The following is a 61,694-nucleotide window of genomic DNA, read 5'->3' as shown; positions in this document are numbered from 1 at the left end:
TTTTAAAATGTTCCACAGAGAAAGCACTATAGTTGAGAATCTCTCTTCCCAATTTTTGGACCGCAAGGAGAGGCTCCAATAGCTTGGATAGCTTGGACATTCCTGATATTCTGCAGGAATATGGTTCGATGTTCAGATATCATTCAGGCTGGTTAAGCATCAAAACAACCATACTCTTTAAGGAGAATCTTTCAGTTACTGACCATGTCGGGAGCCTCCATGAGGCTTCCGTGTGGTCCTAGAGGTGCACAAGGTTCTGTGCCCAGGGCATTTGCCCCTTTCACTTTATGGCAGATTTGCCATTGACAAATAAAAATTTTATTCAGTTGGATTTCTGATTTGGTTCACAAGCTTGGAAAAGTGCCATCCATTCTGAATAGATGGTTCCATAATGTCTTTCTGGGTGCTTGTGTGTGCGCCGATAAATTTCAAATATTATTTAGATTGCAGACTGGGCTGTGCCTCACTTCAGAAATATCTTTCATGTAAACAGTAATACCTGCTATTTTCAGCAGAGGACAACTATGACAAACTAGATTTCCAGTGGATTCTGTAACAAGTACCTTTACTGGCTGAACAAGCAGCTGTTGGAGTACTGTAAGAGGATTTCCTGCCTGAGGCAGGGGTTTGGACTAGATGACCTATTAGGCACCTTCCAACTCTACAATTCTGTGATTTTTGTCCTCATTTCACTACCAAGCAGCTCAATCTCTTAGAGCCTGGGAGGGCCAGTTATGTATTTGGACACTGTTGGATTCTACTTAAAACTGTCAGACACTTCCTTTGCAGAATGATAACAAGGTTGTACCAGCACATCCTAGCCTTGGCTTTTGCCATAGATGAGATCAATGAAAACTCTGAAATCTTGCCCAATATCACTCTGGGATTTCATATCTATGACAGCTACAGTGTTGCAAGGACAACCTACCGCAATACTTTGGGCCTGCTCTTTCAGTCATCAAGATTCATCCCCAACTACAACTGTGGCTCCAAGAAAAATTTAATTGGAGCCGTTGGTGGACTTTACTCCGATATCTCCTCATATATGGCAAACACCTTAGGTCTTTTCAAGATTCCACAGGTAAGAACTGTCCATAGGAGGAAATCTAAGAATTTTTCTATTTTGGAGTATATCAGATGGCACAAATATTTCAGCCTTACCAAATATTTTTTTTTTCTTTCTCAAAAAAATAAAAAATAAATTGAATTATCTTCTGTAGAAGTGGGACAAAATACACAGTTTTTCTTTAAACAGTTTAAAGACTGGAAAGTACATTTATAATTCAATCCAAGCAGCCATCAGGATTTCTATCTTTAAAAAAAAGTTACTTAGAAATTAATTTCTAAGTGAGTACATAATATGAATTTCAAATAATCCTATTTCATGCCTAAAGTAACTGGATTCTATTTTTCAAGTTTTCCTATGGCTCATTTGAACCAGGAAAGAAGGACAAGTCCAAATTGCCTTCCTTTTATCGCATGGTCCCCAATGAAGCCCTTCAGTACTGGGGAATTGTCCAGTTATGTCTGCATTTTGGATGGAAATGGGTTGGCCTCCTTGCTATGGATAATGAAGCTGGAGAACATTTCTTACAGATCTTGGAACCCATGCTGTCCCAAAATGGAATTTGTTCAGCCTTCACTGAAAGGGGTAAAGAGATAATTCATGCTGGGACAATAACAGAATATCTCAAAGAAGTTGTGAACAATATACCAGTGTTCCTGGAGAGCAAAGCCAATGCAATTGTTTTCTATGGGGACATTCCAAATATTGTATTATTGACAACCAATATGTGTGTTATAAATATGATTCCTCTGGTCATTCCTGGATTTAAACCCCCTGAAGGTAAACTGTGGAATATGACAGCCCAGATTGATTTTACAAGCAACATCTATTACAAGATATTTAATATTCAGCCATTTCGTGATGCTCTCTTCCATGGTGCTCTTTCCTTCTCAATTCATTCCAATCAGCCTCCTGGATTCACAGACTTTCTTCAGAATATAGACCCTCTGGAGGATAAAAATAATGGCTTTATGGAGATGTTCTGGGAGCATGCATTTGGCTGTTCGTTCCCAAAACTTGGTGTGCCTCCAAGGAGTAGAAGACAATGTACCGGAGAGGAGGAGCTGGAGAGCCTCCCTGCACCTGTTTTTGAAATGAGCATGACAGGCCACAGCTATAGTATCTATAATGCTGTCTATACTGTGGCACATGCCTTGCATCTCTTGCCTTCCCCCAGAGCCAGATATGAAGAAAGAGGGAATGGAAAAAGACTGCACATGGAGCCCTGGCAGGTAATCCTGTCAATCCAATGTTACCATTTTACTGTGAGTCCTCAGGTTCCTGAAAGGTGATAGCTGACTGGTTGCACTCCCCAAGTTCCCCTGTTTTTTTTCTGTGCATTTTCTCTGCATTTCCTCATTTCTCTGTGCATTTCTCTGCATTTGGGGGCAGTTGCTGTGCCATTCAGATGCTGGGAGCAGCAGGTTTGCAGCCCTTTGTTCTGCAAAACATCATTTTTGTTTAGCTTTTGTCTTCTGTTTGAGTCTGAAACTTTGAATCAGAATTGAACTAGCTGCTTGGCTCATGTTCCTGCCAGTTCTCCTCCAGGAAGGAAAGACTTCGTCGGGTAAACCAGTGACTGTGTTAAAACCGAGCACTAAAAGTTCCAAGCTGACAAGAAGGAGTGCTGTCTTTGTTCCAGCAGCCCAAAGCCCATGTCGTGGGCTCTGAAATGGAAGGGAATCACTGAAGATGAGTGAAAATGTTGGATAACTGGGTAACCCTGAAAAGGCAGGAATAAGTCTAGCTAGAGATCATCAGTGCTTATGTTTTCTTTTGCCATTTGTAGTCCTTCCACAATGCATTCAGGCCTCTTCAGCCTACAAAAGAGGTACATGAGGGGGGCAAGATTGAGGGTGCAATCCTAACCAACTTTCCAGCATTGGCATAGCTGTGCTGGTGGGGCATGTGCTGCATCCTGCAGATGGGGAGCACTTACGGAGGCCTCCTCAAGGAACGGCAATGTTTGATCCCTTACCTCAAAGTTGTATTACCCTTATGTCGGTGCTGGAAAGTGAGTTAGGATTGCTCCCAGAGACATACAAAATTATGCCTGGGAAGGACAGAGTGGATAGAGAGATGCTCTTTTCCCTCTCACATAACACCAGAACCAGGGAACATCTGCTAAATTTGAGTGTTGGGAGAGTTAGGACAGACAAAAGTAAATACTTCTTCACTCAATGTGTAGTTAATCTGTGCAACTCCTTGCCACAGTATGTGGTGACAGCATCTGGCCTAGATGCCTTTGAAAGGGAATTGGACAAATTTCAGGAGGAAAAATCTTTACTCAGCCTGTGGTCGGTCTGTGGAACTCCTTGCCACAGGATGTGGTGATGGCGTCTGGCCTGGACGCCTTTAAAAGGGGATTGGACAAGTTTCTGGAGGAAAAATCCATCACGGGTTACAAGCCATGATGTGTATGTGCAATCTCCTGATTTTAGAAATGGGTTATGTAAGAATGCCAGATGCAAGGGAGGGCACCAGGATTCAGGTCTCTTGCTGTTTTGTGAGCTCCCTGGGCATTTGGTGGGCCACTGTGAGACACAGGAAGCTGAACTAGATGGGCCTATGGCCTGATCCAGCGGGGCTGTTCTTATGTCCTCAGATTTAACTTCCAGCTGGTCCTTTTAACATGCAACACAAATGCCTCAGCACCATCTGCTGGCATAACTTGTAAGTGCAGTTGGGAATACCCTTTTGCCAAGTTTATTTCCTCTTTATCTACCTTTATCGACCATTTCATTTTTCGCTTTTTGGTTAGACTTTTAGTAATTTGTTTACAATATACATGAACATTGAGTCTTCGCAGTCTGTGGAATGGGAAACACCATGGATTGTCACATCTACTTCCTCTGCAAGTGCTAGTATGAGAATGATTTTGATAGAAAACACAGAGGTTCAATTTTTTTTTTTTTTCAAAGTGGGGGCTTTGCACAGCTAGCCCCTCTCTCTAGCCTGATCTCCTGGCTGGTGGCAGAGGTGACATTGTACCAAAGCTTTTCTGCATTCTGCTGAGTGTCCAAGCAGGGGAAAGAGGGGGGCAGGAAAGGCATGAGTGTGCTAACCACTAGGCCCTACTGCCCTGGATCAGCCCATAGATGCTGAGAACCCCTCCCTCTACCATGTCACGTGGTTCTTTTCAGAAGTTCTCCCAATCAGCATCATAACCAACTCATGCAATTAATTGGCATAGAATCTGGCTATGATCTTTCCTTTACATGGTCCCTAAAGAAGCTATGGTCGAGTATAACTTGTCAAAGAATAATCTATCAAACCCTTTTCACTCTAAGAAGGAAATTCATATAGGGAATTCCATTTAGAACAGCTTACTAGGAATATAATTGTTGGTTTTAAACCTGATGCTTTCATGCCTCTTTCCACCCAGCTCCACTCACCTCTTCTGAGGCTCTCGTTCAACAACAGTTGTGGAGATGAAATTAAATTCAATGAACATGGAGAATTAGCAGCTGGATTTGATATTACAAACTTGATCACTTTCAGGAATGACTCCTATGTCAGAGTCAAAGTGGGGAGTTTGAATCTTCAGGCTGATTCAGGCATTACATTTGCCATTGATGTGGATGGAATTGAGTGGCCTGACCATTTTATTCAGGTTGGGAAATCTTGTTTTTTGCAAGATAAATATTTCCTGTCAAAATTTGAAATTTTGTTTGACTATGTGCAGAAAGACACAGGTAGGTGGAAGTGGGTGTCTGGGGATCCAGTTCCTACTCACCTGTACATTTCCCTGCAGTCCTTAGAGGTATATTTAGTCCAATCTTATCATTTCCACCACCACCTCCATGGATGCACCAGCACCAAAACAACAACCACTGCATCCTAAGGTGGGGGTCAGTTGCAGAGGTCTTCCCTAGGTAAGGGAACAATAGTTCCTTTACGCAGAGGTAAATATCCACAGCACAGAGAGGTATATTCAGCCCTTCAACATCTATTTTGCTGTCACAATTCTGTACTGACCTGTGTGCAGGATCAGGTCCAGGAAGGAGATTAAGATATCCAGTGGGACCAAATCTTCCCATCTCCTGCCCGTTCCACCCCTCCGCCCTCCTCCAGTTGTCCTCTTTCCTTCCCCTCCTGCCTCTCCTGATGTTTTGCTACTTGCACTGACTACTTAGTGGCAGTCAGTGCCAGTGTAAGAAGAGAACCAACAATAGGAAATAAGCATAAGATTAGGCCCTGAGTTTTGGAAGTGTTCAGCTGAATACATGCTCCCAGAACAACTTGACAGCCCAAGACTCAAGCAGAAGCCTCGCCTTTTATTGTCAGCCCACTCATCCCTACCCACACTGTCACGTGAGCTGTCAGGGAGCCTTGCGTGATCCTTGAAAAGTTCCATGTGTGACTGCACCTTGCTTGTGCAGCACTTTGAACCCTGTGGAGAAAAGCCATCTCCTAGGAGCGAACAAGGTTGTTAAGTGACACAAAAGAAGGTTCCCCAGCCCCGCAATGCTCAAAAACAGCATGGTCAGATAAGTGGCCCAATCCTACTGGTCCTCTCCCCCGCCAGAATGCATATTCCGGTGACTCGGTGTGTTTTATGGGCACTGCAAATATCAAGCTACTGTAGCACACTGCCTAGCTGCCACTATAAGAAAGGAGAGACCAGACCCTCATGATGGTAGCCACCACAAGACCTCCAGCACTGGTAAGTTGGTACAGGGGTGGACAGTGCTCAGGAGTCAGTGGAACAAGGAGGCAAGTGGGCAGAATGGGGTGGAGACGCAAGCAAGGAGCAGAGCAGATCAAGGCCAGGAAAGGGGTGGTGTCAGCAGGAGCACTGCTGCCAAAATCTGATCCCCCTTCCTAGCCTTGATTCATCCTTCTGAGTCCACTCAGACCTGGAACTGGCAAAGGTCCAATGAGACTCAAGGGGCAGCAAAGGCCAGCTCAAGGAAACAACTGCTACCTCTCCTTCTTGACCTCAATACACCAGGGCTACATTTTGTTAATGCTAAAACTTCCTCGATTTAAGGACAGGTGCCGCCCTTGTCTCTCTGCAATGATAACTGCCCACCTGGTTCCAGCAGGAAAAGGAAGGAAGGGGAGAAATTTTGCTGCTATGATTGTGCTCCGTGTCCAGAAGGGAAGATCTCAGATCAAATCGGTAAGCTGTGTATAGTTCAGAAATTTGAATTGGATAAATCCTCTCTAACCCCTCTCCCCCACCCCTCTGGAGCAGCCTTCCACTGGAGCACACCCTGCATCCCAAAAGGGGAAGTCCCAGATGTCTCAGCGAGATTCTTGGTTCCCTTGTCCCAGGGGTACATTGCCATGATGGACAATTTTGCTGGGGCAGGTCCGAGCAGACTTGGCAAGCTGGATTCATTGCAGACCTGGCCCCTGTGCTGCCCTGGGACCACAACATGCCACCCCCTGCAACACGCTGCCCCCCCGGGGATACTTGCACACCCTATGAAGCCTCACGCAATGTTCCTAGGTGCTCTGAAAGCATTCTGGGTCCTCAGGAGCACCATTAAACAGGGCACTCCAGAGAACTCAGAAGGCTTCTGGAGCACCCTTGAATGCAGCATGGGGCTTCTGCCTGCCCCCAGAATGGCTCTGAGGGGCAGGTGGCAGCAGCAGTGCTGCAGCAGGCACAGCGGTTCCACCCCCACAGGGCCCACAGGCATGGCACCTGGGGCTTTTGCCCCCCCGACCCTCTCCAGGACTGCCACTGGGTGGATTGAGGCCGGGAAAAAGGATAGGATATCAGCAAAGATGCGGCAGCTGATAATGCCCCCTTCCCATCCTTGACACACATTCCATCACACCCCAATCTCTACCCTGTTCCTCCCACCCCCCTACCCATTCTTCCCACCAACCACCACCCTTCCAGCAGCACAGCAGGCCCATCAGATTGGGCTACTAGTGTGTTAATAGCACTGACACTCTTGGAAGAACAGATAGTCATTCCTGGTTACAATTATAGTAGCTTGAAGGTGGTATGTGTTCTTTTTCCAGACATGGATTACTGTATTCCTTGCATGGAAGATCATTACCCAAACAAGCACCAAGATGGATGCATTCCCAAGACACCAACCTTTTTATCTTATGCAGAACCCCTGGGCATGACTTTAGCTGCCTTGGCTCTTTTCTTTGCTGTGATCACAGCTGTGGTGCTGGGAATCTTCATTCAGCAAAGGGACACTCCCATCGTCAAAGCCAACAACCGCATCCTCACCTATGTCCTCCTCATCTCCCTCCTTCTTTGCTTCCTCTGCTCATTGCTCTTCATCGGAAAGTCTACAAACACAACCTGCCTTGTTCGGCAAACAGCCTTTGGCCTCATCTTCTCTGTTGCTGTTTCATCTATCTTGGCCAAAACCATCACAGTGGTGGTGGCATTCATGGCCTCCAAGCCTGGAAACATTTTCCGGAAATGGGTGGGGAAAAGATTGGCACACTTTATTGTCTTATCCTGCACTCTTTTTCAAGTAGGCATTTGTGCTGCTTGGTTGGGTGTTTCTCCTCCATTCCCTGAGCTGGACATGCACTCACAGATTAGAGAAGTTGTAGTGGAATGTAATGAAGGTTCGGCCACCATGTTTTACTTTGTCCTGGGCTACATGGGCTTTCTGGCCTCTGTCAGCTTCAGTGTGGCTTTTCTAGCTAGGAAACTGCCAGACAGTTTCAATGAAGCCAAATTCATTACCTTCAGCATGCTGGTCTTTTGCAGTGTTTGGGTGTCCTTTGTGCCAACCTACCTGAGCACAAGGGGAAAAGCCATGGTGGCTGTGGAGATCTTCTCCATCTTGGCTTCCAGTGCTGGGCTACTAGGCTGCATCTTTTCTCCCAAATGCTACATCATTATCCTGCGGCCTGATCTGAACAAACGAGAACAGTTAATAAGAAGACAACAATGAGGTATCTAATAATCAGTCTTTTTCCTTCTGTGTCCTGTCTCTGACATATGGAAAGAGCTGGTGTTCTGTCCAAAGGTGAAGCCTGGGATGATTATACATAAGAATCTAATCTACGCAACCCCCCCCCTTCCAACAAAATGACTGTGATGTGTACCTAGAATAAAAACACTCAGTTTAAACATTGTGAAAATGTACTTATGCAATAGGTTGCATTTTTCTTGGTTTCCTGGCAGAAGCTCAGGGTGAAATTTTGGAATAACAAGAGCTGAACCCAGAGTATCCTATTTTATTGTTAACTTAAAACTATTAAAATAACAATGTTTTACTTTGAATTATTTTATTCATAATTGTCTTGAAGTCAGGAAGAGTGGCTTCAGCATAGAAAGGGGGTATGAGTCCCATGGCTTATCACGTCTCAGTGGCTTCCCATCTAGTCCCTGGCATAATACTATCAAACAGTTACAGTGCACTGTATAATATTGAAAATTGTGCATCTACATTTTCTCATTTATCCATATTATAACAATTCATTGATGAAGATCAGGATAATTACTATCTAATTGCAGAGTCTGAGCCTGAAAGTTAAAAGAAATGGTCCTTTCAAAGGTCAACTACCGAGTTCAGTGGTGATGGAAGAATTTTAACTCTGCCCTTCCCCCAATTGGACTAACAGAGGATTCCTTTAGAGCAGGAGGTGGGTAAACCCGTGCCTGTGTGCCATTTGTGGCACTTGGGGACCCCAAATCCGGCCCACAGGGAGACCCCAGTCCCAATGAGCCTCTGGTCCACGTTGGCCCATGCTGGCCTGCGACTGCTGGTCACAAATGCCAGACACAAGCTGTGGGCCAAATTAGAGCAAAGCCTTTTATAGTCTCCATGTGTTTTTTGCTTTTCCCTGGGCCTGATTTTAAATGCCCTCGCATTGCCTCTGAACAACTAATGTCTCCATGCGTTTCTGGCTTGGTCTGTATGTTTTCACTGTGCAAGAGATGTGTGTGGCAAACAGTGCATAGTTCTCATGTGGTTCCACATGCCTTTGGGCACAATCCTAACCAATTCTACTCAGAAGTTAATCCTATTTTGTTCAATGGGGCTTACTCTCAGGAAAGTGTGGTTAGGAGTACAGCCTGTATTATAGTTCTCATGTGTATTATAAATAAGCTCAATCAAATTCATTCATTCATATAAGTTCCGTGTCTAATGTATTCATTTATGAAAATGTATGTAAATTTATTCAAATTTGAATTGTAAATTAATTCTTTTTTCCCATGCAGTGTCAGAGACATGATGTGGCCCTCCTGTCAGAATGTTTGCCTACCCCTGCTTTAGAGCTAAACAGGTTTTATCAAGCAACAGCACACAATGCCTGTGCTTGATAACATCTGTTTTGCTCTAAAGCAGGTGTGGGCTAACATTGCCTGCACTTGTGGCATCGGCCACTAGATACAGTAGTATGTTAAACCAAGTGCACTCCTAAATCAGAAAATTAGCATCATCGTATTTCGGCTCACACTAAAATGGAAAGTGTCCTGCGTGTACCAAAACTTGCTTCTGCAGCAGCTGCAGTCCCGCAGCTGTGTCTCTGAGCTCCTGTACACGTCTTCGTGGTAAGCACATCCACAAACCAAAGAGCTACCGTAGCAGGCCGGTTTCCCCCCAGATTTGACACTGTGTTAAGGAGTGTCGTGTATGCGTTCCTGGGCCTGGTGTGTATGACTTTCAGCAGTAGCCACAGTAGTGCCCCCAGCAGGGCCTCTGAGAGAAATTTTATCAAGGGGTACAAAGTTTCTTTGGGGCCCCTTCCCAAAGAGGAAGGGGGTGAAACCAAGTCAGGGGTGGCAATGGGGTGGGTAGAATGGGGGCAAACCAGGGGGAAAGTGGCAAAAGCCAGAACAGGAGCCAAGGTCTACCAATCTTCCAATAGGTCTACCTGCCTGCCCGGCATTGACAGCATCCCACATGGGCAGTGAGTCTGGGTGAGTCTGGGTCCCCTCCTTTGGCTCCTGGGCCCCCTTTCTGACCCTGGGCCTGGGTATAAATTACCCCCTTAACCCCCCCCCCCTCCTTGGCCCTGGCCCCCAGCATCACATGCAGGCAGTAAAGTCTGGTGATATCAGAAAATGTAAGATACTAGGAAATTTCTGGCTCCCCTCCTTAGGCTCTTGAACCCCTTTCTCACCCTGGGTCTGAGTACAAATTACCCCCTTTACCCCCCCCCCCATCATGGACCCTGACAGCAGGGCATGATTTTGGCTGCAATCCTATGTCCACTTTCCTGGGAGTAAGCTTCATTGAATATAACAGAACTTACTTCTGAGTAGACATGTATAGGACTGCAACTTTCATTTGGTTTTAGAAACTAATTTAGGTTCCAGACTGTGATGGGGTTGTTTTTTTTTGGGGGGGGGCGCTAACCATCACTGACACTTTATAGGCTTTTTTCTGTTCTTTTCTAATTGAAGGAGAAGAGGTTAAGGCTGCAATCCTAACCACACTTTCCAGAGAGTAAGCTCCATTGAACAAAATAGGACTTACCATAGATACTCGCCTATAGTACGTGAAATTTTTGCCAAGTAATCAAGCTCAAATGATCACTTCACCTTATCTCCGGGTCAATCAGAGGGCAAAGCCTTTCGACTCTGAAAAGTTTCATTTCTCAAGCGGCAGACAGGCACCAAGTTTCTCAAGCAGCAGGCCAGCACAGCTCCTTAGAAGCAATTTGTTAACCTTTTATTCTCCTTCCTTCTGCTGCAGCCTGGTTCTGCTTGGCAAATGCTTGCAAAGCAGGTATGTTTTTTGAAACACCAGAATGGGAATCCTCCTTTCCATTTGAAGCAGGCTACAATTCAATGCACCCTTACTTAAGAATAACACCCATGGAAAGCAGTGGATCTACTTCTCAGTAAAAAGGGTTGCAAATATATGCAGCTCCATCTCTCTGCTGTGAATTGAATTGCACACTCCCAGTTATGTGTTATGGGTTGTATGTTGTACATAGAGTTTCTGGCTTAACACACCAGACACCTTAAAGGTGGATTTGATTCATGGATCTCCTGCAGTGGTTCCCAACCTTTTTCACTTGCATATCCCTTGGCAGCCCATTTCCATAAATTGTACCCTTCATATTAACAAAATGTTCGTAATTAATAATACAAGCCTACATCTCCTCCATATGAAAGCCCAGACTTCATGTATTCATCACATATTTTCTCTTTTCATCTATTTGAAGAACAGAAGACTCTGCCTTTGCACTGTTTTGCACCAGAAGTGTGCTGAGAAATTCTGGGTGATTGATCACTTTCCATATTATGTTTCAGCTTTTTTACTGTGCTGGTTTTCAATCACTGGTTCATAAATGAATTGATGACCAAAAATTAGCTATTGGTGGGGCTTTCACAGCCAACTAGCTACCTCCCTTCCTGCCTTGCTGGTCCCTGCAAGGCATTCCTGTCTTGCAAGGCATTCTGGAGCATGACCTGCCTTTTTCTACCATTATTCCATTCTTTTTCAAGTACCCTTAAAGGTCCTGTTGAGTGTCCCTGGGAGTACATGAATACCAGGTTGGGAACCAGTGTTTTACTGGTATGTTGTTTACAGTGCACTTACTCTGATAGCGCTTACAAAAAGGTGATGAAGACCAGAATTCAAAAAGAATAAAAATGTATCTTGTGATCTTTTACTATGTTTTTAATAAATTAGAGACTACAGTTCTTAGGTAACAATTAGTGGTGGGTTATTTTTCAGGATCTGGCCTTGAGTAAAATCAGACAAAACTATAGTCAGACACCCCCCTAAGTTTAACCTCCAACTTATCTGAGGGTCATAGAAAATTCCATGATTGTTGGCTCAAAACCTGCCCTCGGCTTATCTGTGGGATCGACTTTTAGGCGAGTATCTGCGGTGCTTCTGAGTGGGCCTGGTTAGGATTGTGCCCTAAATATATTTCCATTTCTTTTTCCAAAATGCACATTTCCTCACTGATTCCATTGTTTTGGGACAGTGTGCCTCACTCCAGCCTCACTACCCAGTGACTGCTCCACCATGAAGCTGCTGAAAGAAGCTGTGAGATCTGGCAAAAATGTTTTGCTTTTCCAGTCCTGCTACTGATGATGACACTAAGAGAGAAGAGTAACAGAAATTACAAATTCCTCTGTAATTAGCACAATTATTGGCATTGATTCCCAAGGCCAAAGCTCATGTGCTTTCCAAGCAGGCACTAGAAAAAATTTCAGTGAGCAGGTCTGAGAGGTTATTAAAACTGCACTGTATAATTGAACTGTCTAGCTCAGATCAGGGACCGCAGGCAGACAGAGCTCACTTGCTTTGATCCTTTCCTTGTCTAAATCAGGTTTCAAATTCCAGGAAAGGGCGTTCAAGTCTGGCTTTTCTAACACTGTTAAGAATAAGGACAGGGAAGCTTGTTCATCATCATGGAGGTGTCTCTGTTGTTGCTGCTGTTACTGGTGCTCCCTAAAACAGTGTGCAAAGCACATGCTGAAAAATGCACGGGAAATGTGCCCATTCACATTCCACATGAGTGGCACCAACCAGGTGAAATTTGCATTGGTGGGATTGCAACTCATATCTTTTATGCTTCAACTACATTTTTCTTCAGGAGACAACCTCGGGAGCAAATTCAAGATCATCCAGTGTAAGGAGTTGTCTCCCCTCTCCCATAAAGTGATATTCAGATCTATTTTAGGGATTGTGCATATTTGCATGAATACAGTAGCATAGCTAGAGGGGACAAAGCACTAAGTTTTGGAGGGAGCCTCATCACAGCATGCAGGCAGCCTCTCTGCCTCCCCTTTGGAGCCATTCCAGGCTGGGGAGTGAAACAGAAGCGAATGCCACTTGCATACCACAGTGAGGCTCCCTGCAAAACTTAGTGCTTTGCACCCCTTCTAGCTATACCACTGGATCTGATTGTTTGGGGGTGGGAAGAGCTATGCTATTTATATTCTTTTTTAAAGAAGGGAGGAATATAAACCATAAATTTAAAAAAATATGAAATGCTTAGAAGACATTTTAAAAAATCTATGTATACTCTGGCAACAGAACATTTTGGATTGTGATAAATTGGATTTCAACTCTCACGAACTGGCACATAAAATTTTATCTGTAACTTTTTGGTTGGATTCCAGTTCAAAGTTTTCCAAGGAAAACTTTATAAGCAGACCACCAAAGAGAGGTTCCAATTGTGGATGTTCTTGTGGAATGCAGTGAAATGTTCAGGATCCGTTCGGACTGGCCAAACTGCAAATCCAGAATAAGAACTTAGATGTGAAACTTTCTGTTACTTTTATTAATAGAGCCTATTTCATACTTTTATTAATAGAGCCTATTTCATTAATAGAGCCTCAGGCAAGAAGTGTTAGAGTTTATCCAATTTGGTTTCTGCTTTGGTTCACAAGCTTGTGAGATCTCACTATTTTAGGTACTCATTTTGCAATGGTTGTTAAAAGGATACAGTTAGTAAATTTTTGGTCTTTTTCAAGACAAATTCTTCTTGTGTGGCTACTCCCTTTCAGCTACTCCATTTGGTTCACTGCCTGCTTATATTAAAACAAGGGAAACTTGTGAAATCTGGTTCACTGATCTCCTGTGTCACATCTGGCTTGGTTCTAAAATATATGAAAATGTCACCCATTTAACCCATTCTAATCAGATAAATTTCAGTGTGTGTACATGCATTGCATGCACTGATATGTTTTAAATATTATTTAACTTGCAGATAGGGCTGTGCAGAAATATCTTTCATGTACACAAGAGCGCATATCAGCAGAGGATAACTATGACCTTTGTGTTCATTTTACTAACAACCACAGTAAACGTTTAGAGCCTGAGAGAACCAATGAGGTATTAAAATGAATGCAGGCACTGTTGGGTTCTCCCTCAAAACTGCCAGGTGTTTCATTTGCAGAGTGGTGACCAAGTTCTACCAGCAAATACTGGCTTTGGCATTTGCTATTGATGAGATCAATGAAAATTCTGAGATCTTGCCCAATATCTCTTTGGGATTCCATATCTATGATAGCTACGTTGATGCAAGGATGACCTACCGCAACACCCTGGACCTCCTCTTTCATTCATCAAGGTTCATCCCCAACTATAACTGTGGCTTCAAGAACAATTTACTTGGAGTCATTGGAGGACTTGACTCTGATACCTCCTCATCTATGGCAGACATTTTAGGTCTTTACAAGATTCCACAGGTAAGAACTGTGCATGGGATCTGTTCCAGTCCATGACTCTGGCCAGAGCTGGAGGTTCTTTTTAGTTTCTGAGGAAGAAGTGAGTCCAGTCCAAAGTTGTCATAAAAAGAGCATTATTTGTCTAAAATCTAACAGCATAGAGAAGGGGTGTCAAACATAATGCCCATGGTCCAAATTTGACCCCCAGAAACAATTTATCTGCTCCCCCCATTATAATTGGGCTCTCTCAGCATGATAATTGGGCTCTCTTGAAGATATGATCTCTTTTGATATGATATGAGAGATCATATGATATGATCTCTCTCATATCTCTTGAAGATATGATCATGATTTGCACATTTTCTCTTCTATCATTTGAAGCTAATGAGTTTCTATCTGAGAACAAAGTGCTTATTTCTGGTCAACATCTGCTTAATGATCTCACTTCTGTCCCTCAGCAGGCACCATGAAAGCTAACTTCAGCCCTCTGTATGAAATGAGTTTGACATCCTTGCCCTGTATTGCCTTGCCTTGCCCTTACAGCATTCCTAGGGGACTCATGGGGTGATGTGACCTTCTGGGTGTCCATCAGCATGGCCTGGGGGCAACGAACTAAGTCTTTCCTGAGATTGTGTAGACTAGGCTAAGGGTTTTTAAAAATAGCACAATTAGAGAGAACAGTCTAATTGACAACAAAGTGACATATGTTGCTGAAAATATAAACTATGCATGACTATTTCCCGGGTTCTCATCATTAAGAGGCATCTTATAAAACAAGTGCAGTGAATAAAGATCTGAGAGAGCACTATATAATGGACAAGCTACTGGTGAGGTCATTTGCTTTAGGGCCCAACATCTCAGTTTCTCACAGGAAGGTTAGGCCATCTTCTCATGGGATGAATAGAGGAATTTCCAGTGAGAAAGTAGACAACTTTCAGAAAATGGAAGACACAGAGAGAAGATGGCTGTCAGGCTCCAGGATTCATGAGCACTTTTCCTAACCTCACATCACAATGCTTCTGATTTCTGCACCCCCAATGGTGTATATGTTTTGAACAGCACGTACACACGCATGCATACGCACGCACACACGCACGCACGCACGCACGCACACAAAATACAGAGATTATCTTTAAATAGTTTCAAAGACCAGAAAATTCATTTATATTTTTTTTATTCTAAGTAGCCATGAGGATTCCATGCAGCAAAATTATGAAATAAAAAATCATTTCATAAATAAGTACAAAACATGACTATCACTTTGAATTGAGAGAATTTCAAATTCTTCCCTGTCTAATGTAACTAAATGATTGTTTCCAAGTTTTCCTATGGCTCATTTGAACCAGGAAAGAACGACAATTCCAAATTGCCTTCCTTTTATCGCATGGTCCCCAATGAAGCCCTGCAGTACTGGGGAATTGTCCAGTTATGTCTGCATTTTGGATGGAAATGGGTCGGCCTCCTCGCTATGGATAATGAAGCTGGAGAACACTTCTTACAGGTCTTGGAACCCATGCTGTCCCAAAATGGAATTTGTTCAGCCTTCACTGAAAGACATAAAGGCCAACTCCATCTCATGATGGTAAATGAACTAATCAGTGAAATAATGAAAGATATGTCTGTGCTCCTGGAGAACAAAGCCAATACAATTGTTTTCTATGGGGGAATGTCAAACATTTTAGCATTAACGACCAAATTATGGTTCTCAAGAAATGTGATTCCTCAGATCATTCCTGGATATGAAATCCCTGCTGGGAAAGTGTGGATTATGACTGTCCAGACTGATTTTGTAAGCAACGCCTATTTCAAGATGTTGAATATACAACCATTCCATGATGGCGTGTTCCATGGGGCTCTCTTCTTCTCAGTTCACTCAAATGAGCCTCTTGGATTCACAGAATTTCTTCAGAATATAGACCCTTTGGAAGAGAAAAACAATGGCTTTGTGAAGATTTTCTGGGAGCATGCATTCAGCTGTTCGTTCCCAAAACTTGGTGTGCCTCCAAGGAGTAGAAGACAATGTACCGGAGAGGAGGATCTGGAGAGCCTCCCTGCACCTGTTTTTGAAATGAGCATGACTGGCTATAGCTACGGTATCTATAATGCCATCTATGCTGTGGCACATGCCTTTTATCTCATGTATTCCTCTAGAAGCAGACTGAACATGGAACCCTGGCTGGTAATGTTTCATCACTGACAGTGCACTATTACTTTAATTTCAGTAGCAAACATACCATACCATGATACAGGTTGGGCATCCCTTATTTGAAGTGCTTGGGACCAGAAGTATTTCGAATATTGGATTTGTCCATATTTTGGCATATTTGCATATACATAATAAGACATAGAGATCTTGGAGATGGTGCCCAAGTCTAAACAAAAAAAAATTCATTTGTGTTTCATATATCCCTTATACACATAGCCTGAAAGTAATTTTATACATTTTTTAAAAAATATTAAATTTTGTGCATAGAACAAGGTTTGTGCACGAAACACAGTCTGTGATTTTATTTCTTTAGGCAAAAAAGTTTTCAAAAAGTCATTTTGGCACTCAAAAAAGTCCTGAATATCCCATATTTTGGAATACTGGATAAGAGATATTCAACCTGTAACGTGAAGATGTCAGCATGCCATCGGCTACCAGATCAATACAGGACATGGCCACCCATCTCCTTTCTTAGTTATCTCCCCAAGCTCCTTTGATCAATGCATCAAAAACTCCACTTTATTAACACCTTCAGTGCTCTTTCATGGATCCTCTCAAAAGTTCAAAAAATTCTGTGAGAGCCAGAGTGCTGTAGTGGTTTCAGAGGTGGATTTAAACCTGGAAGATCCAGATTCAAATCCCCCTTCAGCCATGATGTTTCCAGGGTGACCTTGGGCCAGTCACTTTCTCTCAGCCTCACCTATCTCACAGGGTTGTTGTGAAGACAAAAGGAGGGGAGCAGTTGTGTACACGACCCTAAGCTCTTTGAACGAAGAGTGGTATAAAAATGTGAAAAAGTTCTTCTGATCAGTGTACTAATCAATTGGTACAATGATAGAGATCAATGTTTTGCCATATTCTCTGTGTATATCATTCCTAAAGGAGCTGTGGCCCAACGTAACATATGGAGGAATCATATTTCTAACCTCTTCCTCTCTCAGAACAAAAGGAATTTAAATCCATCCAGGAAATGTATTTTTCATCGTTTGGGGAGCATTATCACAGGCTATAGTTCTGACTATATTCCCATTGCTTTTTTGGCTCTTTCCATCAGCTTCACTCATTTCTTCTGAGGGTCTCATTCAATAACAGTTGTGGAGATGAGATTAAGTTCAACAAGCATGGAGAATTAGCAGCTGGATTTGATATTACAAACTTGATCACATTCCTGAATGACTCCTATGTTAGGGTCAATGTGGGGAGATTGGATCCTGAAACTGCTTCCGGTGGAAAATTCACCATTAATGAGGACAGAATTGAGTGGCATGAAGATTTCACTCAGGTAGAGTAAAGATTGTTTGGGGGAAGATGTATATTACCTGACAAAACCTAAATTTCTTTAATATGTGTAGAGAGACACAGTTACAGACCTTGGGTGTTTGCTGTGCGAGCACAATTCAGGCAAATAACATGTCAAGAGAAGGCCACACTTTTTCTTGTCAACACAAACACCCTCTCCATGTTTTCAGGTTAGCTGGGAATCCGCTTTAGCTGATCCTTAGAAAATTCCATGGGTCTCTACATCTTGCTTACACAGCACATTTTACCGTATAGACAACCATCTCCTAGGAGCAGCCTTACTTTGAGCAGACAAAGTTGTTAGGTGTGCTAATAAATGGTCTCCAACCCTAGCTCTCTTCTCCAACTTCCTGGCCAGATTTATGGTCCCATCCTAACTAGGCTTTAAGGCAGTGGAACCAAGATTTACTATTGCAAGTGGTCATATTGTAGCACACACAGTGCACTGCTGTTGACCATTTAGAACTGGTGGTGATGTTGGTGGCCAGCTTCCACAGTGAGTTACACGCAGAACTACAGATAAGCTGGCAAGGGGACCAGCAGTGGGAAGAACGTGGCAGGTAGGTATGGGTAATGTATGGGTGAGGTTGGGCACGATGCCATGGGCAATCACATCTAATACCTTACGTACCCGGTTAAGGGACATTGAAAAATAAGAGCTTTTACCTGAGGCCAAAAGAAACCTGCTCCCCACTTCACTTTGGCTTATCCTGGGCAGCTGATTTGGGCAGCAATTATTTAAATTTTCTAACAAAACCGCAGGAGCACTGAGTGTTTTCCCTATCCAGATTCAACGCTTTCCCCTCGAATGAGATGAAAGCCAGGTTCAATGCTCAACAATCCAAAGTATGTTCTTATAATTCAGGTTCTATTGAGACACTCCCTCACATTCTATTAAACTGTGATTACTATTCTGATCTAAGGAGCCAGTGTTTATACCCTTTTTCAAAGTCTTAGTGGATCTGACAATGACATGGTTAGACATTTACTAACCAGCAGAAACGAGAGTTTAACGACTATCATGGCAAAGTACTTTTATTGTATATATTCAAGAATTGTCTCAAGAAGTTGAGTCTAATGCACATGGTAAATTCTCTGTTTAACATCCTGGTTTTATTGATAATGCCAATAAAGGCTTTGATTTGATTTGTATGGGTGAGGAGGGGGCAGGTGGGATTTGGGATGGGAGGGAGTGGGTGGATACCAGCTGCAGCTGGTTATTATTCACATAGGGAGACCACAAGTATGTCCGAGCATGGAAACTTTAATTGTCTTCCATTTGTGTTTATGACATTATGTCTCCATCCCATAGAATGTGTCATGCATGAGCTTAAAAAAAATAATATTCTGCACTATTCATCACCCCTCTTGTTAACTGGAACATCATCTGTACAGCAAAACTTTCCCAAACATCTTCAGTGTTAAGTCTTCCTCTTATTTAAGGACAGGTGCCACCCTTGTCTGTCTGCAGTGACCAATGCCAGCCTGGTTCCAGCAAGAAATGGAAGGAGGGGGAGAAATTTTGCTGCTATGATTGTGCTCCGTGTGCACAAGGGTTGGTCTCAAACCGAAGAGGTAAGGCATTAAGAAATAAACATCTCATTATGTTAGTCTGCCATAAAACTGGACGCCTTTAAAAGGGGATTGGACAAGTTTCTGGAGGGAAAATCCATTATGGGTTACAAGCCATGATGTGTATGTGCAACCTCCTGATTTTAGAAATGGGCTATGTCAGATTCAAGGGAGGGCACCAGGATGCAGGTCTTGTGTTATCTGGTGTGCTCCCTGGGGCATTTGGGGGGCCACTGTGAGATACAGGAAGCTGGACTAGATGGGCCTATGGCCTGATCCAGTGGGGCTGTTCTTATGTTCTTATGCCAGGAGCACCAGTGTCCTTGGAAGAACTTTTGAAACTTAACTATAAAAAAAAATCTCACCCACATTCTGGCTGAAATCCTATACACATTTACCTGAGAATAATGGCCCAATCTTAAATGGTCATCATCAAGTGACTCTTCCGCTAATGTGACTGCCATAAAGCAGTCAGTACCAGTTGTAAAAGGTGCTCTGTCAGAGTAGTGTGTTGTTGGCGTGCTGGGGGGGGGGTGGAGGCTAGAGCCTTCTCACCCATGGCAGCAGATCTGGAGCTCCTCATCGATAACAATAAGATGGCAGGGAAGGAAGGAGAGGTGAGGGAAGGGCAGAATGGGGCAGGAGGGAGAACAACACGGAGTGGGGGAAGGGGGAGGGTAGATTGGGTCTGGAAAAGGGGTGCAAGCAGTTCTGGAATCCTAATCTCCTTCCTGGACCTGGTCCCACCGCATGGGTCAAAGCAGATCTGAGTCAGCTGTTTAGCTAGTGCAGGGCTGAGTAGACCGCCCCCCCAGCACCGTGGAGGCTAACCCCCACATAAGGGAATGATTGTTCCCTTTCACAGAGCTACAACTCCCGCCCCCCAGGATGCAGCAGTAGCCATTTCAACACCACTGCATCAGCGGGGGGGGGGGGGGGGAGAAAGAATAGGATTGGGCTATGTCCTATTTAACTCTGTGGGACTTACCCTTGAGTAGGCATGTTTAGGATTGTGCTGTAAGTCCAACAATACTTGGAGAAAAAAGTCCAAGTCAGTCTCTGAGTAAAAGGATTGGTAACCACCACGTTTCAGTGTAAAATGCCAAACTCATGGGAAAGATCTGGGATTTCTTAAGTCCCCAAACCTGTGAAAAACATGGATCCTTTCAATCATGTAGGCCTTGCTCTTTGTCTGATATCCTACCTGAATCAAAATTTGGATTTCAGCTCTGGCTCGTTGGCTTGGAAAAAGGATTCTTCCATAAATACATCACTGAAGATCAAAGTGTCTTAACTTTTCTAACAGTCCAATTCTATTGGTCTGCTCTGCCGAAGGACACTTGTTCTGCTGGTGTCAGCTGCGTAAAAGCAACCATAAAGTGTGTCCTGCTGGCATGCCAGCAGGAAGGCCAGAACCTTCCCACATGTGCCAGCAGGTCTACTGAGAAGTAAGCCAAAACAGGGAGTTGGAGGGAGATGGGACTGGCGTTGAACAAGGCAGTGGTGGGTGAAGCGGGAATGGGGTGTACAGAACGGGGCAGTGATGGAGCAGGGGAGGAGGGCAGATCAGACCCAGGATTAGGGTGGGTTTGGCAGCAACATCCCACATGGAATCTTGACCAACCCCCTCCCCAGGCCTGATGTGCCTTCCCAGGTCAATGTGGACTTGTGCCAGTGATTGAGCTGGTGCAGGTCTGAGTTGACGCATAGCAGGTGCTGGGCCCTGCCGCCAGGTAAGGGGACCAATGTCCACTTACCCCAAGGAGACCTCCAGTAGCCAAAACTCCCTTACAGGATGCAGCAGAAACTGCGCTGTTGCTGCTGCATTGCCAAGCAGAGATTTGAATAAGATTGTATAAATAAACTTCAGTAGCATCAGCCACTATATTCTAGCTGCTGCTGAAAGCTCCTTTGATAACTTAACATTGGAGCCTTTTAACATGGCAGGAGTTATGAAGTGGTTCTCATCTTCATCTGAAACAGGGCACATATGCCCTTAGGCAAATTTCTCAGTTTGCTACTATTGTAGGAGAGGTCCCAAAATTGTTCTCCAACCTGCCAACTCCCCCATTAACTATACCGCTGTTAGAGGCTAATGTACACAGTTCTTCTTTAAGGAGAAAGACTGCTGAGGGAAAAGGGCAAATACCTCACCAGAATTCTGCTGAGGAACATCCATCCTATCACCTATCACATCACATCCTATCAAATAATTCCCTTATTTCGCTGCATGAGATAATGGTTCAGTCCTATACGCCACATACAAGGCAGTTCTTGCTAAAAATATAGTACAGGTACAACCTAATTATCCACAGATTTTTTTACCTGCAGTTTTATCTCAACACGATGAGAAGAGCCCTTTAATTTAAAGGAAAAAAAGTTGTTTAAGAATAGCCTCATTAATGCAAGAAAGGGCAGCCGGCTGACAATCCATCAATCATTTTTTCTCCAGGCACTTAGAACAGCTTCACTCCAAGACAAGCCACCCCTCCCTTCCCCCGAACACGTGAAAGAAAAATGATCACTTTGCATTCAATCACTTTACTTCGATCTGGGTAAAGGGATGAATCAGGTCGGAGTGAAGCACCTGGAGAGAGACTGATTGATGGCTTGTCTGCCTAATGACTCCATCTTACATCACAAAGCCCGCAAGGCTGTTTTTAAATTGCCCAGCAAAGGGACGTTGTTTTTTAAATGGATTTGCTTTAATGTGATTTTTGCCATCCAGGTGAGTTCTATGAATGCAACCATTTCAAATAACAAGGCTCAACCTGTAGCAGTATGTGTTCCTTTTTCAGACATGGATTACTGTGTTCCTTGCAAGGAAGATCACTATCCAAACGAGCATCAAGATCAGTGCCTTCCAAAGAAACCAAGCTTCTTATCATATACAGAATGTCTGGGCATGACTTTAGCTGCCTTGGCTCTTTTCCTGGCTGCAATCACAGCTCTGGTGTTGGGAATCTTCATCAAGCAAAGGGACACTCCAATTGTCAAAGCCAACAACCGAAGCCTCACCTATGTTCTCCTAATTTCCCTCCTCCTTTGCTTCCTCTGCTCTTTGCTCTTCATTGGAGAGCCACAAGAAATGACCTGCCTCCTCCAACAAATGGTTTTTGGCATCACCTTCTCCACTGCGATTTCTTCTGTTTTAGCCAAAACCATCACAGTGGTTTCAGCATTCACGGCCTCCAACCCAGGACACATTTTCCGGAAATGGGTGGGGAAAAGATTGGCACATTCCATTGTGTTTTCATGTTCCCTTCTTCAAGTAGGCATCTGTGCCTTTTGGTTGGGTATTTCCCCTCCATTCCCAGAGCTGGACATGAACTCACTGTCTGAAGAAATCATAGTCAAGTGTAACGAAGGTTCAGCCTCCATGTTCTACTTTGTCCTGGGTTACATGGGTTTCCTGGCCTCTGTCAGCTTCAGTGTGGCTTTTCTAGCCAGGAAATTGCCAGACACCTTTAATGAAGCCAAGTTCATCACCTTCAGCATGCTGGTCTTTGGCAGTGTGTGGCTGTCCTTTGTGCCAACCTACTTGAGCACCAAAGGAAAATATATGGTGACTGTGGAGATCTTCTCCATCTTGGCCTCCAGTGCTGGCCTACTGGGCTGCATCTTTTCTCCCAAATGCTACATCATTATACTGCGGCCTGATTTGAACAAACGAGAACAGTTAAGACGAAGACAACGATGAGATATCCAATGATTATTCTGTTTTTTCCACTCTCAAGGGCCTGATTTATGGAAAGAGTCTGTGGTCTATCCAAAGGTGGAGCCTCAGATGATTCTGAATAAGAATCCCATCTACACCCCTCGCATATCTCCACCCAATGAAATGACTGTGATGTTTTCGTAGAAGGAAAACTCTGTTTTAAACATTGTGAAGATGTTAACCCCTGCTAATTGGGTAAGAGGCACTTTTTCAAGTGATTGCTCCTTTTTTTAGCAGGGGGAGAGTAACTGGCCCACCTCACCCCAGCACTGTCTGTTCTAGTGGCTGTCTGCTGGTATTCATTTGCATCTTTTTAGATTGTGAGCCCTTTTGGGACAGGGAGCCATTTAGTTATTTGATTTTTCTCTGTAAACCGCTTTGTGAACTTTTAGTTGAAAAGCGGTATATAAATACTGTTAATAAATACTGTTAATAATGTGCTTATGTGAGAGATTGTGTTTTTTCTTGGTTTCCCAACAGAGGTTGAATTTGACAATTGTGAACTTCAAAACTGGCCTCCAGATAATCTTCCTTTCTTAACTATTAAAATACAGACATTTTACTTGAATTATTTTACTTTAGCTTATTTTATTTATTATTTATGCAAGCTGCATCGTGGGAGGAGGAATAGGACTGGGCTGTAAGCCAATTAAAAATACATTGGACATGAGCCTCTATGAACAGGTTTGGAACAGGGACATCAGAGGATAAACATAGAGGCTAGAGGGCCTTGTAGGTGAAGATAGGGAGAAAGCTCAATGCCCAAATTTCCTCTCTTTAATCAGCTGGAATGATTTCTCTGGAACACAGAAGTGGAAAGGCAACCATGAGGCTAAGTAGTTGCGGTACAGCCAGCTTCTCAGGGAGACCAAAGAATAAGGCACCAGTGGGCGAGAAGAAAGGGATAAGGAGGGTTCAGGAGGGAAACCCAGTGAGTCGTGAGCAATGGTTTGCCTGATTTTGGGAAGGGAGGGGAAACTCGATACCCTGGGCCAGAAACTCATGCCAGGGGCATCCCCAGAATAATAGTGCTTCAAAAAGAAGCTGCTGCTGCTCTTTCTTGCCTGCCCACTTCCTCTTAAAGGCCCAAACTACTCATTCATGCTTTCTCTTCGGCAGCATGACAGGACCATTATATCAAACCAAGAGGAGGAGGATGTTGGTGCACAAAAAGCATGGGCAACTCTTATCACCAGGTAGTGGCCCTGACGCATTCTCTCTGGTTGAGCTGACTGAGTCCAATGTGCCTTGCTGCACTGCTTAGATTAGAAGCCAGTTGATCTGATCGGATGGATCACACCCTATGCACCTGGGATTCATCACGCAGACTCCCCAATATGTGGTATAAAGTATGAGGGTGATGAACAGGAATCTATACTGGATTAACCAGCAAGTCGTGGTGAACCAAGATTGCCATTCCAAGAGTGGTGAAGTGGTGGCAAGGCCTTACCATTCCACCCAACGGCCACCATTCATCACGTACAATCTTTGCAGAGCCTCATGTCAGGTAGCTGCTTCCTCTGCATATCACTGCAAAGTCTCTGTGCCCCAACTTCCTGGGGGAAGTGGCTCCCTGATGTGAGGCTCTGTGAAGGTCAGGCTTGACAAATGGTGTCTGCAGAGAAGGCTTCACCATGACTGCACCATGCCCAGAACAGTAGTCTCGATGCACTGGATCCGGCCCACAGGACATGGTTTGGAGGTGCATTGATTAGGTAACTGAGATTTAAGAGCATAAGAACATAAGAAGAGCCCCACTGGATCAGGCCAAAGGCCCATCTAGTCCAGCTTCCTGTATCTCACAGTGGCCCACCAAATGCTTCAAGGAGCATGGTTGAGTCTTCAATGAAGTCTCCAGTGGAGACAAGTTTCCAATGAAGACTTCAGAAATCTTAAAAGAGATGCAAATTGGACTGATTTTTGAATGTATAGAGAGCAAGTGAAACATGAATCCTTTTGAAAACCCACTGCTAAGAACGTGTACAGGGTGACCAGATGTCATAACCACAAAAGAGGACAAGGCATTCCAAAATGTAGGACATCCAAGAAAAATGTAGGACGATAAAATAAAAGCTGAAAAAACACTCATATATTGATTTAATGTGGCTCATTTAAACACTGTTTTACTTATTATTAAATTAGAAACTATATTACATATGATTTATTAAATTCGAGAAGGCTCTGCACTGCCTGCTCACAGGGAAAAGGTGGACATTTGGGTTCTTTTCTAGGACACGAGGCAAAAAAGAGGGCATGTCCTGGAAAAAGAGGACACCAGGTCACCCTGAATGTACAGCTTTGGCATTTTTTTTATTTTCTCATAGGAAGGACAGAGGTCCTATGATAGTGTATCCATTTATTTTCCAAGCATGTTCCTTTCCTTACAGATTCCATCTTATGGGTCACTCTGAACTCCCTACCCCAGTGGTTCTCAAGCGTTTAGTGTCAGGACCCACTTTTTAGAATTAGAATCTGTCAGGACCCACCAGAAGTGATGTCATGACCGGAAGTGACATCATTCAAGCATAATAATAATAATAACAGGTATTTATATACCGCCTTTCTTGGTCTTTATTCAAGACTTTATTCAAGGCGGTTTACATAGGCAGGCTTATCCAAATCCCTTATTAAATAGGGATTTTTACAATTGAAAGAAGGTTCTCTCTTTCAAGAACCACTACATTCAGGTGTTTCAATCCGATCTGGCTTCACATTCTGGCCTCCATCCTCCCACGCTCAGAGCAGATGGAAATAGCTCGGCTTCAGCTTGTCAGCTGCTTCAAGGTCGCACGGTGCCGGTGGCCTCGAACTGGCGACCTTGTGGATGTTATCTTCAGGCAGACGGAGGCTCTACCCTCTAGACCAGACCTCCTGCCCATGAAAAGCATGAACATTTTAGGCTGCAATCCTACCCACACTTACCCAGGAGTAAGTCCCATTGACTATCATTGTTAAAAGAATGTACATAGTAGCTTGTTAAAAGTACAGGTCTGCAACATCTCCCCAAATGCGATCACATACCATGGTGGCATCAAGTCTAATATATTAAAAATAAAATATTGAAATGAATGGGGACCCACCTGAAATGGGCTGGTGACCCACAGTTTGAGAAACACTGCCCTACCCAATTAGTGTTCCACTATGAAGCAGCAAACAGTAGCTGTGAGGTCTGGGGGGGGGGGGAAACCGTTTGCTTTCCCAGTTCAGCTACTGAACGTGGAGAACAAAGAGTCACAAAATTGGTTCCCATTCTGTAATTATGACAATTGCTGTCATTAATTTGCAAGACCAAAGTGCGTGTGGTTTCCAAGCAGGCCTTCGAAAAATATCAATGAGCCAGTCCGAGAATGGGTATAAAAACTACACTGTACAGTTCCCAGCTTGTAGTAGGCAGGAAGGGCTCTGCCCATTTGTGCTGTTTGACCCCTTTCCTTGCCTGGCTTCACAGCATTCAAGTCCTGCTTTCCTAACACGGCTGAGGGTCAGAAATGTATTCGAAATGCATCAGAAATGCATTTCTGCTAAGAAATGTATTCGAAGTGTCGGCTGACGTCCAGATCAACTTGTTTTCACCTTGGCAGAAACTCCGAGTTGGTTCTATAGAGGCACAAAATCCCTGGCTACAAGAAAGCTTTGCCATCGGTATGGCGACTTCTCTATTATTACTGCTGCTGCTCTTCCCTCCCTTGGTGTGCAACGTACATTCTGTGAAGTGCGCAGTACATATTCCGCATGAGTGGTACCAGCCGGGTGATATTCTCATTGGTGGGGTCACATCTCATATCCATTACCTTTTCCCTAATTTTTCCTTCAAGCAACAGCCTTCTCGGGAACGGATTCAGAAACGTCTCCTGTAAGGAATTATCCCCTCCACCCTATTTTAGGGATTGTGTATAATTGTATGACTCCACACTGATTGGGTTGTGTGTGTTTGGGCGCAATCCCAACCCCTACTTGGGATGGGACGAGTCCCTTACACTGGCCTGGGGGTGTCACAAAAGTGTAGTAAGGCATTCCTGGGTGCGGGTGGGCGGGGAGACGGAGGCGGGGCCAGGATCAGGCAGTTATGCCAGATCTTGACCACATTCCCAGGCAGCACAGTGTGGCTCCGGGCTGCTCGAATTTGCGCCATCTCATCAGGTGGCGCAGATCTGAGGAGACCCACGGGCGGCCTGCTGCACCACAGGATAAGGGGAAGCAATTCTCCTTGCCTTAAGCTGTGTTGCTTTTGGCCCCAATCTTACGCTGGATACAGCACAGGCCCACTGGCCTACCTGAGCACAAGAGGAAAATACATGGTGGCTGTGAAGATCTTCTCCATCTTGGCCTCAAGTATTGGGTTGCTGATCTGCATTTTTTCTCCCCAACGTTACATTATTATACTGAGACCTGATCTGAAGCAATTAATCTGCTGACCTTAATTAATCTCAGACCTGATCTGAGAGCAATTAATAAGAAAGCAGTCAACTATCCAGTAGACATTCTCATTTTCCCTGCTCTCTTATTCTAACAAATCTGTGAAATGTTTGAGTGAGACTATGTAAATTTGGGACTTGCCCTAATTGTTCATTGTGCGTCCCAACCAAATGCAGCTGTTATAATAGGTATGTAGAATAAAAATTCTGTTTGGATGACCGATGTAAACGCTCTTCTCTGTTGGGCTGTTTTGGCTTTGTCCCTTCATATGGATCAGCTGTGAAGTTTTAGAACAAATGTCCAAGGCCTTTATCTAGGGCCCTAGATATTTGTTCTAAAGCAAATAACCTTCCCTGCTGCATGAGAAGAGAGGGGAGTAAATAAGATAGGGTAAATGATACACCGAACACACTGGGACTTACATCTGTGTAGACATGCATAGGATTGGGCTGTGATCCTGTCTTACTTGCTGGAAACAGAAAACAAACACCTAATCATGGGATTAGGCTGGAAGAGGCATTGCCGCTCTGTTCCTGGCAGAGGTAAGACTTATCATGCCAGAAAGATTCCTTTCCCTGTACTTCCAAGAGCCAATTGGGAGCTGAGGACAACAGAAACGGTTGACTTTCAAAATGGCGGTCATTATACTTTGGCCTGTTACAGGATTCAGCATTTAAAATAATCTGACCCAGATGGAGCCCCTTTCGAACGCATCACTGTGTGGGGATTTAGGGCCCAATCCTATGGGCCTCCAGCATTGGAGCTCCAGCAAGGCATGTACGCGATACCCGGAGAGGAAGGACCACTGTCACTGTGCCTCCCTTCTTTTTTTTAAGCCATGAAAAGGCAGGAAGACTGTGCAGTGAACTAAAGCACCAGAAGAGGCAGCTTTTCAGTTACTCAGGGGAGATGCCCCTGGGCTCTCCCTAGCTCTGAATGGGGAAAGAAGAGGTATTTTTTTTTATTTATGGGGGGGGGAGTTTGTTTTTCAAGGAAGACTCTGTGAGACTGATCTTAAGGGGGAAGGGGGAGCTTGTATATGTGGCTATGTTTCCCTGGACCTGAAGCTCACTACATGTCACTGCCATGCATGCAAGATATCTGGAAAGAAAATAGCTTTCTAATTCATGGAAAGTGTCTGGGGCTCGACAATCAGAGGTACCCAGAGGTATCTCATTTGAGATACCCCACTGAAAGGTTGAGGTGACTTCTGCCCTGGAATTCCCTAGCCACACCAGCCACCTTGTCTATATCCATGAACAATGTCTTGGGTCATTCTGATCTTACTGCCACCTTTCACCCCTGCTTCTAAGGATCAGCAAACAGTAGCCATGATGTCTGACAAATTTGTTTGTTTCACCCGAGTTGCTGCCAATAGAGTCGGGAGGAGAGCAAAAGTGTAGCTGAATCTATTCTCTCTACTGTAATTATCCCAATCACAGTAATTAATTCAACTGGCCAAAGTGCAAGGAAGAAAACTATCATCAGCAAGCAAGAAAAATATCATCAGCAAGCAAGCTTAAAATGCTTATAAAATATCCCTGTGTACCATTGTAGGCTAAGATTATGGACTTGCAGGTAGCCAGGAGCCTATCACTTTGAACCTTTCCCCACTTGCCTTGTCTATGCAGGGCTTCATTGCCTTGTCTCCCTACAAGCATTCCAGGCTTGCTTTTCTAAGATCATTCCGATTGAGGACAAGGTGCAGACTCATCCTTTGAAGAACTGCATTGGTGGACTCAGCTGCCATGGAGACCAGCGTGTTCAAAGTGAATGGAATGATGATGTGGAAATAAGTGGCAGATTCCAACGCTGGTAGGAAAGCTTTCAATAAACATGACGAAGCTTCTGCTGCTGTTGGTGTTGCAGCTGCTACTGCTACACCTGAATAGAGCATGCAAAGTAGACACCACTAAGTGTGCTGGAAATGATCCCCTACATATACCGCATGACTGGTATCAGCCCGGAGAAATTCTCATTGGTGGGGTTGCATCTCACGTCCATTACCTGCTGCCTAAATATACCTTCAAAAAACACCCTGCACAAGAAGAAGTTAAGATTTTTCCACTGTAAGGAAAGCTCCCCTCTCCCCCCCCCCAAGTCAAATTTTGTTTTAGTTTAATGATTCTGATAGTTATGTGACTGCAAACAATTTGATTGTTTTGAAAGAAGAGAGGCCATTCGAATTCTGTTCTGTTCTGAAACCTTTATTGGCATGTCAGGCCATTCTAATTGTTTTTGTAAAAGAATGAACAGACAGATGGCTGACAACTAATGAGATCCTCTTAAACACATTAAAACTCACACACCAGAGACATGAAATGCGCATCACTAACCCTCAATTCAGTTGACAGTCCTCCAGGCAGTGCTGTGGAACTAGATGGGGATGGCAATCTTTGAAATTCAAAATGGAATGTTTCGAAATTGAGTGAAGGAGAAGCATCTTCTTTGCCAAAAAAAAAATAAACACTCCTTATTTGAGTGTCTGTTACTTCAAATGCAGACAAAACATTCCTTCTTTGCACACATCCAGTATACAACATTTCTATTTAGTTCATCTATAGTTCATATTCTACTTTTCAGCATGGAATAAATAACATCTTTGTACAGGGGGTGAATTAATAGGTAGATTCCTCCCCCCATTAAATAAAATTATATTCATGAACTTCTGGTGTCACATTACTGAAATTCAGTAAATTGTTTTATCCATTTTTGCATGTATCTTTCTTTCTCTTTCTATTTTGCCGTCTTTGGTGACAATGACCAGCAAAAAACAACCATGACCGATTTCTTTTGTTTCCAGTAAGACTCAGTCTTGGCTGACTTTTGTTTTCGCACCGTCCAATGAACACTCGAGACAACAGATATGGGAGAAAGGGCCACTTAATTTAGCAGTTACAACAGAAGAGGAGGCTGAGACCTGCAGCATCCAAGGCAGCAAAGCCCCCTGTGGTGTGGAGGCAGGACCTCTGGGCGGTACCAGAACACATCTGCCCCCAGGCGGGCATGCACCTGACTCCAAGCCACGCCCCGTTTTTAGGCTCATCCAGGTCTGTCACTTAAGGGGAAGGCAGTCGGACTGCGGACTGTGCCACCTCGAGCCACTGAGCCTCTGAGGTGGCCCCGTGGTCCCGGCCAAAGCCCCATCTATGTCCTCATGCCGCTGAGCCCCTGAGGACTGCAATTGGGTTCTGCCCTGCCTATGCCGCCTGAAGGTGCATGCCCAAAGTCCATTTCACACCTCCTAACCCGCACCACCTGCCTTCATAAAGTGACCAATGGCAGCTTGAAGGGGAGCAACCCCTGGCCCCAGACAGTCTGGGGTAGGCGAAAAAACTGCCTGACCCTTGGCCAATCTGGGCAGGTAGCAAAAAATTCCTACCCAGCCCCAAATGGCAACCAGTAAAACTCAGACTGCCTTTAGGGTGGGCGGGCAGGCGGGTGTCCACACAGTGCCCACGTGTAAAGGAGGAAGAGGGCTGGGTATTGTGCCCTTTAAAAGGCCCCCATAGCCACCAGTTCCAGTCCACCTCCACTCCCCAAATGGGAGGAGATTCTCATGTTCCAGGACAGGCTAAACAAACTCCGATCACCCTTTAATTGGGCAATCTGGATTCTGTATGTAACTTTGATCTTTGGCCAGGCAGCTGATTCTTTGAGATCCAGACTGGACAGATTTGGTGATGCTTTGCAGGGCTTTGCAGAATTCTCCCTTAAAATGACAGAAATTCACTTGTCTTTGCAGTGTGCTGACCAAATTCTTCCAGCATCTCCTGGCCCTGGCATTTGCAGTCGACGAGGTGAATGAGAACCCTGAGATCTTGCCCAATGTCACCCTTGGATTCCACATCTACGACAGCTATTCCAAGGCAAGGATGACCTACCGAACCATTCTGGACCTTCTCTTCAATTCACATAGGTTTGTCCCCAACTACAGATGTGGAAGACCCCAAAATGTGATGGCAACTATTGGGGGTCTTGAGTCTGATACCTCCACATACATGGCAGATATCTTAGGTATTTACAAAATTCCACAGGTGAGATGGAGGGGGACTTGGGAATTTTCCCTAATCTTGCTAGTGGAGGTCATTATTCCAATCTCTAGAACAGGATGGTTCAAAATGATCAAGAGGTAAATGAGTGTACTAGTGGCATCAGCACCTTGGTTGATATTGCATGTGTGTGCATATATAAGTCATAGTAGGTCATGGCTGTTGTTTACAAGACAATGAAATGGAGAGGGAAGGAAACAAGTGTTATCAGTGGCAGACCTCCCATGGGCTCAATGGGGCAAATGTCCCAGGCGCGGAGCTTTAGGATCACACGGAAGCCTCTCCAAGGCTCCCGACACGGTCAGAAACTGTGCTTCCAATTTACTGGAAGCACAGTTTAAAGCACTGGGGAACCTCAAAGAGGCTTCTCTGATGCATCCTGGAATTGCACCAGGCACCGTGCGCTCCAGGTAAGTGACCAGGGATGGATTTGCGTGCAGGGGGTGGCAGTATCCTGTTGGGAGGTACCATCTCAGACCTTTGCACCAGGGTGCAGGGCTGGGGAGGTCCTCCACTGAGTGTTATCTAGGAATACAGTAATAATACAGTGTAATAGAATAATGTAATCAGAGAGAGAAAGAGTGAGAGAGAGTGAGTGAGTGAGAGAGAGAGAGAGAGAGAGAGAGAGAGAGAGAGAGAGAGAGAGAGAGAGCTGGTTCTATTATAATCAGCGCATATGGAAAAATTTTAATTGCTCACGGCAGAAGGTCCAAGCAGAGGGAAACCTATTCTGCTTATTTCGACTGGTGTCTCAAGTCTGAGGTTCAAGCAAACTGCAGTCAAAGAATACAGCCAAGTTAACCAAGCAAGTGGTTAACTATTTCTTTTTATTAATGAGTTTGGCACTCAACCAGAGAAATGACTATACCTCTGTACCCAGGAAGCTTCTCTTGATGCATTTCATTCATGCAACTCTTTGGTTTCAGTCTTCTGACGTTGAAGAGACGTATGCTACAAGACATGTCAAAAGTCTTCCTTTTTGGCCCATAACAATTTTTAATACACAGTTTGCTTTTGAAGCTTCTAGAAAAGAAATATTAAATCAGAATTGTAGTTACGGCTGCAATCTGAAAATGTCTACTTGGGCATAAGTATTATTGAGCAGACGCTCTTCTGAGTAAAGATGTTTAGGATTGTTCAGGTAAAGCAGAGAAGTTTCTCTGTTGGGGGAAATTTGAATTTCTTCCATTTTTTTCTTCCCTACACCTCTCTTCTTCTTCATTTTCTTCTTTTTCTTCTTCAATGGAAAGTAGACTTTTATAACAGGGGAAAGAAATATATAGACAAACATATCATGTGGACAATTTTGATTGTTCGTAGTCCAATATAGCAGCCATGAAGTTCCCTCTAAACCACTGGTTCCCAACCTGTGGTCCATGGACCATGGGTGGTGGGGTCTCAGGAAAAAAAAAATCACTTTTGATCACTTCCAATGTCTCATTGAACAAGCAATTTCCCACGAACCACCAATGAGGGCAGAGAACAGACTGCCCACAGCCACAACCACTGAAGTGTCAGCTGTGGCTGTGGGCAGTCCATTCTTCATCCTCTCTGATAGTCTGTGAGAGAGCGCTTGGGGGACAGACCACCAGAGAGGGCAGCAAACAGAAACCCTCCCACCCACCCCCCCAGCCACATGTGATCCACAACGATTCCAATTTTTGCCCCAGTGGTTGGCGAGTTTCTAAACATTGGGAACCACTGCTCTAAATGAAAATGTGAGATGGAGCTTAAGATAATAATTATGGAAATATTTTTAAAAAGCGACGTAACAGCTTGAAAGAACTGCCAATGGTCATGTTACTTCTCTGAAATATCACCTCATCTTTGTTTTAAGTTTTCATATGGCTCATTTGAAGAAGTAAAGATGGATGAAATCCATTCCACTTCCTTTTATCGGATGGTCCCCAATGAAGCCATTCAGTACCAAGGAATTGTCCAGTTACTTCTGCATTTTGGATGGAAATGGGTCGGGCTCATCGCCATAGATAATGATGCTGGAGAATATTTTGTGAAAGCCTTGGAGCCCATGCTCTCCCAGAGTGGAATCTGTACAGCTTTCACTGAGAGAACTGTACATAAACACGGTAATTCAAACTTGGACAAACTGATCAATCATGCCCCGTACACTTTTCGAGGTTTACTGGAGAGTAAAGCCAATGCAGTTGTTATATATGGAGAATCAATATCCCTTATGTCATTGGCAGCTGATCTATGGGTAAAAAGAAATGTGATTCCATTGATGCTTCCTGGATATAAAATCCCTGCTGGGAAAGTGTGGATTTTAACAGCCCAAATTGACTTCACAAGCAACACCTATTTCACCTTGTTGAGTGTGCGACTGTTCCGTGATGCTCTGTTACATGGCGCTCTTTCCATCACAATTCATTCCAATGAGCCACTTGGATTCACAGAATTTCTTCAAAATATTGACCCTCTGGGGGCAAACAGAAATGGTTTTAGCAAAGGCTTCTGGGAACAAGTATTCACTTGTACATTTCCAAAGCGAAATGCAGCACGAAAGAGCACAGACACATGCACCGGCGAAGAGGATCTGGAGAGCGTTCCTGCACCTGTTTTTGAAATGAGCATGACTGGCCACAGCTACAGTGTCTATAATGCTGTCTATGCTGTGGCACACGCCTTGCAGCTCATGTATTCTTCTAGATTGAGACACAGTACAATAGAGGTTGGAGGCCAACTGAACATGAAACCTTGGCAGGTAATGGATTCCCCCTGACACTGCAATATTGCCATAATCTAAATACCATATTGAAATGACTTGAAGTGGTGATATACATTGCCAAATTTATTTGTTTTCTACTCAAAATTAACCAACTGAAAGAACAATATAGCTAACAGCCAAATCCTAACCTGCCATGGAGCAGGTGGGCCAGCTGGCCTGTATTGCATCCAGAGCAGAGCTGGGCTGGGCAACTCAGAGTATGGGGAATCCATTCCCCTTATCTCATGTTGTGTGGCAGCTGCCCCATGGGGCTACATGAATCTGACCACCTAAGAGGTGGGGCAGATCTGAGCAGCCCGGTGTAAGTCTGGACCACTTGAGAGGGGCGTTAGGATCTGGCCTAAGTCCTGGATCCTGGTCCTGACCCTCTCCTGAACTCCATTCTCCCACTGGCCCACCTGCCGCTCACCCTCCTCCTGCTCCGGAATGCCTCCCGATGAGGGCATGTTTATGGTATGTTCTATGTAGGGACTGCTGGCCTGGCCCAGTGCCAGTCAGAGCTGAATCCAGCATAGGATGAATGCCGCCTGAAGCAAGGAAAGAGCTCAGGGTGGCAGTAAATTTTGTCAGTAAGGTTTGGCAGTAAGGAAGTAAGACAGTATGGGGGGTGGAGGCATTCTGGGGCAGGAGGAGAATGGGACATAGGGAAGAACAAGGGTGGGAGAGGGATGGGATCAGTGGAGCCCTGCTGCACCCGATCCTATGCTCTGTGTCAGGCTAAAATGCCCGACACAGAGCTCCTCCAGTCTGCACTGTCAAAATAGCCAGCACAGACTAAAGGAGACCCATTGTGGGGCCTGCATCCTTACCTGGAGGAAAGGGAAAATGTCCCCTTCCCCTGAAGAGACTTCAGCAGCAGCTGCAATGCCCACAGAATGCAGCAGTAGCCAGTTCAGCGCCACTGCTCCTCTGGCAGCTTAGGATTCGGCTGCCCATCCTCTGAGGGGAAAGGGGTTTAATTCACCCGCACCACAATGGATCTCCTTGGATTGCACCAGCGGTTTTGCTGGCAAAGGTTGAAGAAGAGATATTCCACCTTCCCGTACCCCTCCAGTCTCCCTATTGGCAAACCTGCGCCAGCTGTCATCACACACAGAAAGACTCCAACCTTTCCACTGGTGCTCCAGTACCGCGCTACTTGCTGATCTACACCAGAACACAATTTGCAACTTCTTTTCAGCAGCCAGCAGTGAAGAATGCACACCCCATTCGGATTTGGCTGTAAATTTACAACTTGGAAATGTATTTGTTGTAATGTTGCCACACTTGAGAGACCCACTGATTCTCTCCCTTTTCCCACTTAGCTCCACTCATTTCTTCACCCCTTCAACAATAGTTGTGGGGATGAAGTGAAGTTTAACGATCACGGAGAGTTAGCAGGCGGATTTGATATTACAAATTTGGTCACTTTTAAGAATGACTCCTTTGTCCGAATCAAGGTGGGACGGCTGGATCCTCAGACTGCTTCAGGCGTGAAATTAATCATTAAGGAGGACCAAATTGAATGGCATGAAGACTTGATTCAGGTTGGAATATTTTGTTTTAAGAAATGATATATTGCATAATAGTTTATGAATTAATGGTTAGTGAAAAAGTTTCCCATTAGCAGCCAGTCCTGAGGAAAGCACAAGAGTCATCTTCCTTAAGAACTTAAGAACAGCCCCACTGGATCAGGCCATAGGCCCATCTAGTCCAGCTTCCTGTATCTCACAGCGGCCCACCAAACGCCCCAGGGAGCACACCAGATAACAAGAGACCTGCAAGGCCTCCTGGGAATTGTAGTTAAGAACATAAGAACAGCCCCACTGGATCAGGCCATAGGCCCATCTAGTCCAGCTTCCTGTATCTCACAGCAGCCCACCAAACGCCCCAGGGAGCACACCAGATAACAAGAGACCTGCATCCTGGTGCCCTCCCTTGTCAGGTGGCTCAGATTGAAGTGGACCCATTGGGGCCAGTGCAGCACGACACGGGGTATGGGGAAAGCTTCTGGCCCCAAAATTGGACTGGATGAAGCTCAGGTCTGCTGGCCTGCCTGCTCCAATGCAAGTTAGGATTGTGCTGCAGCTCCCTATAAAATATCCTCACGGTTATGTTCTCCTTTTGTTAAAGGATAGGTGCCGCCCTTCTCTCTCTGCAACGAAAACTGCCACCCTGGTTCTAGCAGGAAGACTAAGGAGGGGGCAAAATTTTGCTGCTATGAGTGTGCTCCTTGTGCAGAAGGGATGATCTCAAACCAAGACAGTAAGTGATGCACTGTGAAGAGAGATGAATATGATTATGGTCAATTATAAGAACCAGTGAGCAGAATCAGGTACAGTGCAATCCTAACTTGTGCTGGGACAGGCAGCCAACGGGCCTGCGCTGTATCCTGTGCAAGTTTGGGGCTGGCTGAGGCTCGGCCCAAGGCAAGGGGAACAAATTCCCCTTACCCCAGAGAGAGCCACAGTGGCCTCAACGGGCCTTACTTGGTTCTGCACCACTTGAGGAGGTGGCACAGATCTGAGTAGAACGGAGCTACCAGGAGCTGCTCCATGCCACCTGGGAATGGGTCTGGCATAACTGCCAGATCCTGATCCCACCTCCCTCTCACTGCCTGCCCTCCCATGGGTCTGCTCACCACCTACTCTCTCCCTGCCCCAAAAGGCCTCCACCCTGCCTCCTCCCCACCCTCCTCATGCCCTCTCAGACCCCCGCACCAGTTGAGCTCAGCCAGCGTCAACCTACCTCGTTTTGGCACAGCAGAGGCTGGCTGCTGGCGTATATTCCTGCGCCGGTCAAGTCTACTCCTACGGAGACACAGTTTTGCTTTATGGCACGTTTGCGACTCTCCCGGGCTGGTGCCAAACCAGGGCACAGTCAGGATTGAGCCCTTAATGATTTTGAAACATAACAGTGAGAATTTTCCTTGCTCAGACCAACTTCTAGCAGAAGTTTAGAAAAATAGTTCTAAGATAGCTTTTGGAGTTTTGGTGTGGCAGAATGAACAACTCTAATTTTCAGGTTAAAACACAAAAACCCCAAATGAAATCTAGGGTCATCTGAATCTGAAAACCTGGAATAGTCTTATTCCCAATATTATCTCCCAGCATTTGGCAACAATGCAGCCGCTCTGACCAAGTACGTGTTACATCCTGGTGGAGTTCAGGAGGCCTCAGAGACATAAGGGGAAATCTATTTCCCTTATCTCTGTGTGAGCCTCCTGATGACCTAGGGTCACCTGGAATAATTATTCCCAATATTATCCCTCAGCATTTGGCAACAATGCAGTTGCTCTGACCAAGTACGTGTTATATCCTGGTGGAGATTCAAGAGGCCTCAGAGACATAAGGGGAAATATGACCTGAAGCTGACCTGACCTGAAACCAAAAGCAGAACGATTTGCCCTACCCCCGCTAAAGCAGAACAGGAGTGTGATCATTCCACTTTCACTTCTGAAGCTGCAGAGAGCCCTGCAGAAAGTCAAGCAGGGCTCCCTGCACCCCCGGGAGGCTGCAGAAGGCTCAGGAAAGTGCACCCAAACCCCTGCAGCCCCCCTGAGCAGCGCAATCTTGGGGATCGCACCGCTGCCTTTCCCCCGCTCCTGATGCCTCCCCCCAGCCCCGTAAGAACTTAGAGCATCTCCCCAAGAGTTTGAAAACTGCTGGCTTAAAAGAACAGAATCTTAGAATTTTTTGTGTTCCTTTTTTAGACATGAATTACTGTATTCCTTGCATGGAAGATCACTACCCAAACAAGCACCAAAATGGATGCCTTCCAAAGACCCCAACTTTTTTATCTTATGCAGAACCCCTGGGCAAGACCTTAGCTCTCTTGGCTCTTTTCCTTGCTGCCATCACAGGTCTGGTGCTGGGAATCTTCATTAAGCAAAGGGACACTCCCATCGTCAAGGCCAACAACTGCAGTCTCACCTATATCCTTCTGATTTCCCTCCTCCTTTGCTTCCTCTGCTCGTTGCTGTTCATTGGAGAGCCTCAAAAGGTGACCTGCCTCCTGCGACAAACAGCTTTTGGCCTCATCTTCTCTACTGCTGTTTCTTCTCTTTTGGCCAAAACCATCACCGTGGTGGTGGCTTTCATGGCCTCCAAACCAGGCAATGTTTTCCGGAAATGGGTGGGCAAAAGACTGGCACACCTCATTGTCTTCTCCTGCTCCTTTGTTCAAGCTGGTATTTGTGCTGTTTGGCTGAGCACTACTCCCCCTTTCCCATCCCTGGATCCACACTCACTGTCTGAAGAAATGATCCTGGAATGTAATGAAGGTTCTGTCACTATGTTCTACTGTGTCCTGGGCTACATGGGCTTTCTTGCGGTCATTTGCTTCACTGTGGCTTTCCTAGCCAGGAAACTGCCAGACAGTTTCAATGAAGCCAAGTTCATCACCTTCAGCATGCTGGTCTTTTGCAGTGTGTGGCTGTCCTTTGTGCCAACCTACCTGAGCACAAGAGGGAAAGCCATGGTGGCTGTGGAGATCTTCTCCATCTTGACCTCTAGTGCTGGGCTGCTAGGCTGCATTTTTGCTCCCAAATGCTACATAATTATACTGAGACCTGATCTCAACAAAAGAGAGCAATTAAGAAGAAAGCATTCCAGTATCCAGTAGACACTCTCATTGCCTCTGCTCTCTTCTTCTAACAAATCTGTTAAATGTTTGAGCAAGACTATGTCAACTTGGGACTTGCCATAATTGTTCTTCATGCATCCCAACCAAATGCAACTATTAGGATATATTTGTAGAATAAAAATTCTTCTTGGATGACCAATGTAAACTGTTGGGCTGTTTTTGCTTTGTTCCTTCATGTCAATCAGCTGTGAACATAAGAACATAAAAACAGCCCCACTGGATCAGGCCATAGGCCCATCTAGTCCAGCTTCCTGTATCTCACAGCAGCCTACCAAATGCCCCAGGGAGCACACCAGATAACAAGAGACCTCATCCTGGTGCCCTCCCTTGCATCTGGCATTCTGACATAGCCCATTTCTAAAATCAAGAGGTTGCACATGCACATCATGGCTTGTAACCCGTAATGGATTTTTCCTCCAGAAACTTGTCCAATCCCCTTTTAAAGGCATCCAGGCCAGATGCCATCACCACATCCTGTGGCAAAGACTTCCACAGACCAACCACACGCTGAGTAAAGAAATATTTTCTTTTGTCTGTTCTAACTCTCCCCTAACTATGAAGTTTTAGAACAAATGTCCGAAGCCTTTATCTAGGGCCCTGGATATTTGTTCTAAATTAAATAGCCTTCACTGCTACAATAAAGTTAACTCCAGTGCTGTAAGTGACGCATAGGGTTAGGCTGTAAGAGGCATTTCTACTCTGATCCTGGTAGAGATAAGATTTTTAAGCCACAAATGTTCCTTTCCCTGTAATTCCAAAAGCCAATTTGTATCTGAGGACAACAGAAACGGGAGACTTTCAAAATGGTGGTCGTTATCCTTTTATAATTTGACCAGGTATAGTATTTGGCATTTAATTGGATCTGACCCAGATGCAGCCCCTTCCAAATGCACCTCCATGTGGGGATTTACTTAGGGCTGAAAGTCACCTAAACAACCAATATTTATGAGAGACTGTTCACTAAAATTGTAACCAGTTTTCCTAGACATTCCAGTGAATTTATAATCCAGATTTTTTTATCTATAGCCCCTACAGTAAGCATATTAGGTGGTTTAAGAATAGAGTAATGAACCCAAATAAAAACATGCAGTCACAGAGTTCCATTGCTTTAACAGTATATTTAAGGGAAAGAAACCATCACTCATCTCAGTTCCAGCAATCTGAGGTATCTACGAATTGTTGTTCCTATTGGTTACAATGAAGTCTTAAAAGATTCTTTTCCTGAATGTTGGAACATACATATGGATAATGTTGTATGCTCTATAAACTGATAAATAAACTGATAAATAAATTGGAAGCTCTGACAAGATGCCCACGTGTCTAACTGCACAGAGTGCTCTCTCCATGCCTGTGTGATAGGATGAAAGGGACCTCTGAAGGTTGGCAATCAGAGGTAGCCACAGGGGTCATTTTAGATACTCCAACAACAGCAGCAACAACAACAACAGTATTTATATACCGCTTTTCAACAAAAAGTTCACAAAGCGGTTTATAGAGAAAAATCATAATTCTATTGGCTCCCTGTCCCAAAAGGGCTCACAATCTAAAAAGATGCAACACCAGCAGATAGCCACTAGAAAAACACTGCTGGGGGTGAGGTGGGCCAATTACTCCAGTGAAAGGCTGAGGTGGCCTCTGCCCCAGGGATTTCCTAGACACCAAGCCTGCCACCTTGTCTGTATCCACGAAGAATGTCTTGGTTATTCTAACCTATCCTGCTTCCTTTCCCCCCTGCTTCTAATGATCAACAGAAAATTGCCATGATGTCTGACAAACTTGTCTGCTTCATGGTTTTGTTGCCAATGCCACAGGGAGAGCACAATCAATTCTCTTCCCTTTACTTATCCCAATCACAGTAATTAACTCAACTGGCCAAAGCACCAGTCATCTCCAAGGAATGAGATCATCAGAAGGCAAGCTTGAAATGCTTTTAAATATCCCTGTGCGCCATCGTAGGCTTAGGAACTTGCAGAAAGGCAGGAGACTGTCACTTTGAACACTTTCCCACTTGCCTTGTCTAAGGTTTCATCACCTTGTCTCCTGACTAGCACTCTAGACTTCCTTTTCAAAGTTAATTCAGATTAAGGATAAAGTGCACACCCATCCTTGGAAGATTGGTGGAGTAAGCTGCCATGGATACCAGCATGTTCAATACAGACCAATTCAAGAAAGAATGATGTGAAAGAAGTGGCAGATTCCAGTCCTGGGGAAAGTTTTCAACAAGTATGAGGAAGCCTCACTGGCTGCTCTAGCTGTTGTTGCAGCTGCTACTGCTGTACCATCAAGTGGTGTGCAAAGGGTACACCATTAAGTGTACTGGAAATGATCCTGTACACATTTCACACGAATGGTATCAGCCCAGAGAAATTCTCATTGGTGGGGTTGCATCTCATATCCATTACGTGCTACCCAAATATTACTTCATAAAAGATCCTGCTCAAGAATGGATAATTCAGTTTTTGTCACAGCATGAAATATCCCTTTATGCCTTTCAGTGAAGGCTGAACAAATTCCATTTTGGGACACCATGGGTTCCAAGACCTGTAAGAAGTGTTCTCCAGCTTCATTATCCATAGCAAGGGGGCCAACCCATTTCCATCCAAAATGCAGACATAACTGGACAATTCCCCAGTACTGCAGGGCTTCATTGGGGACCATGCGATAAAACGAAGAGAAACCGGACGCGTCGTTCTTTCCTGGTTCAAATGAGCCATAGGAAAACTTGGAAACAATCATTTAGTTACATTAGACATGGAAGAATTTGAAATTCTCTCAATTCAAAGTGATAGTCATGTTTTGTACTTATTTATGAAATGATTTTTTATTTCATAATTTTGCTGCATGGAATCCTCATGGCTACTTAGAATAAAAAAATATAAATGAATTTTCTGGTCTTTGAAACTATTTAAAGATAATCTCTGTATTTTGTGTGTGTGTGTGTGTGTGTGTGTGTGTGTGTGTGTGTGTGTGTGTACGTGCTGTTCAAAACACATACACCATTGGGGGTGCAGAAATCAGAAGTATTGTGATGTGAGGTTAGGAAAAGTGCTCATGAATCCTGGAGCAAGACCTGGCAGTCATCTTCTCTCTGTGTCTTCCATTTTCTGAAAGTTGTCTACTTTCTCACTGGAAATTCCTCTATTCATCCCATGAGAAGATGGCCTAACCTTCCTGAGAGAAACTGAGATGTTGGGCCCAAAAGCAAATGACCTCACCAGTAGATTGTCCATTATATAGTGCTCTCTCATATCTTTACTCACTGCGCTTGTTTTATAAGATGCCTCTTAATGATGAGAACCTGGGAAATAGTCATGCATAGTTTATGTTTTCAGCAACATATGTCACTTTGTTGTCAATTAGACTGTTCTCTCTAATTGTGCTATTTTTAGAAATCCTTAGCCTCGCCTATACAATCTCAGGAAAGACTTCTTTCCTATTTTTAAAAAGGGAAAGAGGGGGGACCCGGGAAACTATAGGCCGGTCAGCCTAACATCCATACCGGGTAAGATGGTGGAATGCCTCATCAAAGATAGGATCTCAAAACACATAGACGAACAGGCCCCGTCTGAGGGAGAGTCAGCATGGCTTCTGTAAGGGTAAGTCTTGCCTCACAAACCTTATAGAATTCTTTGAAAAGGTCAACAGGCATGTGGATGCGGGAGAACCCGTGGACATTATATATCTGGACTTTCAGAAGGCGTTTGACACAGTCCCTCACCAAAGGCTACTGAAAAAACTCCACAGTCAGGGAATTAGAGGACAGGTCCTCTCGTGGATTGAGAACTGGTTGGAGGCCAGGAAGCAGAGAGTGGGTGTCAATGGGCAATTTTACCAATGGAGAGAGGTGAAAAGTGGTGTGCCCCAAGGATCTGTCCTGGGACCGGTGCTTTTCAACCTCTTCATAAATGACCTGAAGACAGGGTTGAGCAGTGAAGTGGCTAAGTTTGCAGACGACACCAAACTTTTCCGAGTGGTAAAGACCAGAAGTGATTGTGAGGAGCTCCAGAAGGATCTCTCCAGACTGGCAGAATGGGCAACAAAATGGCAAATGTGCTTCAGTGTCAGTAAGTGTAAAGTCATGCACATTGGGGCAAAAAATCAAAACTTTAGATATAGGCTGATGGGTTCTGAGCTGTCTGTGACAGATCAGGAGAGAGATCTTGGGGTGGTGGTGGACAGGTCGATGAAAGCGTCGACCCAATGTGCGGCGGCAGTGAAGAAGGCCAATTCTATGCTTGGGATTATTAGGAAGGGTATTGAGAACAAAACGGCTAGTATTATAATGCCGTTGTACAAATCTATGGTAAGGCCACACCTGGAGTATTGTGTCCAGATCTGGTCGCCACATCTCAAAAAAGACATAGTGGAAATGGAAAAGGTGCAAAAGAGAGCGACTAAGATGATTACGGGGCTGGGGCACCTTCCTTATGAGGAAAGGCTACGGCGTTTGGGCCTCTTCAGCCTAGAAAAGAGACACTTGAGGGGGGACATGATTGAGACATACAAAATTATGCAGGGAATGGACAGAGTGGATAGGGAGATGCTCTTTACATTCTCACATAATACCAGAACCAGGGGACATCCACTAAAATTGAGTGTTGGGCGGGTTAGGACAGACAAAAGAAAATATTTCTTTACTCAGCTTGTGGTCGGTCTGTGGAACTCCTTGCCACAGGATGTAGTGCTGGCGTCTACCCTAGACGCCTTTAAAAGGGGATTGGACAAGTTTCTGGAGGAAAAATCCATTATGGGGTACAAGCCATGATGTGTATGCGCAACCTCCTGATTTTAGAAATGGGCTATGTCAGAATGCCAGATGAAAGGGAGGGCACCAGGATGAGGTCTCTTTTTATCTGGTGTGCTCCCTGGGGCATTTGGTGGGTTGCTGTGAGATACAGGAAGCTGGACTAGATGGGCCTATGGCCTGATCCAGTGGGGCTGTTCTTATGTTCTTATGTTCTTTCGTTGCCCCCAGGCCATGCTGATGGACACCCACAAGGTCACATCACCCCATGAGTCCCCTAGGAATGCTGTAAGGGCAAGGCAAGGCAATACAGGGCAAGGATGTCAAACTCATTTCATACAGAGGGCTGAAGTTAGCTTTCATGGTGCCTGCTGAGGGGCAGAAGTGAGATCATTAAGCAGATGTTGACCAGATATAAGCACTTTGTTCTCAGATAGAAACTCATTAGCTTCAAATGATAGAAGAGAAAATGTGCAAATCATGATCATATCTTCAAGCTATGAGAGAGCCCAATTATGCTGGGAGAGCCCAATTATAATGCGGGGGAGCAGATAAATTGTTTCTGGGGGTCAAATTTGGGCATTATGTTTGACACCCCTTCTCTATGCTGTTAGATTTTAGACAAATAATGCTCTTTTTATGACAACCTTGGACTGGACTCACTTCTTCCTCAGAAACCAAAAAGAACCTCCAGCCCTGGTCAGAGCCATGGACTGGAACAGATCCTGTGCACAGTTCTTATCTGTGGAATCTTGTAAAGACCTAAAATGTCTGCCATAGATGAGGAGGTATCAGACTGAAGTCCTCCAATGACTCCAAGTAAATTGTTCTTGAAGCCACAGTTATAGTTGGGGGTGAACCTTGATGAATGAAAGAGCAGGTCCAGGGTGTTGCGGTAGGTCATCCTTGCATCAACGTAGCTATCATAGATATGGAATCCCAAAGAGATATTGGGCAAGATCTCAGAATTTTCACTGATCTCATCAATCCTAGTTGGCATCCTTCAGTCTTGGAAGACTATGGTGTCATGCTCTGAATGGTGGTTCTGGAACAGAGTGTCCTCTCCAGTGCGCGAAGCCTGGGTAAAGTAGGTATGGAGGATAGGCTGTTACCCATGCAGCAAATTCCCCCCTCTCCATGTCGCTGAAATGGTCCAATGGAAAGGCAGAGGCCAATACCGTTGGTTCCAGCGGCATTGCAGGAGTTGCCAGAACATGACTGTGTTCAGCCATGAACTGCCTCAGGGACTCCGGCTCCGGATTTTGCCTAGAGGTTGACTCCTGAAGCCTTTTCCATAACTGGATGTAGCCACAAGGCAGTGGAGGTTTGGGATCAGAGTTTTCCTTCTCTCAGATGAGCTGCCTTCCCAGGCTGACAAGTCCCATCTACCTGATGGCTGTTTAGTCGCCTCTTATGACAAGTACAGCCAAACTGAGGGCCTATTCTTATCCCCAGCCCCCAGTGGATATCAATAGCAAATACCAAATATTGCTCATCAATAGCAAATGCCAAAGCCAGGATTTGCTGGTAGAACTTGGTCACCACTCTGCAAATGAAACGCCTGGCAGTTTTGAGGGAGAACTCAACAGTGCCTGCATTCATTTTAATACCTCTTTGGTTCTCTCAGGCTCTAAAAGTTTACTGTGCTTGTTAGTAAAATGAACACAAAGGTCATAGTTATCCTCTGCTGATATGCGCTCTTGTGTACATGAAAGATATTTCTGCACAGCCCTATCTGCAAGTTAAATAATATTTAAAACATATCAGTGCATGCAATGCGTGTACACACACTGAAATTTATCTGATTAGAATGGGTTAAATGGGTGGCATTTTCATATATTTTAGAACCAAGCCAGATGTGACAGAGGAGATCAGTGAACCAGATTTCACAAGTTTCCCTTGTTTGTTTTAACATAAGCAGGCAGTGAACCAAATGGAGTAGCTGAAAAGGAGTAGCCACACAAGAAGAATTTGTCTTGAAAAAGACCAAAAATTTACTAACTGTATCCTTTTAACAACCATTGCAAAATGAGTACCTAAAATAGTGAGAAATCACAAGCTTGTGAACCAAAGCAGAAACCAAATTGGATAAACTCTAACACTTCTTGCCTGAGGCTCTATTAATGAAATAGGCTCTATTAATAAAAGTATGAAATAGGCTCTATTAATAAAAGTAACAGAAAGTTTCACATCTAAATTCTTATTCTGGATTTGCAGTTTGGCCAGTCCGAACGGATCCTGAACATTTCACTGCATTCCACGAGAACATCCACAATTGGAACCTCTCTTTGGTGGTCTGCTTATAAAGTTTTCCTTGGAAGACTTTGAACTGGAATTCAACCAAAAAGTTACAGATAAAATTTTATGTGCCAGTTCGTGAGAGTTGAAATCCAATTTATCACAATCCAAAATGTTCTGTTGCCAGAGTACACACAGATTTTTTAAAATGTCTTCTAATCATTTCATATTTTTTATTTATTTAATTAATTAATTAATAGTATTTATATACCGCTTTTCAACTAAATGTTCACAAAGCGGTTTACAGAGAAAAATCAAATAACTAATGGTTCCCTGTCCCAAAAGGGCTCACAATCTAAAAAGATGCAAAAAGAACACCAGCAGACAGCCACTAGAAAAAACACTGCTGGGGTGAGGTGGGCCAGTTACTCTCCCCATGCTAAAAAGAGGAGCACCCACTTGAAAAAAGTGCCTCTTACCCAATTAGCAGGGGTATTTATGGTTTGTATTCCTCCCTTCTTTAAAAAAGAATATAAAAAGCATAGCTCTTTCCCCCCAAAGAATCAGATCCAGTGGTGTAGCTAAAGGGGGTGCAAAGCACTAAGTTTTGCAGGGAGCCTCACTGTGGTGTGCAAGCAGCATTCGCTTCTGTTTCACTCCCCAGCCTGGAATGGCTCCAAAGGGGAGGCAGAGGGGCTGCCTGCATGCCGCGGTGAGGCTCCCTCCAAAACCTAGTGCTTTGCCTCCCTCTAGCTATGCCACTGTATTCATGCAGGTATGCACAATCCCTAAAATAGATTTGAATATCACTTTACAGGAGAGGGGAGACAACTCCTTACACTGAATGATCTTGAATTTGCTCCCGAGGTTGTCGCCTGAAGGAAAATGTAGTTGAAGCATACCAGATATGAGTTGCAATCCCACCAATGCAAATTTCACCTGGTTGGTGCCACTCATGTGAAATATGTATGGGCACATTTCCCGTGCATTTTTCAGCATGTGCTTTGCACACTGTTTTAGGGAGCACCAGTAACAGCAGCAACAACAGAGACAGCTCCATGATGATGAACAAGCTTCCCTGTCCTTATTCTTAACAGTGTTAGAAAAGCCAGACTTGAACGCCCTTTCCTGGAATTTGAAACCTGATTTAGACAAGGAAAGGATCAAAGCAAGTGAGGTCTGCCTGCCTGCGGTCCCTGATCTGAGCTAGACAGTTCAATTATACCGTGCAGTTTTAATAACCTCTCTCAGACCTGCTCACTGAAATTTTTTCTAGTGCCTGCTTGGAAAGCACATGAGCTTTGGCCTTGGGAATCAATGCCGATGATTGTGCTAATTACAGAGGAGTTTGTAATTTCAGTTACTCTTCTCTCTTAGTGTCATCATCAGTAGCAGGACTGGAAAAGCAAAACATTTTTACCAGATCTCACAGCTTCTTTCAGCAGCTTCATGGTGGAGTGGTCACTGGGTAGTGAGGCTGGAGTGAGGCACACTGTCCCAAAACAATGGAATCAGTGAGGAAATGTGCATTTTGGAAAAAGAAATGGAAATATATTTAGGGCACAAGCCTAACCAGGCCCACTCAGAAGCACCACAGATACTCGCCTATAAGTCGATCCCACAGATAAGCCGAGGGCAGGTTTTGAGCCAACAATCATGGAATTTTCTATGACTCTTGGATAAGTTGGAGGTTAAACTTAGGGGGGTGTCTGACTATAGTTTTGTCTGATTTTACTCAAGGCCAGATCCTGAAAAATAACCCACCACTAATTGTTACCTAAGAACTGTAGTCTCTAATTTATTAAAAACATAGTAAAAGATCATAAGATACATTTTTATTCTTTTTGAATTCTAGTCTTCATCACCTTTTTGTAAGCACTGTCAGAGTAAGTGCACTGTAAACAACATACCAGTAAATCAGTGGTTCCCAGCCTGGTATTCATGTACTCCCAGGGACACTCAACAGGACCTTTAAAGGTACTTGAAAAAGAATGGAATAAAGGTAGAAAAAGGCAGGTCATGCTCCAGAATGCCTTGCAGGACAGGAATGCCTTGCAAGGACCAGCAAGGCAGGAAGGGAGGTAGCTAGTTGGCTGTGAAAGCCCCACCAATAGCTAGTTTTTGGTCATCAATTCATGTATGAACCAGTGTTTGAAAACCAGCACAGTAAAAAAGCTGAAACATAATATGGAAAGTGATCAATCACCCAGAATTTCTCAGCACGCTTCTGGTGCAAAACAGTGCAAAGGCAGAGTCTTCTGTTCTTCAAACAGATGAAAAGAGAAAATATGTGATGAATACATGAAGTCTGGGCTTTCATATGGAGGAGATGTAGGCTTGTATTATTAATTACAAACATTTTGCTAATATGAAGGGTACAATTTATGGAAATGTGCTGCCAAGGGATATGCAAGTGAAAAAGTTTGGGAACCACTGCAGGAGAACCATGAATCAAATCCACCTTTAAGGTGTCTGGTGTGTTAAGCCAGAAGCTCTACGTACAACATACAACCCATAACACATAACTGGGAGTGTGCAATTCAATTCACAGCAGAGAGATGGAGCTGCATATATTTGCAAACCTTTTTACTGTGAAGTAGATCCACTGCTTTCCATGGGTGTTATTCTTAAGTAAGGGTGCATTGAATTGTAGCCTGCTTCAGATGGAAAGGAAGATTCCCATCCTGGTTTTTCAAAAAACTAACCTGCTTTGCAAGCATTTGCCAAGCAGAACCAGGCTGCAGCAGAAGGAAGGAGAATAAAAGGTTAACAAATTGCTTCTAAGGAGCTGTGCCGGCCTGCTGCTTGAGAAATGAAACTTTTCAGAGTCAAAAGGCTTTGCCCTCTGATTGACCCGGAGATAAGGCGAAGTCATAATTTGAACTTGATTACTTGGCAAAAATTTCACGTACTATAGGCGAGTATCTATGGTAAGTCCTATTTTGTTCAATGGGGCTTACTCTCTGGAAAGTGTAGTTAGGATTGCAGCCTTAACCTCTTCTCCTTCAATTAGAAAAGAACAGAAAAAAGCCTATAAAGTGTCAGCGATGGTTAGCGCCCCCCCCCCCCAAAAAAAAACCCATCACAGTCTGGAACCTAAATTAGTTTCTAAAACCAAATGAAAGTTGTAGTCCTATACATGTCCACTCAGAAGTAAGTTCTGTTATATTCAATGAAGCATACTCCCAGGAAAGCGTACATAGGATTGCAGCCAAAATCATGCCCTTCTGTCAGGGTATATGAGAGGGGGGCTAAAGGGGGTAATTTGTACTCAGACCCAGGGTGAGAATAATAATAATAATAATAATAATAATAATAATAATAATAAAACTTTATTTTTATCCCGCCCTTCTCCCTAATGGGACCCAGGGCAACCCAGGAGAAAGGGGTTCAAGAGCCTAAGGAGGGGAGCCAGAAATTTCCTAGTATCGTACATTTTCTTTTCTCACCTGACTTTGCTGCCTGCACGTGATGCTGGGGGCTAGGGCCTGGGGGGGGGGTAAAGGGGTTAATTTGTACCCAGGCCCAGGGTCACAAAGGGGGTCCAGGAGCCAAAGGAGGGGACCCAGACTCACCCAGACTAACTGCGCATGTGGGATGCTGTCAATGCCAGGCAGACAGGTAGACCTGACCTATCTATTGGAAGATTGGTAGACCTTGGCTCCTATTCTGACTTTTGCCACTTTCCCCCTGTTTTGACCCCATTCTACCCACCCCATTTCTACCCCTGACTTGGTTTCACCCTCTTCCTCTTTGGGAAGGGGCCCCAAAGAAACTTTGTACCCCTTCATAAAATTTCTCTCAGAGGCCCTGCTGGGGACACTACTGCAGACACACTACGGTGGCTACAGCTGAAAATCATACACACCAGGCCCAGGAACACAGACAGGACACTCCTTAACACAGTGTCAAATCTGGGGGGAAACCGGCCTGCTACAGTAGTTCTTTGGCTTGTGGATGTGCTTACCATGAAGACGTGTACAGGAGCTCAGAGACACAGCTGCAGGACTGCAGCTGCTGCAGAAGCAAGTTTTGGTACACGCAGGACACTTTCCATTCTAGTGTGAAATATCCCGAAATACGATGATGCTAATTTTCTGATTTAGGAGTGCGCTTGGTTTAACACACTATTGTAACTAGTGGCCAATGCCACAAGTGCAGGCAATGTTTGCCCACACCTGCTTTAGAGCAAAACAGATTTTATCAAGCCCAGGCATTGTGTGCTGTTGCTTGATAAAACCTGTTTAGCTCTAAAGCAGGGGTAGGCAAACATTTTGACAGGAGGGCTACATCATCTCTCTGACACTGTGTTGGGGGGCTGGGAAAAAAGAATTAATTTACATTTCAAATTTGAATAAATTTACATACATTTTCATAAATGAATACATTAGACAATGAACTTAGATGAATGAATGAATTTGATTGAGCTTATTTATAATACACATGAGAACTATAATACAGGCTGCAATCCTAACCACACTTTCCTGAGAGTAAGCCCCATTGAACAAAATAGGATTAACTTCTGAGTAGAATTGGTTAGGATTGTGCCCAAAGGCATGTGGAACCACATGAGAACTATGCACTGTTTGCCACACACCTCTTGCACAGTGAAAACATACAGACCAAGCCAGAAACGCAAGGAGACATTAGTTGTTCAGAGGCAATGGGAAGGCATTTAAAATCAGGCCCAGGGAAAAGCAAAAAACACATGGAGACTATAAAAGGCCTTGCTCTAATTTGGCCCACAGCTTGTGTCTGGCATTTGCGACCAGCAGTTGCAGGCCAGAATGGGCCAACGTGGACCAGAGGCTCATTGGAGACTGGGGTCTCCCTGTGGCCCTGATTTGGGCCACAAATGGCCCGCAGGCAGGGGTTTGCTCATCCCCTGTTCTAAAGGAATCCTCTATTAGCCCAATTGGGAGAAGGGCAGAGTTAAAATTCTTCCATCACCACTGAACTTGGTAGTTAACCTTTGAAAGGACCATTTCTTTTAACTTTCAGGTTCGGCCTCTGCAATTAGATAGTAATTATCCTGATCTTCCTCAATGAATTGTTGTAATATGGATAAAGGAGAAAATGTAGACACACAATTTTCAATATTATACAGTGCACTGTAACTGTTTGATAGTATTATGCCAGGGACTAGACGGAAAGCCACTGAGACGTGATTAGCCATGGGACTCATACCCCCTTTCTATTCTGAAGCCACTGTTCCTGACTCGAAGACGATTATGAATAAAATAATTCAAAGTAAAACATTTATTTTAATAGTTTTAAGTTAACAATAAAATAGAAGGATACTCTGGGTTCAGCTCTTGTTATTCCAAAATTTCACCCTGAGCTTCTGCCAGGAAACCAAGAAAAATGCAACCTATGGCATAAGTACATTTTCACAATGTTTAAACTGAGAGTTTTTATCCTAGGTACACATCACAGTCATTTTGTTGGAGGGGGGGGGGGGTGCGTAGATTAGATTCTTATGTATAATCATCCCAGGCTTCACCTTTGGACAGAACACCAGCTCTTTCCATATGTCAGAGACAGGACACTGAAGGAAAAAAAAAAACTGATTATTAGATACATCATTGTTGTCGTCTTATTAACTGTTCTCGTTTGTTCAGATCAGGCCGCAGGATAATGATGTAGCATTTGGGAGAAAAGATGCAGCCTAGTAGCCCAGCACTGGAGGCCAAGATGGAGAAGATCTCCACAGCCACCATGGCTTTTCCCCTTGTGCTCAGGTAGGTTGGCACAAAGGACACCCAAACGCTGCAAAAGACCAGCATGCTGAAGGTAATGAATTTGGCTTCATTGAAACTGTCTGGCAGTTTCCTGGCTAGAAAAGCCACACTGAAGCTGACAGAGGCCAGGAAGCCCATGTAGCCCAGGACAAAGTAAAACATGGTGGCCGAACCTTCATTACATTCCACTACAACTTCTCTAATCTGTGAGTGCATGTCCAGCTCGGGGAATGGAGGAGAAACAGCCAACCAAGCAGCACAAATGCCTACTTGAAAAAGAGTGCAGGATAAGACAATAAAGTGTGCCAATCTTTTCCCCACCCATTTCCGGAAAATGTTTCCAGGCTTGGAGGCCATGAATGCCACCACCACTGTGATGGTTTTGGCCAAGACAGACGAAACAGCAACAGAGAAGATGAGGCCAAAGGCTGTTTGCCGAACAAGGCAGGTTGTGTTGGTAGACTTTCCGATGAAGAGCAATGAGCAGAGGAAGCAAAGAAGGAGGGAAGTGAGAAGAACATATGTGAGGCTGCGGTTGTTGGCTTTGACAATGGGAGTGTCCCTTTGCTGAATGAAGATTCCCAGCACCACAGCTGTGATCACAGCAAAGAAAAGAGCCAAGGCAGCTAAAGTCATGCCCAGGGGTTCTGCATAAGATAAAAAGGTTGGTGTCTTGGGAATGCATCCATCTTGGTGCTTGTTTGGGTAATGACCTTCCATGCAAGGAATACAGTAATCCATGTCTGAAAAAGGAACACGAAAAAATCTAAGATTCTGTTCTTCTAAGGCAGCAGTTTTCAAACTCTTGGGGAGAGTTTGAGACGCTCTAAGTTCTTACGGGGCTGGGGGGAGGTAATCCATGTCTGGAAAAAGAACACATTCCACCTTCAAGCTACTATAATTGTTACCAGAAACTACTACCTGTTCTTCCAAGAGTGTCAGTGCTTTTGACACACTAGCAGCCCAATCTTATGATCCTGCTGTGCTGCTGGAAGGGTGGTGGTTGGTGGGAAGAATGGGTAGGGGGGTGGGATGAACAGGGTAGAGATCGGGGTGTGATGGAATGTGTGTCAAGAATGGGAAGGGGGCATTATCAGCTGCAGCATCTTTGCTGATATCCTATCCTTTTTCCCAGCCTCAACTCACCCAGTGGCAGTCCTGGAGAGGGTCGGGGGGGGCAAAAGCCCCAGGTGCCATGCCTGTGGGCCCCGTGGGGGTGGAACCTCTGTGCCTGCTGCAGCACTGCTGTGGCCACCTGCCCCTCAGAGCCCTTCTGGGGGCAGGCAGAAGCCCCGTGTTGTATTCAAGGGTGGTCTGGAAGCCTTCTGAGTTCTCCGGAGTGCCCTGTTTAATGGTGCTCCGGAGGACCCAGAATGCATTCAGAGCACCTGGGAACAGGCTTCATAGGGTGTGTACGTATCAACGGGAGTGGCAGCGTGTTGCAGGGGGTGGCATGTTGTGGTCCCAGGGCAGCACAGGGGCCAGGTCTGCAACTGAATCCAGTTTGCCAAGTCAGCTCGGACCTGCCCCAGCAAAATTGTCCCCTCATGGCAGTGTACCCCTGGGGCAAGGGAACCAAGAATCTCGCTGAGACAACTGGGACTTCCCCTTTCGTGATGCAGGGTGTGCTCCAGCGGAAGGCTGTTCCAGAGAGGCGGGGGAGAGGGGTTAAAGAGGATTAATCCGATTCAAATTTCTTAGCTATACTCAGCTTACCGCTTTGATTTGAGATCTTCCCTTCTGGACACGGAGCACAATCATAGCAGCAAAATTTCTCCCCTTCCTTCCTTTTCCTGCTGGAACCAGGTGGGCAGTTATCATTACAGAGAGACAAGGGCGGCACCTGTCAAATCAAGGAAGTTTTACCATTAACACCAAGCATGTTTGGGGAGTTTTGGTGTACAAATGATGTGCCAGTTAAGAAGAGGGGTGATGAAAGTGTATAATACTATCCTTGAGCTCACGGGTGGCACATTTGCTCAAATGTACTCAAAATTATTAATGACATAGACATAAACACAAATAGAGGATGATAACAGTTTCCACACTTGGATGGAGCCCTGGTGTATTGAGGTCAAGAAGGAGGAGGTAGCAGTTGTTTTCTTGACCTGGCCTTGTTGTTGTTTTCTTGACCGGGAGCCTGTATTCAGCTGATCACTTCCAAAACTCAGGGCCCAATCTTATGCTTATTGCACCAAGCCATGCTGTGTTGGTTCTCTTCTTACACTGGCACTGACTGCCACTAAGTAGTCAGTGCAAGTAGCAAAACATCAGGAGAGGCAGGAGGGGATGGAAAGAGGGCAACTGGGGGGGCGGAGGGGTGGAATGGGCAGGAGATCTGAAGATTTCATCCCACTGGATATCTTAATCCCCTTCCTGGACCTGATCCTGCACACAGGTCAGTACAGAATTGTGACAGCAAAATAGATGTTCAAGGTCTGAATATACCTCTCTGTGCTGTGGATATTTACCCCTGAGTAAAGGAACTATTGTTCCCTTACCTGGAGAAGACCTCTGCAACTGACCCCCACCTTAGGATGCAGTGGTTGTTGTTTTGGTGCTGGTGCATCCATGGAGGTGGTGGTGGAAATGATAAGATTCGACTAAATGTACCTCTAAGGACTGCAGGGAAATCAACAGGTGAGTAGGAACTGGACCCCCAGACACCCACTGCCACCTACCTGTGTCTCTCTGCACATAGTAAAACAAAATTTCAAATTTTGACAGGAAATATTTACTTGCAAAAAACAAGATTTCCCAACCTGAATAAAATAGTCAGGCCACTCAATTCCATCCACATCAATGGCAAATGTTATGCCCGAATCAGCCTGAAGATTCAAACTCCCCACTTTGGCTCTGACGTAGGAGTCATTCCTGAAAGTGATCAAGTTTGTAATATCGAATCCAGCTGCTAATTCTCCCTGTTCGTTGAACTTAATTTCCTCTCCACAACTGTTGTTGAATGAGAGCCTCAGAAGAAGTGAGTGGAGCTGGGTGGAAAGAGGCATGAAAGCATCAAGTTTAAAACCTACAATAATATTCCTAGTAAGCTGTTCTAAATGGAATTCCCTATATGAATTTCCTTCTTAGAGTGAAAAGAGTTTGATAGATTATTCTTTGACAAGTTATATTCGACCATAGCTTCCTTAGGGAGCATGTAAAGGAAAGATCATAGCCAGATTCTATGCCAATTAATTGCATGAGTTGGTTATGATGCTGATTGGGAGAACATCTGAAAAGAACCACGTGTCATGGTAGAGGGAGGGGTTCTCAGCATCTGTGGGCTGTTCCAGGGCAGTAGGGACTAGTGGTTAGCACACTCATACCTTTCCTGCCCCCCCCCCTCTTTCCCCTGCTTGGACACTCAGCAGAATGCAGAAAAGCCTTGGTACAGTGTCACCTCTGCCACCAGCCAGGAGATCAGGCTAAAGAGAGGGGCTAGCTGGGCAAAGCCCCAACTTTAAAAAAAAAATAAAAATTGAACCTCTGTGTTTTCTATCAAAATCTTTCTCATACTAGCACTTGCAGAGGAAGTAGATGTGACAATCCACAGTGCTTCCCATTCCACAGACTGCAAAGACTCAATGTTCATGTATACTGTAAACAAATTACTAAAAGTCTAACCAAAAAGGGAAAAATGAAATGGTTGATAAAGGTTGTAGCAGTGCAATGCTGCTTTGGGAAGCACCCAAGGCTTAGGCCTTGTTGCTTGAGGGAGTGCAGAAAGCAAAAGCACTGAAGGAACTTTGGGAAAAGAAACTGAAGTAGCCGGAAGTCAGAGCTATGAATAAGATGGCAGACAAGGATTCAAATGTAGATGCAGGAGGGAAGGCTGGAGCTGAAGAAGGAGCTTCCGCTGCACCCCCCACAAGCCTTTTTATTGAGTCTCAAAGAGCACAGTATAAGCTGGGTTACTTTCGTTTAAAGATAAACATTAGCTGGCTCTAGTTTGACCACAATACATTCCTAGATAAAAAGCGTGTCTTCAAAGCACTGTCTCCCATCCTGTTTACGTAGGAACTAGGCAGTGAATTAAGGCTGTCTCAGAATGTGTTCTGAAAGCAAAATGCAGGTTTGCCTGCGGTGTGGCCAAGGTTCTCTAAGTCTTCTTGTTACAATGCCTTTTCCCCACAAAAGGTAGATAAAGAGGAAATAAACTTAGCAAAGGGGTATTCCCAACTGCACTTACAATTTATGTGAGCAGATGGTGCTGAGGCACTTCGTGTTGCATGTTAAAAGGACCAGCTGCAAGTTAAATCTGAGGACATAAGAACAGCCCCGCTGGATCAGGCCATAGGCCCATCTAGTTCAGCTTTCTGTGTCTCACAGTGGCCCACCAAATGCCCAGGGAGCACACAAAACAGCAAGAGACCTGAATCCTGGTGCCCTCCCTTGCATCTGGCATTCTGACATAACCCATTTCTAAAATCAGGAGGTTGCACATACACATCATGGCTTGTAACATGTGATGGATTTTTCCTCCTGAAATTTCTCCAATTCCCTTTTAAAGGCATCTAGGCTAGATGCCGTCACCACATCCTGTGGCAAGGAGTTCCACAGATTAACTACACACTGAGTGAAGAAGTATTTTCTTTTGTCTGTCCTAACTCTCTGAACACTCAATTTTAGCAGATGTTCCCTGGTTCTGGTGTTGTGTGAGAGGGAAAAGAGCATCTCTCTATCCACTCTGTCCTTCCCAGGCATAATTTTGTATGTCTCTGGGCGCAATCCTAACTCACTTCCCAGCACCGACATAAGGGTAATACAACTTTGAGGTAAGGGAACAAACATTGCCGTACCTTCAGGAGGCCTCCGTGACTGCTCCCCATCTGCAGGATGCAGCACATGTCCCACTATCACAACTATGCCAATGCTGGAAAGTTGGTTAGGATTGTGCCCTCAATCATGCCCCCCTTCATGCGCCTCTCTTCTAGGCTGAAGAGGCCTGAATGCATTGTGGAAGGAGTACAAAGGGCAAAAAAAAACCATAAGCACTGATGATCTCTCGCTAGACTTATTCCTGTCTTTTCAGGGTTACCCAGTAATCCAACATTTTCACTCATCTTCAGTGAGTCCCTTCCACCCAGAGCCCAATACATGGGCTTTGGGCTGCTGGAACAAAGAGAGCACTCCTTCTTGTCAGCTTGGAACTTTTAGCGCTAGGTTTTAACACCTAGTTTTTTTAACACAAAAAATGATGTTTTGCAGAGCAGAGGACTGCAGACCTCCTGCTCCCAGCATCTAAATGGCACAGCAACTGCCCCCCAATGCAGAGAAATGAGGAAATGCAGAGAAAATGCACAGGAAAAATAAACAGGGGAACTTGGGGAACGCAACCAGTCAGCTATCACCTTTCAGTAGCCTGAGGACTCACAGTAAAATGGTAATATTGGATTGACAGGATTACCTGCCAGGGCTCCATGATCAGTCTTTTTCCATTCCCTCTTTCTTCATATCTGGCTCTGAGGGAAGGCAAGAGATGCAAAGCATGTGCCACAGCATAGACAGCATTATAGATACTATAGCTGTGGCCTGTCATGCTCATTTCAAAAATAGGTGCTGGGAGGCCCTCCAGCTCCTCCTCTCCGGTACATTGTCTTCTACTCTTTGGAGGCACACCACGTTTTGGGAACGAACAGCCAAATGCATGCTCCCAGAACATCTTCATAAAGCCATTATTTTTATCCTCCAAAGGGTCTATATTCTGAAGAAAGTCTGTGAATCCAGCAGGCTGATTGGAATGAATTGAGAAGGAAAGAGCACCATGGAAGAGAGCATCACGGAATGGCTGAGTATTAACTATCTTGTAATAGATGTTGCTTGTAAAATCAATCTGGGCTGTCATAATCCACAATTTACCTTCAGGGGGTTTAAATCCAGGAATGACTAGAGGAATCATATTTATAGCACACATAGCGGTCGTCAATGATATAGTATTTGGAATGTCCGCATAGAAAACAATTGCATTGGCTTTACTCTCCAGGAACACTGGCATATGGTTCACAAGTTCTTTGAGAAATTCAGTTTTTGTCACAGCATGAATTAGCCCTTTTTCCCTTTCAGTGAAGGCTGAACAAATTCCATTTTGGGACAGCATGGGTTCCAAGACCTGTAAGAAATGTTCTCCAGCTTCATTATCCATAGCAAGGAGACCGACCCATTTCCATCCAAAATGCAGACATAACTGGACAATTCCCCAGTACTGAAGGGCTTCATTGGGGACCATGCGATAAAAGGAAGATAATTTGGAATAGTCCTTCTTTCCTGGTTCAAATGAGCCATAGGAAAACTTAAAAAATAGAATCCAGTTACTTTAGGCATGAAATAGGATTATTTGAAATTCATATTATGTAATCGCTTAGAAGTTAATTTCTAACTCTTTCTAACTTTCTAAGATAGAAATCCTGATGGCTGCTTGGATTGAATTATAAATGTACTTTCCAGTCTTTAAACTGTTTAAAGAAAAACTGTGTATTTTGTCCCACTTCTACAGAAGATAATTCAATTTATTTATTTTTTATTTTTTTGAGGGGGGAAAAAAAGTTTGGGAAGGCTGAAATGTTTGTGCCATCTGATATACTCCAAAATAGAAAAATTCTTAGATTTCACTTATCTCTTTAATCCTACATATATTATTTCAGAGGAGAATGTTCCTGCCCTGAGGAACACAGGTGTGCATTATATGTGATTAGGTGACACATCTAATCATAAAAGAAGGGAAGTGTGACCTGCATGTGAAATGAAGAAAAGTGTTTGTGGTCCTCCCAAGCACAGTTCTTACCTGTGGAATCTTGAAAAGACCTAAGGTGTTTGCCATATATGAGGAGATATCGGAGTCAAGTCCACCAATGACTCCAATTAAATTTTTCTTGGAGCCACAGTTGTAGTTGGGGATGAACCTTGATGACTGAAAGAGCAGGCCCAGAGTATTGTGGTAGGTTGTCCTTGCAACATTGTAGCTGTCATAGATATGAAATCCCAGAGTGATATTGGGCAAGATTTCAGAGTTTTCATTGATCTCATCTATGGCAAAAGCCAAGGCCAGGATGTGCTGGTACGACCTTGTTATCATTCTGCAAAGGAAGTGTCTGGCAGTTTTAAGTAGAATCCAACAGTGTCTGAATACATTTTAGCAACTAACTGGCCCTCCAAGGCTCTAAGAGTTTGAGCTGCTTGGTAGTGAAATGAGGACCAAAATTATAGAATCCTAGAGTTGGAAGGTGCCTAATAGGTCATCTAGTCCAAACCCCTGCCTTAGGCAGAAAATCCTCTTACAGCACTCCAACAGGTGCTTGTCGAGCCAGTAAAAGTACTTGTGACAGAATCCACTGGAAATCGTTTGTCATAGTTGTCCTCTGCTGAAAAGAGCAGGTATTACTGTTTACATGAACGATATTTCTGAAGTGAGGCACAGCCCAGTCTGCAATCTAAATATATTTGAAATTTATCGGCGCACACACAAACACACAGAAAGACATTATAGAACGATCTATTCAGAATGGATGGCACTTTTCCAGGCTCATGCACCAAATCAGAAATCCAACTGGATAAAATTTTCATTTGTCAATGGTGAACCTGCCATGAAGTGAAAGGGGCAAATGCCCTGGGCACAGAACCTTGTGCACCTCTAGGACCACACGGAAGCCTCATGGAGGCTCCTGACATGGTCAGTAACAGAAAGATTCTCCTTAAAGAATATGGTTGTTTTGATGCTCAACCAGCCTGAATGATACCTGAACATCGAACCACATTCCTGCAGAATATCAGGAATGTCCAAGCTATCCAATCTATTGGAGCCTCTCCTTGCGGTCCAAAAATTGGGGTGAGATTCTCAACTATAGTGCTTTCTCCGTGGAATATTTTAAAGTGGGGATTTTCTGCCCAAGGTGCTCTCTGAGCTATGTCGTTTAGGGCCCAATCCTATGAATTTTCTAGCACTGATGCAGCCATGCAAACAGGGCATGCACTGCATCCTGCAGTGTGGGGGCAGTCATGAAAGCCTCCTCAATGTTAGGGAACATTTGTTTCCTTGCCTTGGGGTTGCATTGCACTTGCATTGGCACTGGAAAGTTGGACAGGATTGAGCCCTTAGTCTGGTAACTTTCAGGCTGGCCAACGAATCCTCCATCCAGGATAGCCCGGTTTCTGTGCTCTTGGAAGAGATGACATCAACTGAAAGCCTAATCCTATGAATGCCTACTCCGATTTAGTCCCAGTATAGTCAAGGGGGCTTACTCCCAGGTAAGTGTGGATAGAATTGCAGCCAAAATCTAATTTATATAACAGACAACTAGAAGAGTATTGTTGAGAGCAAGGCTTCCTAAGGCTTCCATGGTCACTAGACAGGAAACCAAAACACGATAGGTAATAAAAATAACTGTATGAAGTTATATGTGAGTTGAAATGCTTTTTACTACAATCCAAAGGGCAGAATCCTAACCCATTTTCCTGCACTGGCATAGCTGTGCCAGTGGGGCATGCGCTGCATCTTGCAGTTGGGGGGAAGTCACAGAGGGTTAGGATTGCGCCCAAAATGTCCTTTTTGAGCATAGCATGTATGTCTCTTTGTATGTCTTTTAATCATTTCAAATGTTAAATTGTTCGTAGTTCATAGCTATTCATTAATGTCCCCAAAAATGTCTTAAGTGCACAACTCATTTTCCCCCAAACTCTCAGATCTGTTGTGGACATGCCAAGATGCAGAGTGCCAAAAATATATATTAGACTATTGGAGGAGGAGGTGACAGAACTCCTTACAGTGGTAATTTTTTAATCTCTTGCTTAGAAGGATGTTTTTCGAAGGAAAATTTTGGAGACATGTAACCGATACTAGATACAATCCCGCCAATAAGAATCTCTCCTGGCTGGTACCACTCTTGTCTGATAAGCATGGGAACATCCCCCACACACTTCTCAGCATGTGCTTTGCACACCATTGGAGGTAGCAATAGCAACAGCAACAGCAGCATGATGGATAAGCCCCCCTTTCTCCTTAATCTCAACCATGTTAAAGAAGCCAGACTTGAATCCCTGTTCCTGGAACTTGAAAGGCTGATTTAGAGGAAGAGGATGAAATGGACAGAGCCCTGCCTGTCAATAGTCCCTAATCTGAGCTGGGAATTGTACCCTACAGTTTTTATAACCACTCTCTGGCTTGCTCACTGATATTTTTCTTGTGTGTGCTTGGAAAGAGCTTTGCCCTTGGGAATCGATGGCAACAATTGCTGTAATTACAAGGGAGTACATTATTTTTGCTATGTGTTTTTCTTACTTCCTTGTGGTCAAAGGAGGCAAACCTGTTTGCTACTCAACAGTTTCAGACTCACTCAAAGTGATCAGATACAATAGGAGATGATACAATAGATAATATATCTATTGTATCATCTCTGTTTATCCAAAGGTTCCCAAACTCTCTGGGAGTTTGGAAAGAGGGGAAAGTGCTTGCCGGGGGAGGGGGGCAAAGGCAGTTTCGAGATTGGCATGATCACATCGCTGCTGGGGATAAAAGGAGTTTTTTAAACTCACCATTAGCAGTGACTTTCGGGGGGGGGGCTTCAGGGAGCCCTTGGACCCTTTTCTGGGCTCCCCACATCTCAGAACAACTAAAAATAGCAATCACGGCCCACTTCTGGTTTGCAACTGCGAAACCAAAAGTGGGTTGGGATAGGTATTTTTAGTTGTTCTGAGGCTTGGGGGTCTCTACACCACCTAGTGGGCCGGCATTGCTAATGGTGAGTTAAAAAACCCTTTTTATCCTCGGCAACAGCACAATCGTGGTGATGATGTGGCTTCCTTCACCATCGAAGTGACCCTTAAGGGGACAGAGATGGGGCTTCCCTGGCTGGGACGTCACAACATCCCAGTTTGAGAACCTCTGCCTTTAACTGTTGTGTAGAAGAGGTGCAGCTTTTTAAACCCTTCCATGTTGAGCTGGACCAGCCTAAATTCTCTATTTTGCTAATTAAGAATTGCCCTTTTGCAATTTCATGCTCAGGAATTCTTTGAAAAGGCTGACAGGCATGTGGATGCGGGAGAACCCATGGACATTATATATCTGAATTTCAGTAGGCGTTTGACAGAGACCCTTATCAAAGGCTGCTGATAAAACTCCACAGTCAGGGATTAAAAGGACAGGTCATTTTATAAATTAGGAACGGGTCAAAGGCCAGGAAATAGGGAGTGGTTGTCAATTTGC

The 61,694-nt window shown here is 44.4% G+C and overlaps 4 protein-coding genes across 4 annotated transcripts; 3 read left to right on the top strand and 1 right to left on the bottom strand.

Annotated features, from left to right (window-relative positions):
- Positions 1 to 1,479: 1,479 nt before the first annotated feature.
- On the top strand, positions 1,480 to 7,950 carry LOC136654433 (vomeronasal type-2 receptor 26-like). The gene is made up of 4 exons (XM_066631453.1): positions 1,480 to 2,298; positions 4,452 to 4,679; positions 6,065 to 6,191; positions 7,049 to 7,950. Exons 1-4 carry the CDS (start codon positions 1,480 to 1,482, stop codon positions 7,948 to 7,950), a joined length of 2,076 nt encoding a protein of 691 aa, XP_066487550.1.
- A 5,867-nt stretch (positions 7,951 to 13,817) lies between these two features.
- Positions 13,818 to 22,921, top strand: LOC136653691 (vomeronasal type-2 receptor 26-like). The gene is made up of 3 exons (XM_066630574.1): positions 13,818 to 14,165; positions 19,098 to 19,224; positions 22,020 to 22,921. The coding sequence occupies exons 1-3, from the start codon at positions 13,818 to 13,820 to the stop codon at positions 22,919 to 22,921; spliced, it is 1,377 nt and encodes a 458-aa protein (XP_066486671.1).
- A 10,386-nt stretch (positions 22,922 to 33,307) lies between these two features.
- LOC136653690 (vomeronasal type-2 receptor 26-like) lies at positions 33,308 to 38,755 on the top strand. The gene is made up of 4 exons (XM_066630573.1): positions 33,308 to 34,129; positions 35,458 to 35,679; positions 36,271 to 36,397; positions 37,845 to 38,755. Exons 1-4 carry the CDS (start codon positions 33,308 to 33,310, stop codon positions 38,753 to 38,755), a joined length of 2,082 nt encoding a protein of 693 aa, XP_066486670.1.
- Positions 38,756 to 51,340: 12,585 nt separating this feature from the next.
- LOC136653688 (vomeronasal type-2 receptor 26-like) lies at positions 51,341 to 57,344 on the bottom strand. The gene is made up of 4 exons (XM_066630572.1): positions 56,907 to 57,344; positions 54,262 to 54,489; positions 53,216 to 53,342; positions 51,341 to 52,242 (listed from the first exon to the last, which is right to left on the bottom strand). Exons 1-4 carry the CDS (start codon positions 57,342 to 57,344, stop codon positions 51,341 to 51,343), a joined length of 1,695 nt encoding a protein of 564 aa, XP_066486669.1.
- Positions 57,345 to 61,694: the final 4,350 nt, after the last annotated feature.

Source organism: Tiliqua scincoides, chromosome 5 (assembly GCF_035046505.1).
Source record: "Tiliqua scincoides isolate rTilSci1 chromosome 5, rTilSci1.hap2, whole genome shotgun sequence".
In the NCBI taxonomy this organism is placed as follows: Eukaryota; Metazoa; Chordata; class Lepidosauria; order Squamata; family Scincidae; genus Tiliqua; species Tiliqua scincoides.
This window is presented reverse-complemented; position numbering and strand designations above follow the sequence as displayed.

Excerpts from the sequence above, each read along its gene's own strand:
- LOC136654433 (XM_066631453.1), top strand. The coding sequence starts at position 1,480 with ATGGTCCCCAATGAAGCCCTTCAGTACTGGGGAATTGTCCAGTTATGT. Across the intron at positions 2,299-4,451 it reads TGCACATGGAGCCCTGGCAG|CTCCACTCACCTCTTCTGAG; the intron begins GTAATCCTGTCA and ends CTTTCCACCCAG. Across the intron at positions 6,192-7,048 it reads GAAGATCTCAGATCAAATCG|ACATGGATTACTGTATTCCT; the intron begins GTAAGCTGTGTA and ends TTCTTTTTCCAG.
- LOC136653691 (XM_066630574.1), top strand. The coding sequence starts at position 13,818 with ATGAATGCAGGCACTGTTGGGTTCTCCCTCAAAACTGCCAGGTGTTTC. Across the intron at positions 14,166-19,097 it reads GTCTTTACAAGATTCCACAG|GTGCCACCCTTGTCTGTCTG; the intron begins GTAAGAACTGTG and ends ATTTAAGGACAG. Across the intron at positions 19,225-22,019 it reads GTTGGTCTCAAACCGAAGAG|ACATGGATTACTGTGTTCCT; the intron begins GTAAGGCATTAA and ends TTCCTTTTTCAG.
- LOC136653690 (XM_066630573.1), top strand. The coding sequence starts at position 33,308 with ATGGTCCCCAATGAAGCCATTCAGTACCAAGGAATTGTCCAGTTACTT. Across the intron at positions 35,680-36,270 it reads GGCATGAAGACTTGATTCAG|GTGCCGCCCTTCTCTCTCTG; the intron begins GTTGGAATATTT and ends GTTAAAGGATAG. Across the intron at positions 36,398-37,844 it reads GATGATCTCAAACCAAGACA|ACATGAATTACTGTATTCCT; the intron begins GTAAGTGATGCA and ends TTCCTTTTTTAG.
- LOC136653688 (XM_066630572.1), bottom strand. The coding sequence starts at position 57,344 with ATGACAGCCCAGATTGATTTTACAAGCAACATCTATTACAAGATAGTT. Across the intron at positions 54,490-56,906 it reads TGATCATGGAGCCCTGGCAG|CTCCACTCACTTCTTCTGAG; the intron begins GTAATCCTGTCA and ends CTTTCCACCCAG. Across the intron at positions 52,243-53,215 it reads GAAGATCTCAAATCAAAGCG|ACATGGATTACTGTATTCCT; the intron begins GTAAGCTGAGTA and ends TTCCTTTTTCAG.